Source organism: Lathyrus oleraceus, chromosome 3 (assembly GCF_024323335.1).
Source record: "Lathyrus oleraceus cultivar Zhongwan6 chromosome 3, CAAS_Psat_ZW6_1.0, whole genome shotgun sequence".
NCBI lineage: Eukaryota > Viridiplantae > Streptophyta > Magnoliopsida > Fabales > Fabaceae > Lathyrus > Lathyrus oleraceus.
The window spans coordinates 319469392-319541480 of NC_066581.1; the positions used below are offsets into that span (position 1 = coordinate 319469392).

General features: G+C 35.6%; 3 protein-coding genes across 3 annotated transcripts; 1 reads left to right on the plus strand and 2 right to left on the minus strand.

Annotated features, from left to right (window-relative positions):
- Positions 1-37326: 37326 nt before the first annotated feature.
- LOC127131069 (F-box/kelch-repeat protein At3g23880) lies at positions 37327-38454 on the plus strand. The gene has a single exon (XM_051060008.1). It carries the CDS (start codon positions 37327-37329, stop codon positions 38452-38454), a length of 1128 nt encoding a protein of 375 aa, XP_050915965.1.
- A 197-nt stretch (positions 38455-38651) lies between these two features.
- Positions 38652-41493, minus strand: LOC127127388 (pentatricopeptide repeat-containing protein At3g18020). The gene has a single exon (XM_051056561.1). The coding sequence runs from the start codon at positions 41325-41327 to the stop codon at positions 39396-39398; it is 1932 nt and encodes a 643-aa protein (XP_050912518.1). The 5' UTR covers positions 41328-41493; the 3' UTR covers positions 38652-39395.
- Positions 41494-45022: 3529 nt separating this feature from the next.
- LOC127127391 (dirigent protein 19) lies at positions 45023-45929 on the minus strand. The gene has a single exon (XM_051056562.1). The coding sequence runs from the start codon at positions 45922-45924 to the stop codon at positions 45259-45261; it is 666 nt and encodes a 221-aa protein (XP_050912519.1). The 5' UTR covers positions 45925-45929; the 3' UTR covers positions 45023-45258.
- Between the last annotated feature and the right edge of the window lie 26160 nt (positions 45930-72089).

The window sequence follows — 72089 nt, forward strand, 5'->3', positions numbered from 1 at the left end:
AGAAATAAGTAGTTTTATCCTTTGGATGTAAAAGGGTCATCGTAGGGTCATCGATTGGTCCTTGAAGGCAACAGTTACGAGGATACCTTAGCATTCGAAGGGACTATCATCTTTTAACCGTAGGCAACATCGGAGGGTCATCGAGGGACAAAGTTGTATATTCGAAGGCAACATCCGAGGGACTATAATTTATTTTATGATGATTTAACCGAAGGGTCTTTGCTAAGGGTATCCCCACGTTCGCGGGACATGACCGTAATATCGTAATCGTAAGGCAACAAAGAGAGGTCCAAGATCACTTATTCAAAGGCAAAGTTTTACAATTAATTATATAATTAGGATGAAACTCCACATTAAAATTATTAAAAATAATATATTAAAAAAAATTAATACATTAGAAATTAATTTAGGGTGAAACTCCACAAGGGTATCCCACAAATAAAGTGGAATACCTAGCCAATAACTTTTTCCTGGGATATGTGAACCTTTACGAAACTCAAAAAAAAGAAACATGTCAGAACACCAAATCAGGGTGCAATCGAAGATTACACCGGAAAAATATCGCAACAGTAAATAGGATAGGATGAATAATGCATGGCTATGATAAAAACATAAAAAAAAAACAGACTAGAAAAATCAGGTACTGTCTCGTTCGCCTCTGCCTCGCCTAGCGAAGGCCAGGCGAACGGCCACGGATTTTGAATTTTGAGAAAAAAACAGCCCCATGTTAGGAACCTTGAACTTTATGGCATTTTATCACAGGAACAGCATGGTCAAACATTCAGGGTATTCAGGCATATTTAAATTTACATACGAAAGCAAATTATATATCAACATTTAATCATGATGCATTATATGTGTGGATATGGCCAATTGAAAGTATAAACAATAGAGATATGCAAACCTGTTTGCCAATTCAAGGTTGAAGGGATTGACCACTTGTGGTATCGGAATGAGTTAGGCGGCGGGAATTGGGCGGCGATGGCTTCGGGGCGGATGAACTGCCTTCAGGGTTTCTTTATTCTGAATTCTCCGGGTTGGCAGGGTTCCTATGCCAAAGTTTATATCCGTCCTTCTCTGTTCTCTCTCTTTCTTTTTCCTCAAGGTTTTGTTCCAAGGAAACCTCAGAGTGTTTTGCTTCTCTTCCTTCTTTCTCCAGTGAATCTCCCAGTGTAAACTCTAAGTCTAACTCCCCCGTCCTTTTCCTCTACTGAAACTTCAGTATTTATAGACTAATTTTGTGGGTAATGGGCTTGGAATGAGGGAGACCCAAGTCCAAAATAATTTGTTATATTTTATTTATTTATTTATTTTAATTATTTAATTAATTAATTAATTAATTAATTAATTAATTAATTAATTAATTAATTAAATTTTTTTTATTTTTTTTTTTTAGGAAAAATGATGGGTAATTTTTGGGGTATGACAATGTGGTTACATTGTGCAAATCATTCTCCCAAGTCTTGGTCAGAAGATGAGGAAGTCAAAGTGCAAGCTAGGGTTTTATTGACTGATCATTGGCCATCTGAGGATTGGGCTAGGAATTAGGGTTTCATGATTCTCAAGGGATATTGGTCTTCATCTTGTTTGAAGTGATACATCATCATCATCATGGGTTGATATCATCAAGTGTTGAAGCTGATTCCTTGAGATTGGGGTTTTGACCACTGGTCAACCCTAATCAGTTGCATTGGGCCAATCAGGGCATAATCAGAAGATGGGGTCTATGATGGCTATGGGGTTCATTATGTGATTATATTGAGCTAATTGAGGCTAGGGTATCACCCTTGAGCCATTTCATCAGGAGATTAGGGCTCAATTTGATCAATGCATTGCCAGATTCATCTATCAGTTGGAAAAGTCAACTGTGGTCAACTATACATGATCTGATGGATTTGGAGGGGGAGATGAGTTGGATACACTTCATTCATGTTGGAACAAGTGTTATATGACATCTCAAAGCTTAAGAATGAAGAAAATCAAGTCAGGACAAAAAACTGTCAAAAATAGAAAGTGACTTGTAATTGAAGTTTCCAAAAATGGAAAGTTTTTGACCTCAAAATAAAATGTCCAAGGAAGCTTCAAATGAAAATTTTCTCAACATGAAAGTTGTAGATCTTGTTCTCACCTTTCCAAAATGTCCAAGAACTTGAAAATCCCATGTATGGTTGGAAAATTATGGCTCAGTGAATTTCAAAAATGACCCATAATCAGAGGGGCATAACTTCCACATGGAGTGTCCAAATTGGATGTTCTTTATATGCACAAACTCCATTTGACATGTACTTTCATGGTGCATAATTGGATTTCTTCAAAAGTGGTCAATGCAAAAAGTCAAATTTCAACTGGACAGTTAAATGGATCAGGGGCAAAATTGTCCAACTTGAGAAATAATGGGAATTTTTGGATGGGGATTTTTGCAACACTTCACAAATGGCATTTGAAACTTGTTGGAATACTCATAACATGCCAAGGCTTCATGGTTTGAAAATTGGCTTTTGAAATGAACTTGAATAAATGAATAAAGTGTCATCACATGTGGAATTTCCAAAATACACCTCCAATGAGCATGCAACAAGGGGCAATAGCTCATGACAGGTGTTTAGAAGGTGTGTGAGGTGGCATTGAGCTGTCATGAGCTGGCACATGAAATGACCATTTTGTCCCTAACTTGAAATTAATACATTTCACTAAACACATTCCAATTGATTAATTAGTGTGGTTAAACATGGATTAAGCTTGAGTATATATTCTTAATCACAACTGATTCATAACAGAATACACACTTCCCCAAAATCAGATCAAAATTCTTCAAATTCTCCAAGAATCCCTCAAGAACACACAACACAAAAAGCCTTCAATCTCTTCCAATTCTTGATCAATCGGTGAAGTTCTTTTTGGTTTGGTCTCTAATCATCATCTTCTTCATCTGTTTGTGAAGATCCACCTCAAATTCACCACCAATCGTGACTGTCCAAAGTGCACTCATCAATGGCGAATTGAGATTGCTCATGCGTGGAACCGTGTTGGATCAAACTGCAAGTTGAATTCACTCTTCCAAACCTTCTACTACAACTGTTTTGGACTTCCATGCGCAAAGAGCATCAACTTCAACACTGCCATGCTCAGGTACTCGATTTTTCGAATGTCACTATTTGGCTAATAATTGTATGCGTTTGGTAGAACATTGAATGTAGAGCATCGTGATGCTTTTAGTTTTAGGAATGATGAACTGTAGAGGATGTAATCTTGATTGAAAGTTTCATATCCAAACCCTAACTCGGTCGATTCAAAGGATTTAGGAACTTGTAGGTTAAATCATGGACATATTCGCATTCCTCGTGATGAGACGGTTCTATTGACTATGCGCTTGCAAGTTTTGGTGATGATTCGTGGTTCTTCATGTTCATGAGGTTCTGGAGATTTTCTGTGAGGAAGAGAGTGAATTCTGGAAATAAAACGTGTTTGATCCAAATTTCTGTTTGAAAATTTGAGTGAGAGGTTTACCGCGCCCGCGCCAGTTAATTACGACTATGCCACTGGTTAATCCAATTTAATTATATTAATTCTAAAAAATTGTTAAAAATCATAAAACACTTTAGAAAATTCATAAAAAATAATTAAAAAGTCAGAAAAATATGTGGATTTTTTTGTTGACTTCCTAATTCACTGTAGAATTTTGTTGACCTATTTTTGGAAGTGGTGCATGGTGAATTATTGGTTTGACCTAGGGTTGATTAACATGTGTGCAATTTTGATACCTTTTGCCATTTTGATTGTGAAATTCTCATGCTCTAAAAGAAATGCTTGAAAATTTTTGTGATGATTGTGGACTGGCTAATGGTGATTTACATGTAAATTTCATGAATTTTGGATACCTGTGGTTTGAGTTAGGAATTTTTGAATCTAGGTGTGACAATTTGTGTCACACCTAGCTAGGTTAACTTGCTGGATTTATTTTCATGACCTAGGCTTGTTGAATTGATATGAAATTTTGCATGGATGTTCATTAACATGTTAAGAAGCTATGTGAATTTTTGTGGAATTTTATGTGGCATTTTCAATTTGATTGCTATTTTTTATCTCTGTTGGTCAAATATGCAAGTCCATGTGGTACATGTTTGTAATTTGGATGTGAAATGCTCATATGGTATTGGATAATCATGAAATTTGGTATGATTGTTGTAGACACATGGTATGACATCCTTGTTTTGGTCTCATTCATTTGTTTATTGTTTTCATGGACTTATGAATTTTTGAAGTGAATGCATGTGTTGATGTTGTGATTTGGAGCATGTAATTGTGTCTGTTTTTGTTGATTTTCATTGACATGGTTTCCTTTGTCTAATTAAGCTAAAATTTGACATGCTAGACCTTGATTATGTCCTGTTTAGGTATAAATTATTTGAGGATTTTTGGAATTGTTTTGATATGGAATTGAATGCAATAGTTCTGTTTGGATGTTTGGTGTTCCATTTGAACTAGTTTGATTTGTTTTGTGCATAAAAGGAACATGATGAATGATATGGACATGGGACTAATTGTGTTGGCTTTTGTTTGACATTAATTTGACTTTGGTTGGATATCCCTTGCTGTTTAGGAATTTTTCTTGCCTTTGGACCCTAGGCTTGGCCTAGTGGTCTAGTTTCTAACATTTGATTGAGTTTTCAGGATGAAAAGGTGCAATGCTTATGGAGAATGATCCAAGTCAATTCAATTGATGTTGTTTGATGTTTGTACACTAACATAACTTTGTTTTGTAGGTTGTGAAGTTTGGGCTTGAGCTCATAGCTTGCCTTTGTTGTGCATTAGTTTGTATAGTCTGACTGATTAATACTTGCTGTTTATTTTTGTCTGTCTGAGTACTAACTGTGTTTGACTGTTTCCAGGTACTTTTAGTTGCTCAGTTCCTTGTGAACTTTTGCTTTGCTTTGCTTAAGCAACTTGCATTGAGGTATAACTTCCTAACTTCATGTAGTCTGGAGACCCGGTCTGTTATTTGACCGGGCAAACTGTCTGAAGTCCTCCTTAAGAGGCAATGTTTGTGATTGTTTAATATTGTGCCTAAGCAGGTAAAGTCCTTAATCAAGGCAATTGGTGGAAGGTAGGGATATGCAATCTATCCCCCACTATTCAGTTGAGTCTTCTCCTTGCTCCCATTACATGGTTGTAGCATTGAGATCACAAGCCCAAGATCTTGTGCAGTACACATTGTGTCAGAGTCTCTGAGTATAGAAGGGTTCCCCCATTCTGGACCCATGCTCATTTGTCTGAAGCTCTCCCTGGTCAGGGATAAGAGCTGTGAGGTCTGATCCTCACTTCACCTTTCATCTGCTTCACCTTAGCCTCGTAATGGCAAGGTTAAGAGCAAACACAGCCCGTACAGATGACTTGCTGAGGCAGTCAAACCTATTGTGTGAGCCCACTTGTTTGGTTATAGTGCGTGCTATGTGGATATCTGTTTGAGATGCTTGTTCTCATTTGATGTATGCTTGAATTATTTTGTATGCTTGTATGCTTGCTTCTTTCCTGGATAGGAGTAGTTTGCTTATGCAAGTAGGATAGAAAACTGAACTTAGGGCAACGATGCATGACAACACTAGGCTCGAGTCCAGCTCCCTAGTAGTGCGTCTTCCCCTGGTTTCTGGCTAGTAATTCAGTCCCTTTCAGGGGAACTACATCGCCCTGATCCTTGTTCCAGATGAGGTATGTAGGCAGGTGGTCGTGCGAGACCTCTCCGGGCACACTTTTTTTCTTTTGTGTGTGTTTGTTTGTTATTTGATTGTGTGTTTGGCTTGGATGCCGACGTAAGTCCAGTGATTGGCTGTCGGGCTCCACGTTTGCCCTTTTGAGTATGTTTTGGTTCGGATGCTGACGTAATTCCATCGAGTGGTTGTCGGGCTCCATGTTTGCCATCTGTTTGTGTATTTTGTGTTGTTTGGCGTGCGTAAGCCGAACTACAGTGGCTCTGATTCTTGTTCCAGACAAGATATGTAGGCATAGGATGCGACGTCCTATCGAGCTCCCTTCTCTTAACCCCACCTGCGTTCCCTCTGTGTGTGTGATGTTTAGCAACCTTTTCTTTATTTTAGAACGTGGATCCCGTCGAGTACGACGGACGTGAGGGGTGCTAATACCTTCCCCTTGCGTAACCGACTCCCTTACCCTTTCTCTTTGGTCGCAAGACCATTTCCTTTCCAGGTTTCTCTGAGCGTTTCCTTTCCCTATCTTGGGATAAATAACGCGCAGTGGCGGCTCTGTGTTGTGTCTTTATTTGAGTCCCGCCGGTTGTTTTTTCGCAGGATACACCACCTGCTCGCAAAAAGATTGGCCACCACATCATCAAACTGATCCACAATGATATCCTGCATTACATGAGCTGTGTTGAGCACCTTCAGAAGATCTTTTCTATGAGCTTTTGAGAAAAGAAATAGTGACAAGATTGATATCTTGGATGGAGTTTGACCCAGCTGGTCGACAATCTTGAAATCACTTTGTTTGATCAAATTTAAGAACTTATGCCCTTCTTAAGCAAAAATGATCCTCTCAGCTTTCTCTTTCTCACTGATTACCTCCTTCCCTTTCGAATTTACTACTTTAGTATCTTTTGTTGCAGAAGAAACGGATGCCTCAACCGGAGCGGTAGGAACACAAACAGATGCCCCTGTCTGAGGCGAAGGAATTGCTGTAGGAACCACTTTTGGAGTATACTTTGGTGCGAACACGCGACCACTGCGGGTCATCCCTCTCGGACCATATATATTGAATATTTATGCACTGGGAACGTGAACTTCTTCCCCACCAATGGATACTGTTGCATTATACTTCCAAGGCACAACCTTAGAATTATGATATGAAAATGGTGAGGGAACATGAAATACGTTGGGCTGAACTTTTTTTATCAGAGCTTTTACTTGTTTCTTATGATAAACAATTTCAATGGGCTCGATCACTGAAACTTCCTCAAATACTTTATCTCTGAAAAATTGCAAGATGCCTTTATCCATCAACTCTTCGACGCAATCCTTGAGTTCTTCACATCTTTCAGGCTCAGTCTTGTACACTTCACAATTATCGCGCACACCTGCCAATGCACGGTGCTTCTGCATACTCTCAAAAATGACCGACCACGGGGTATTCACATCCTTAACCAAATGGACCACTTATGAAATATCCTCCTCAATAATAGCATTCTTCGTATGATTACCATGATTAGGTAAAGGATTCACCTTCACATTCGGCTTTTCTTCGATGAAGGACAAAATGTTTTGATCAATGAGATTGTGTACCCTGTTCTTAAACACATAGAAATCCTCAACTGTATGGCCAATATAACCTGCATGGAATATGCAAGATACATTGGGGTTGTGAGTTGGAATAAAAGGATATGATGCTGGTGGAATTTGTTTAGGAGTAATTGCTCCTATGTGCACAAGATAAGGGAATAATTCAGAATATGGTACTGGGATCTAGGTATACTGAAAAACGCCTCTGGTTCCGATTCTGATTCTGGTTTTGATTCTTCCCTTGATTCCCTCGATGGTTCTGGTTTGAGCATCTATCATTTGTATTTTGCATTTAGGGAACTTGTCCCTGAGGGGCTGTTGTTTTTGTTGTTATTGAGCCTAAAGAGGTTATTGGTATTGCGATTAGTACTAAAATGGTTGTTGGAGTTAGGTTAACGCCATATATGGGTATGGATAGTATGGTGGAGGAACCATGGGAATTTGGTAATGGGGAACACTGACTATTACTGTGTTTGTCTCTCCTTTTTTTTCTTGGCATATCCCCTAGTAGGTCTTCTACTTGCAGTCTATTGAATACCACCACCAGTGATCTTTCATGTTTTTAGTATGCTCTCAATCCTTTCTCCAATTATGACTATGTCAGCAAAGTTGGAAAGACGAACTCCTAACCATTTTCTCATAATATAAGCTTTGGAGTGTTCCCATGAAAATGTCTACCAATTCAGTGTCTGTCAAGGCTGGCCTGGCCCATGAAGCCATTTCGCTCTATCTTTATGCATATTCTTTAAAAGTTTTGTTTGATTGTTGAGCTTGGTTATGAATCTGTAGTCTAGTGGGCACCATGTCCATGTTGTACTTGTATTGGTTCAAAAAGGCATCTGACATATCCTTCCAAGTATGTATATTCCCTGACTCTAGACCCATATACCAATCCAAAGATGCCACAGACAAGCTATCTTTGAAACAATGGATTAACAACTCGTCATTATCTATGTAAGAAGCCATCTTCCGGCAGTACATGGTAATGTGATTGCTCGGACAAATTAAACCTTTATACTTTGGTAGCTAAAGAACTTTAAACCCGTGAGACAACATTACATTGGGAACCAAACACAGTTCTCTGGCGTTCAATTCGAGAGCGGAGAAACCTTCCATGGCACGAATTCGCTCTTCCAAAAGTTGATATTCAGTAGACCTGGGTGGATTTATCCCAGGCACCCTTTGAGTAGCAACCCTAAGAGAAGGTTTAAAAATGTTCTGAGTAGGCATAAAAGGCATAAACTGAGGAAACATTTGATGCATCAAAGCCGGATTCCATGTCTAGGCATCCAGAGTGCCATCTTGAGTAATTTGCCCCCAAAGTTGCACATTCGGCGCAAGAGGTGCCCCATAAGGGGCATACTGGATTGTAGTGTTGTTAGAAATGGTGGGATCATAGTAGCAGAAGCATAGGGGTTTGGATGAATAGGTGGAACGAAGATATGTAAGTTTAAATGAGGACCTATATACTCAGGTTCTTGCTCTTCAACACTGTCAACAACAGGTGTCTCTTCTGTTTCGACCCCTTGAGCAGAATACGAATTATGCATCCCACACGGGAAAGCAACAAGATTCATAGTGGCAGGAGCAACAATAAAGAGTTGGTATGGCAAGAATGGATTCACAGTAGAAAATTAAGGGTTGTAATTGTGTGACATGACCCCATGGGTAAGAAGTAGCGAGCCTACTGGGACCAATGTGAGCCAAAGGTAGGCTATCAGTAATAGGTGGAACAATTGGGTCAGTAGGATCCATCACAACCAGAGTTATGTCAGTAGAAGAAGTCACTAGAGTAACATCATCTTGATTGACAACAACATCGTTGTCCCTCTGAGTTTGCAGATGTTCTGGAATAGTACCCATTTGTCCTTGGAGAAGAGCTAGAGCCTCCCTTGTTGCAACATTCTCTTGTTAGAAATCATATATAATTCTCTTTTTGTTGGATCTGGTGAAGTACTAGTGAGTCGTCGTCTTTCTGAAGAAGAGGAAGACGAATATAAGCATTTTGTATTTTTGGTTTTCTAAATAAAAGATGTGTGTATGAATGAGATGTTATGCAATTTTTTTTATTATTGTAAAGTTTTCTAGGGAATTCTCGAGTCTTTATTTGTCGCAAGCAAATCATAAAATATAAATAATAAGGCACAAGATAAGAACTGAAAATGAAAAAGACTATTTTATATTCATAGTAACAAAGAGTACAAATTATTATAGCTTTCCCCAAGGGCTACATCAAGTGTGTTAAAAAAGATAATAACACAAAAGGAAATCCCCAAAGATAACTAGGCATCTGTTGAGTCTTAGTCAACCACCATTGCATATCCTTGAAGGCATAGACTGAGTTGGTCTGCTCAACAGGTCTTGTAGCACCACCTCCTTATGGTCTAAGAGTACTTGCAAATGACGACTGCTCATTCCCCAGTATGTAGCTTCTTGCTGAACTTGATTAGTGTCTTCCCTACTCTGGTGTGCTTGATCCTTCAACCCTCAAATCTCTTTGATCTGCTTGTCGAGTTCTGTTTGGTGCTGAGATAAAGAAGCCTCAAACTTATTCAAATGGTATCTTTCTTACTTTAACTTCTTCTTGTAACTCTCTTGCTGTTCTTGAAGCCTCTTGAGTTGGTCCTAGAAACTGATTTCTATCTTATATGATTAATACTGGGTGTTGGAGAGTTGTTTCTTCTTGATGAACAAGCTGTCAATAGTCCTCTTCAAAGCATCACCTACTTTTCTCCTTTTGAACTGCTCCTTTTGGGATTTCTCTACCACTTGGGATGTCATGATTCTCTTTTGGTTGAGGTTAAACTCCAAGTATTCTTTATCCCTTGTAAGCCTACCAAGATTATATCAGAGATCGGTTTTATATTTATTTAAGCTCTTGATAGTATCTTTGAGTCTCCATATCTTAGTGGTAGGAACAACTGCAAACACAAGCTGTAGGATGCTCATAGATGGATTCAACGATAATGGCAACAAAATTTCTTCAACCCTGCCCTTAACCCACTGTGCATATGCTTCCTTGGAAATGCAATTCTTCTTTCCTAACTCAGATCTTCCTTGAGGACAAACTTCTCTCCAATCTTTAACGATCTTTTTTAGCAACTCCGGGTTATCAACCCCTTCATACAAAACAAACATCTCCACATGCTCAGAATTTGGCTTGTGCATCAACAAGTAGCCCAATAGACGTAAATATATCCTTGAATTGTAGTTGATCCCCCCCTTTGTACCTATGAGGGGCACATTGGGGAAACTTCCACAATTAGGGATAATCTTAACATCATCATAAGATCTAGATTACCATAAAATATCATCAGTGGTCAGAGACATGATCCTTTGAGACCACTTTAGATTGTCCTTGTTCTTAATGAAAGAACCTTTATTGGGTAGGTGCGAAATAAACCACCTATACAGAAGAGGAACACAACACATGATAGTACCCTTCTTCTTCCGAGTCCTTGTATGAATTGAGTAATAAGTGTCAGCAAGAAGTGTAGGAACCAGATTCTTAGACAAGAAGATTTGAATAGATGCAAGGTCCACAAAGTCTTCCATACTAAGAAACAACATATCCCATAAATGACCAGAGCTAACACAAGTTGAAAGCTATCCAACTTACAACATCGGCAAAGGAAATGGAATCCTCAACCAAAAACTTCAAAGTAAATCCATAGGTTTCACCATTAGGCTTAAGGTTAAGTTCCACCTCATTCTTCTCTAAATGCAAAGCTTCGGCTAAAAGATGAGACTTCAGTAGTTCCTTGGTATTGACGAAAGGAACCTGGTCCTTAATTCTGACCCCAAATATATGAGTATTCCTCCAACATTGGCGCCAACTAATAATCTCGAAAAGTGAAACACCTCAAGGGAGGATCATAGAAATGCACCAAAGTATGGCCCGTTGTAGTGCTCACTTCAGTATTGAGAATACATAGGAGATTCCCATAGGCCTTCTTGAAGTCCTCTCTGTGATCCATATCGAAACGAGTTCCTAGGCCCTTCAAGGTTTTCAAATGGGGTTCCACAAACTTGTAACTAAACACACTTCTTCTTCCAGGATTCATGTTGTCTCTGAGCACTCAACAACAAACTAGGCTCTCGGATTCCATGGAACTACATATGAAAAAAGAGTTATATGATGTCATGATGTTTTATGACATGCAAATGTTATGCAACAACATGGCCATATTCTAGATAATCTAAACATTTTGCTTGATGTAGGATCAAAACTCTGACGTAATAGGAGAAACAAGGTATGTAGGAGTTCGGTTTCCTGCAAAAACCCAATATCCCACTCACATATATGAACTAGTCTTCACAAGGTGATCCTAAAAGGCATCCCAGAGTCATGTAATTAAGTGAAAATACTTTTCCATAGTGAATTCTCACAGGACAAGATTACCCTCAAGTGAAACTAGTCTTGGTGTGGGTCTCATGCCAACCCAATGCGCGAAACATAGGTCAACACGACTATCCACGGGTATATCCTGTGTATATACTCAAGCCCGGGTGTAGATCCTCTCTCAAGTAATACCAACCCATCCCAACAACAACAAAATAAGATATCCCAAATAGGGTTAGCAAAATATGCAAAATATAAAGCAATAGACATGCAATAAATAAACATAAACCTAAAAGGAAGCAACATAAAAATAAACACCCAAGCAAACAAGAAAGCAAGTAAAACTAGGCTCGACCCCTTCTAACAACTAGATGTATCTCCCCAGCAGAGTCTCTGGCTGAAACTATATGAAATATGGCCATCGAATGTATCGCACGCTCGAAGGTACAATAGAGTCGCCACTGAACTTTATTTATCCCAAAAGATAGGGAAGAGAAAATATCGATAAATCCAAGGGAAAAGAAACAAAGAAACGGGTAAGGGAGTCAGTTATGCAAGGGGAAGATATTAGCATCCCTTAAATCCATGGGAACCATTTTGAATGTTCTCGCTTGGATAGGTGTTATAACATTCATGTGCCTGCAAAAAAAAAAATAAGTTTAAGAAAAAGGAGTGCTCGAGGAGGATTATGGCCCCCGTGCCTACATATTCTCATGGTGCAATGAGAAAGTCAGAGCCTCGTAGTTTGTGGAACCGGGGAGGACAAAAAAGGAAAATAAGGTGCTCGCCAAGGATTTTCATCCTCGTGCCTACGTATCTTTATAGTGCAATAAGGAAGTCAGAACTTTGTAGTTCGGAGGACAAAGACTGAGAAAAGATATGATTAAGGGTGGTGTTTAAACCGGAAAGAAAATTGTAAAAATGGTGTCATAACCAAGAAATGGGGGTTAACCAAAGAGGTGGGTCCCAAAAATAAAGTGGTGTCATAACCAAGAACATAAATGTAAAGGTGGTACATAACCAAGAGCAGAAAAGTAAAGGTGGTGTCAAAACCAAGAGCAGAAATGTAAAGGTGGTGTCAAAACCAAGAGCAAAAATGTAAATGGGGTGTCAAAACCAAGAGCAAACATTTAAAGGTGGTGTCAAAACCAAGAGCAGAAATAAAAATGGTGTGCAAACCAAGAAAGGGTTAACCATGTAGGTGTGTCCCTTAATTGTGGTGTCATAACCAAGAACAGAAATAAAAGTGGTGTCAAAATTAAGAAGGGGGTTAACCATGAAGGTGTGTCCCTGAGTTGTGGTGTCATAACCAAGAACAAAAATAAAAGTGGTCTTAAAACTAAGAAGGGGGTTAACCATGAAGGTATGTCCCTCAGTTGTGATGTCATAACTAAGAACATAAATAAAAGTGGTGTCAAAACCAAGAAGGGGGTTAACCATGAAGGTGTGTCCCTGAGTTGTGGTGTCATAACCAAGAAAGTGAGAATGACCAAGAGGTGTATCTCAAAAGAAAATGATGTCAAAACCAAGAAAAGGGAATAACCATGTAGGTGTATCCCAAAATTATGGTGTCATAACAAAGAAAGTAAGAATGACCAAGAGGTGTATCTCAAAATAAAATGGTGTCAAAACCAAGAAAGTGGAATAACCATGAAGGTGTGTCCCAAAATTATGGTGTCATAACCAAGAAAGTGAGAATGACCAGGAGGTGTATCTCAAAAGAAAAAAAATTCCAATGGTGTTTAAACCAAGAGAATCTGAAAAAAGGAGCCACAATGGGCTAGTTGCAGACTTGACAATGATATGATATGAATTGCACTAAAGTATAGGAATATAGACAAATACTTTAAGCAACTGGGTCATTCGTCTCGTACCCATAGATATTCTAGGCAATTGTAGGGAAGATCCTCTCTCATCATTCTCTATTTCTTAAGGCTCATGGCATGCAAGCCTAGTCAAAGACTAACAAGTTGTTGAAGCAGGTTCCTAAAGATGTTGTGTGGGGATGAGTCAGATGATTGACTGCTGAAGGAAGATGTAATCCATTGAGCGTCTTGATCTTGTTGGGAGGATGAATGCTCTAAGGTGACCGATGCAAGACCCATCAAGTGACGAAGGGACTTATGGTCACTTGACAAAGACAATGGGGAGATGTAACATATGAAGGGATTTAGTTGATCCAATGTGAATTGGATTAAAACAAATCAGAGGAAAGGATTGATGAATAAACAAAGATGCATGATCATAAAAAACTAGCCTAGGGTCTCATTGTTAGGTAGCCCAAGAGAAAGTCGTGTGGGTGCAAAGTGTATTGTCCTATGTCTCATTGTTAGGTAGCCCAAGAGAAATCCATGTGTGTCAGAGTGTACTAAATCTAAGCAGATGCATACAAGAGGTATAAAGCAGTGGAAACAACAACACAAGCTCAAAATATAAATAGGGACAAGGGCAGGTTAGAGTGTTCACAAGGTCTTATGGCCAATGTCACTCCAAGTCAAGCAAATGGGCCTAAATCCTAAGTCAAAGTCTAAAGTCCAAAAGGTATTTAATACTCTGGGTCAATCAAAGGATTAGGATTACGTCCAAGTTACTTTATCATGTTTTGATTCATTAATTTTTAACAAGCCAAAAGTCAAACAAGATAAGAGCAACAAATGAATATAGATGGATAGAGTATAGAATGATATGATGAGTAATGAGGCATAAAAATAAAAGTGCATTAAGTAAATTAAATAAAGCTAAATAAAATAAACTTAAATGACTTGAATTTAAATGACTTGAATTAAAGGCAACAATGTAAATGGCAATGATTAATGTTAGGAGTTAATGGTTAGTAATTTTTGTCGGGACAATTTAGCGATATGTTGAGCAATCGTAAGTAGGCTTATATAGAAGCCATACATATCTGAGACCGGACAATAACAATGTATGTATCAGACATGTTAGAGAATTAACATAAAGTTAATCTCCTAAAACATGCAATACAATGGTTAAAACAAAAGAGAGAGATGAGAGTAAAGAGGGTGAAAGAGGGAATCAAGTCAATCACATAGGGATCATTCTATCCTCAAATCAAATGATTCAAAATATGTCACATTGAGGGTAAACTTATCATTGGTGTAAAGTATTTAAGATGATTCATAATCATCTATCAACAGTTTTGGATCAAAGAAGGTTGATCAACCTCAAGTCCATCTATCAACAGTTTTGGATCAAAGAAGGTTGATCAACCTCAAGTCCATCTATCAATGATTTGAGATGAGGAAGAAAACATCAACCAAGCAATCAAACTCAATTCAAAATATCAAAAAAAATCATCAAAAAATATATAATTCAATTAATAATGATTTAATTACTAATTAAATAAAGAAAATAAAACGGAAATTATCAAAGAGGGGTCAAAGCATCAGACAAAAGTCCAACAAAAATGTGAGAGGTCAACAAAAACAAGAGTGAATGGACCTCAAAAGTTGGGGTTAAAAATATTTAAAAATGAAAAAAGCAAACTAAATGGAAAATAAAAGAAAATAGGTAAATGCAAATATTATTTTTTAAAAAATGTAAAAAATGGTATGAGATAGAAAATATTTTTAGGGAATTATGGAGAAAAAAATTGGATTAAAAAATATTAAGGGAGATATTTTAAATTAATTTTGGAAGAAAATAAAATAAATAAAAAAGAAATTAAATCATTTGAATCCAACGACTAACAAATGTGGCGCGTTGAATTTGGCTCCAACACACGCGAAGAACTTCACCTTCAACCTCAGGATTTATGATTTTGCAACCTCATGAACTCATGTTTTTAACTTGAATCAAGCATGGATTCAAATGCGAAACACTTCATCTTTCATGTTTGCCTACATTAGAGCAATTGATTTGCTATGAGCAGGGAGAATTTGCTCAAAAACTCAAAGAACACTAGTTCTTCAAAGTAAAATTAAATGGTGAATACTGAAAATAAATGACCAGTAGGTTAGGGCTTTTGATCATTGGAATAAGGTGACGAGTGTGGTAACTTGTTTGCCCAAGGTCGTAACTCGTATCTACGTGTTTGAATGATGCTTTAGAAGTAAAAAATGGTGGATCTGGTAGCTAGGTTGTAGAAGGATTAAGGCTAAAGAAAAGCTTCAAACACCTTCAGAGGATGTCGATAAAGGATTATGGGCAAAGAAATGGAAGGAAAAGAGCTCGAAACAAAAAAGAGTTTGACTGGTTTTTAGAGGTATCAGGCTTCAATGGTGGAAGGGTTTCTTTGGTTTTCAAAGCTTTCAAATGAAGGAAAAAACTCCCACTATTTATAGGGAATGTGTTAGGATCTAAATACGTGTGAAATTGGCTCGAATTCATGTGAATTGAATGGGAAATTTTCAGATCCCGATCGTGTGGAATTTTGATGCCAAACTCGTGATTTTGGAGATTCTCAAGTCGTTTCAAGTTATCCTCAGATGTGTTTGGTCATGGGTAATTATTTTGGACGTGTGAGAAGTGGTCCCAAGTTGATTTATACGAGTTTCAACATTATAGGTCATAGACCAAAACAAAGTTAGGTCACCATGTTCAAGCTTAGGCCAAATCCAATCCGCTCGTGCGTTTTGTGAATTTATTTGACCCAGGTGATCACCTCATGGAGTATAATAAGATACAAAAAGAATCAATCAAATAGGAGCTTTTAGGTGACATTTATGGTCTTGTGAAGTTGAGGTCATGACCTGGTTTTGTGGGTTAGGCAATTGGTCAAGCACTTTGCAGCATGCTTGGTCATTTTGAGGTCTTATGTTCATGATGCCATAACTTTTGATTCCCTCGTGCATTTTGAGCTAAACTTGGTCTAAATGATCTTTGACATAAGCTTAACACAATGAAAAAGGAATGGGGTCAAAAGATAATTGAGCTAAAAATGACAAGGGTGGAAAGTAGGGTCATGGCAAGGTTTCGGCCCATTTGGCAACTTGGTCATTGGAAAAAATAAGGTTCTAAATGGATGAATTGATGTTTGACCCTTGAATAAAAGTTGTATAGGATCCTAAAAGGAATATTTGGATCAAATAATCTTGGCATTTGGATGAAAATTGAAGGAGTTGTGGAGTTTGGACCAAAGGCATGACACACTTGTAAATTAGGTCAAACCACTTTGCACCCCTTTGTGAAAACTTGGTGTTCTATTGCATTTTAAACCATGATGATCATGGAATGAGTATCCATTGATTATGGATTTAATGACATGTAGCATGGCTTGAAGATTAAGGGTTTTGGCATGGAAATTAACACATGAAACCTCTTTGACACAACTTGAACCAAACTTGCATTTCCCTTTATCAAAAACCTTGACTTTGCCTTGCTTTTAAGCATGATTTCTATCTCTTCATGAAGTTAGGGTTAGTTGACAAGTAAAACAAAGTGAAACCCTCGTGTTAATATACAAACCAAAATGTGGCCATGCTTGTGATTCCATGATCAAATGTAAGGCCATGCATGATATGACTTGATGTATGCAAATGAGGGATGTTAAAAGAGGCAAAAGGGGGGGGTAAATTTTGGGGTATGACACTGTGGAATATGAATATTATCAAGAAGAAAGATGTGATTAAACCTTTTACAAGCCTTAGGATCAGGAATGATAAGACTACATATATTGATGACTTCGTAGTAATCTTCAAGCTAGCCAATCTTGAAGTTATTCATGAATACATCTAGATGGTCAGGGGATGGATTTGAGTAACTATAACCATGAAGGACATTACTAAATCTCTTGAAGGCGATGTGTACAAGCCTTCAGGAAAAAGAAAGAAAGTTTCTTCTGAGTCTAAAAAAGTGGTTCATAAGCCACCTAAGAGGAAGGTTGTACATCAGACAAAAGTTCAAGAGGATGTTTAAGAAGTGACCTCTACAATTGCCTTGATGCTTATCAAGACTAGGAGTGGAGCCTATGGTAAGACACCTCAGAAGAGAACCACTTCTGAACTGCCCGCTAAGAAGAAGAAGTTGAGGAGGATGGTGTTTCCAGAAGCTGATGAAGAAGAAAAATATGATGAAAGGCCTCTAATTAAGAGGACCAAGGCTCTGAATAAGGTTGCTCTGAACATTCCTATATAAGATGTTCAAAAAGGCGTCAGATTGATTGCATCTGCTCTGCTCAATCAAGCTGCGAAGAAGCCCTCTATGGATGAAGCTCTTTTGAAGGAAGTAAAAGCTGAAGTTGAGGCATAAGTTGTGGAGAAGGAAGCTAAGGGTCCTTCTGATGTTGGTTCTTCTGTTGTGTCAGAAGAAGCTGCTGCTCAGACTCTTAAGACTATTAAGGAATAAGAACATCATGCTTCAGATGGTACATAAACTATTAACAGAGGTAATCATTTGAAATCTATATCAGATAATATTTTAAATTCTTCCAATTCCTCTCTGATGACTAAATCACCTACACCCACACCAACACCACCGAAATCACCTAAAAAACACACACCTTCACAAAACCATGACCATAACATATTAATGGGACATGTCATATCATTCACCCAACTAAACCATGAATCAAATTATCCTAATATTGGTCAAATTCTAAAGGACTTTTCTCAACAAGGAACTGTCCCTACAACATATGTCCTACAGGAATTATCAAATCACCTAGCTGGTGAGTTGACTTTTGAACAAAACCACCTAGCATATATATCTAATTCTGAATAACCAATACCCATTGATATTATGCTTGAACCACCCATTGAGGTTTCTAGTGCTAAGTCTTCTAGTTCTAGATCAAGTTTTGATTCTGGTGCATCATACTTAAGTCCTCTCAATATCATCCCTCTACAAGCCATCCCTCTTGAAACCACACCTTATATTGAACTTGTCCAACCAAACCTTGTTCAGACTGAAATTCCTGTTCAATATGAATCTGAACAAGTAATCAAATACCGACCAATACCTGAACCACAAAACTTACCTCAATCTGAACAAGAAATTCCAACCCAAACCAGTCATGAATCTCAACCAAATCTTGGCCAACCTAATCATGTCATTGAAACAAAAATTGAGTTTGAATAAGTAACTCAAAACCAACCTCCACCAAATTCCACAAATGACCAAACTGTACCAGAACCACACCTTGACCATCAATCTAAACCATCTGACCATCACCTCTCACCTTCTAGGGAAGCAGGTGTTATATCATAATCTGACACAATAGCTCTACCTACCCCCCATCCACCTCACCCAACTAAAATACCAAATGGAAGAGTTTAAAACTGTTATTTTTGATAGAATTCAAAATTTGGTTGCTGAGATGCTCATTGCATCGGATCCCAGAGTATATGCATCCAAATGGGACTCTCTCAAAACCTATGTGGACACAGTTATGCAGAATATCAAGTCTTTCTCATTTGAGTATGTAGCTTCTAATTGGTTATGATCTCAAGGCTATCCTGGAGCTTCTGAAGTAAAAACCTTAGGCTTTAGGATTTTTAGCAAACCTTTTTATTTTGTAGTTTCAACCATTTTGAACACGTTTCTTAAATCTGGCTCTCTTCTTTGGTTAAATGAAATTCATCTCCAGTATATTTTCTATTTCCTTTGTTTGTTTTTTGTTGATGATAAAATGGTGAATAGATATAAAAGTATTTAAGCACCTGAAATCTGAATAATTATTATTCTTGCTTAAATTTTGAAGAATTGTTATTGTGCTTTAAATGTTTAAATTTAATTAAACTGGATATGAATTATGGGGAGCTTATAAACCTCACCATATGGAATGTTAGACTCAGAGGGGAGCTTACAAACCTCATACCCTGAAGTCATCTGGTTAATTAAATTAACAACCATTGTTATTAAATACTTATGTTATCATCATCAAAAAGGGGGAGATTTCTATAACAAAATTGGTTTATCCCACATCCCTAAGGGTTTTGATGATAACAATGTATTTAAAGAACAATTGGGTATACTAATATTTGTTCAAGTGTGCAGGACCATATACTAAAATTTCATGAACAATCCAAGTATTGACTCTGACTATGAACATCTTAAGAAAAGCTTAAAGACCAAAATTTGATGGATCAGAAGCTGAAGACGAGACTCTGAAGAAGTAAAATTCTGAAGAGGTCAACATCTTAAGGTTAGAGTTTGAAGAAGTCATCCTCTGAAGACCAGAATTTGAAGAAGTGTGCTTCTATTTTTCAGAACCTGAGCCAGTCAAAGCGCAAGGACCAAGGTGACTTTGATGGGTCACTATCAACCTCTGAGTCTACTTTATCACTGAAGACCTAAGCTATATTTTCTTTATAGAGTCAACAGAGATGCAATTGATAATTTCTCTTGCAGCAAAGGAATTTCGTACAAGCTTTGAAAGTCAGTAACCTTTTAGAGAAACATCTCAACGAATCTATTCAAGCTTCTCAAAGACTCTATTGTCTTGGATCTTTAACAAATTTTTCCTCTCTATTTAAGGAGCTGAAGACTTAAAGAAAAAGACACCAATTTGACACTCAAAGAGAATTTACTCTATCAAAACAAAATAACAAGTTAAACTTAGGATTTCTTATCCTTATATATCTTAGAAATCTCTAAGTCTTAAAAGAGTTTATTTGTATTGTATTCTTTATACACCTCTAGGTGTATATGAAGTGTATTTTCTCAAACAACCATTTATCTATTAAGTAAATTGTTAGAAGTCTCTTCTTAAGTGTTTGAGAATTTGAAGTCTCTTGCTTCTATTCTTGAACATATAACTATCTTGCTTGTGTGCTTGAGCATTGGAAGTCACTTGATTGTGCATTTGAGAATATAAGTCTCTTACTTTAGTATTTGAGCATTGTAAGTCTCTTGCTTGTATGCTTGAACATATTGTAATCTTGTGTGATTATAGTAAAAATATCTTGTAAGTGCAAAGGGAATGGATTACTCTTAAGTTGTGATACGAACAAGGATAACTCTGTGTGTCACTCTTCTTTCTTGCATTTCATATCCGCTGCCTACCTCTGATTGAATCAGATTCTATTCCTTGTGTTTAGAATCTAACCGAGTTTTTAAAAAAAGAAAAAACCAACACAATCCAACCCCCTTCTGGTGTTTTTATCACCTTCATGCATAGTCAGATATGGCCGAGGAGGAAGATTCCAAAAATCCCCAATCACTCATAGTGGATATTTGTGATGCTCTAGTCCCCAAAAATTTAAAATCACCATATTTTGTGTTATTCAGAGGAAAGAGTAATCCCAATCAGCACATAATCTCCATTGACACTCAAATATCTATCGTTGGGGTAAATGACTCGCTGAAGTGAAAAGTAATTGTCAGAATGTTCAAGATGGACTCCTTTAGATGGTACATGAGCCTCCCAAGGTTCTTTGTATCAAGCTACCAAGATTTGACGAGAAAGATGGTTCACCATTTTTGAACCAGCAAGCATAAAAGTATTTCCACTACAATTCTTTTCAATTTTCGACAGGGCTATTTTGAATCCTTGTGTGAGTATTTAATTAGATTTAATGAAGAGACCATCAAGGTCGCCAAGGCCAACAAATCCTTGGTCCAAAAGGTGGAAACATTGATGAAAGAGATTGTAGCAATATCAGATTATTATATCAAGGGAGAAGAAAGGAACACTGAATAAAATAACACGAGAGAGAGAGGGGGTGGCGAAAAATCCAAAAGCGACAAGCCAGAGAAAGAATTATAACTCAGTACTAACTTGAGAAATGGTTTTGTTAAATCCAATCAGACGGCCATTGGGACATTTCACCTCACTAAATACAAGGAGAGGATATATCCTCCAACACGTCTACCACACCAAGGTCATTCTTGAACCCCTTTCCCCGGGGAGATATGATGGTGAACGAGACAGAGAGATGGTGAAAGTATCATATGATATGTGGTCACCATATAAGAGAGATAATGAGATGATAATCTAAGAAGGATGTCTATAAAGATACGTGTGGGATAGCTCATAGAATTTGAGAAAAATATCACCACAAACAAGGACATACTTTTAGAGAACACCCCCACCTAGAAGAAATTGGAGCCAGGGAGATACACATGACCCCGTACAAGAAACACACTTTGAATATGATTGTGGTAGGTTTAACATGAGGCGGAGTGGCTAGTTTATTAAGATATGTGCCCTCCAAGTAATGTATATCTCAAATATCTGACCCGTAGACATAACAATTGTTACGCCAAAAACTAGATTTTCTATTAGAGACACAAATGGAGTTTTACCCCCACGAAAATAACCCCATGGTGGTTAGATAATAGATGAAGACTTGGAATGTCAAGAAATTCTTGGTGGATCCAGGTAGCTCAATCGATGTTATTTACTGGTAATCATTCAAAGGTTTGAAGATGGATGCCGAACTCCTACAACCTTTCAAAGGTTTGCTGGTAATTTTTTCGGCAGGACAATGATGGAACAAAACTCAAGCCCTCAATCATACAAGCATATGGATGATGCTCACAAATTAGCTTCAGCTTTGTTCTCACAAATACATATTGCACCTCCGAATTAGAATGAATGAATTAATAGAGAGATGAAGATGAGGAAAGAATAAAGCAGACATGCACTAACTTTCAATGATCACAATACAAGGGTGTTATGGTTTTTACTTGCATTACAAGACACCAAAAAAACTCTAGCTAACTTCACTTCTCTATTTGTCATAACTAACTTATTAAATCAAAATTTTACCATGCACCAACTATTACTTGTATTTCAAGTAAATACAAGTGAGGCATTAATGAATTACTCTTAACACATGATCTAATTCATTGTGCTCAAGCTATCTTCACCCATTAAACTTCTAATCTTTTTAAACACCTAAACTTACACTGCCTTTTTCATGATGTCTGCAACTTGGTTTTCACTTCTGCAATGTTCTAGACATAGTTTTCCATTTCTAACTTACTCCATAAGGTAGTAGAACCTCATCTCTATATTTGTTCCTTGCTCCTGCCATGTATAACATAATTTATAGTCTAATTTATGGAAGATATGTTGGCAATCATAATGGTCATGGCTCCATGATATTGTCCTTTAACTTCATCAATTAAATTCACCAACCATATAGCTTGACAAGCATATAGTGATGTTACAATGTACTATGCTTCACATGAGGATAAAGCGACCACATGCTCCTTGTGGAACTATGTGCTTGCATGTTTAATCAGGAAGTGATCAAATCTCATAGATAAAAAGGATGGTATCGACTAAAGATAACATCATGAAGATTCAACATTACTTAAAGTGACTTTGTTTACAATAACACAAACAAGTGTTAAAGATGGTTAAAATGATTAAAGATGCACAAGTATCCCATCATCTTGCTAATAAATAAAAAGGAGGAAATCGACATTACCCAAATGCTCCATAAGAACATATACCTATTCGAGTGGGTTATATCTGATATACCCAGAATAGATTCCAACATAGTATGTCATCATTTTGCTATCTAGTCCGAATTCAAGTTTGGCATCAAAAGGAAGAATAAAGAGGGGGAAGTAAGAGAATAAATAACTTATAAGATGGTTATAAATTAAAAGATGCTTGATTTATACCAGAGATTAGATTTCGACTTGGTTTTGGGCTTCTTACCTCATTCTTGAAGGATATTTAGATTGGTAACACTCCCTTGTGTGTTCGATTCCCTAGACTTTTTGTGTCGCCAATCATTAGGACTGGTATGGTTGTTAGGTAAGAGTCTTTGTTAATTAGGTTTTTACTTGGAATTTTAAGTGGAAGAGATCTATTGTTGCCTATCGGTAGGAGATGGATTCTAACTTGTAGTTAGTCATTAGGGATATTATTATCTCCCATGATCCTGTTATGTAGACCCAATTCCCTTCTAAGGATGATGTGTTTTTTGTAGCCTTAACTTATCTTTGCATTCTCCAATGTGACCTTGCCCTGTGTTAGTTTGGGAAACCTTGTGAATCTCACTCTTCCTCTTATCTAGGATAATTGAACTCCCTCTAAAGTGGTAGTTTTCTCTTGACAATTCCTTTTTGAGAATATCCTCATGAGAGAGAATCTCTTTAAGCGTGAGGTATTAATTGACCTTGAGGGTATTTTGTGTTTGTTATGTTCAAGCCCTTTAGATTTAATTCTTCACCTGTTTGTGACTTATGATTTTCTTGCGCCAATTTGGCATGAGATATTTAGATGATTAGGGTGATCATTTGTTCTTCATAGGAACCTTACTACTATTTTTTTTGTTAGTTACTTTTTTGGATGATAGGTCTAAGGCTATAGGTGAGTTATAATGATCTGAAATATAATTGTTTGGTCTTTATGAAAATTCTATGATGATATCGTATTTTAAGGTTCCTCTGGTACCGCAAAGGATGTGGAAGATAAAAGTATTTTCCTTACATGAAAATGGTATCTTAGCAGCCATTCAGGTAACATTTTTGCTTTGCCAGACTGACTTCAAAGCGCTATAATGTGTTTGAGCCAATTTAGGACATAGTGATTTTGACCTTGTTGTAGTGAGTTCTTGAACTTGTCCATAGAAGATACTTTACTATCGATGATGTCTCTTTCGATTAATATCTAACCTCTCTTCAATAGAGTGGTACACTATTTCTGACTTCTTTCTGTTTCGATCTAGTTCAAACACTATTTCAGACTTCTTTCTGTTTCGATCTAGTTTTTTGAATGTGTTTAGTTTTTGAAAGTTAAAAAAATTGTGTTTTCTTTCGTAATCAATTATACTAATAATAAATAATAAATCATGTTAGATAGAATTGATGATTTTTTTTAATGCATTTTATTTTTCAAACTTTTAAATTCTTTTTACGACCAAATACCAATGGACCAAGATCTAAACTGGATGAAGTTTTTCTTAATGAGTGAATGAATTTATTTTAATTTTATTTACCTTTATACATTTATTTATTTTACACTCAGATCTAATTTACATTATTAAAATGTACTACAAGTATTGACTTTCTACAAAGGGGACCAAGCCCACAAGGGGGTGGTGGCTTTTAATTACGTGGGCAACCTTTTGCACAAATGGTCATGGAACTCACAAATTTATTCAACTTTTTCCCATTTCGTATTTTGAAATTGTTACAAAATTTTATAAAAAAATATATAGTTTGAATTTAACAAATAAAAATATCCAATTCCCAAAATAAATTAAAATATATTAAAATAGCACATGACATTGCCATACCCCCACAACAAGACTTTGGCAGATTTGCCATTCCAAAATTAAATGGCCAAAAACCTATAATTGTCATATTTTGCATGATCAATATTGTCCCATAATTTGGGTGGGCATTATATGGCATGGCTATGTTATGCGCAATTTCTTTATAATGGATATTGGCCATGAGTACTAGTTTTAGCTTAAATGGTGTTAATCAAATGTCAAACTTTATGCTCCTTCCTTTTGATTATATGTGCTTAATTGTCTATTTATATTATTAAGAAAAATGTAAATTTCGTTTGAATTATCTACCTAAAGATAAAAAGATGATCATGATCTTTCTAAATTACCCTTATATGTTTTAAAAATTAAATGGCAAAAGTATTTTTAATGGTAATTAACAAATGCTAAACAAGTTTATATACACTTCTTCCTCCTTAATTCACCTATCTAATAAGTAATTCATATTTATTAGTTGTACTATTTTCTTAGCCCCTAAATTTGTTAGAGGGTATTTTAGTATTTTATCCTATTCTAGTAACCCTAGTTTTAGCTTATAAATAGGGTGGCAATCATTGTAACTTTTATCATGTTTTGTAGCCGTCATTCTCTTAATAGAATATTTTCGTTCATCATTTATTCTACCTTTGCACCAACAATTGGTATCTAGAGCTCCGGTTCGGATTCATTGGGAAACACGGGAAACACGAGTGAACGTGAGGTCTTGTGTGTTTGATTTTGATTCTTAGATTCGTGTTGAATCTTGAACAAAATCTGATCAGAATTTTAATTTTGTGGGTTGGGAAACACTGTGAGAAATCTGAGTGTACTGTGCAAGGTAGAAAGATGAACGGATACGGCAACATGAACACCAAACTTCCAGTATTTGACAGTAAAAACTGGAATCGTTGGATGATCCAAATGCGTGTACTGTTCGGTGCTCAAGATGTTCTAGATCTTGTCACTGATGGTTATGTTCCGGTAGCAGCAGATGCGACGGATGAACAGAAAAACGCGCAGAAGGAAGTAAGGAAGAAGGATCAGAAAGCATTGTTCTTCATTCATCAATGTGTTGATGTAAATGTGTTTGAGAAGATTGCAGATTCAACGACAGCAAAGGCTGCGTGGGACACACTGGTTAGATGTTATGGTGGTGACGCATCAGTGAAGAAGGTGAAGCTTCAGTCCTTGAGAAAGCAATATGAGAATCTCAACATGAAGAATAATGAGAAAGTTTCTGAATACATCTCCAGAGTGATTCTGATCACTAATGAGATGAAAGCGTGTGGAGAAACTCTTTCTGAAGAAACAATCATGGAGAAGGTATTGAGATCCCTTACCTTTCAATTTGATTACATTGTGGTAGCAATAGAACATTCCAAAGATCTGAGCACCATGAGAATTGAAGAGCTGCAGAGCAGTCTAGAAGCGCAAGAGTTGCATTTGACTGAGAGAACTTCTGAAAGGGAAGTAGAGCAGCAGGCTCTGAAAGCAACTTCTGATAGGAGGTATCAGAAGCAGTCAGAAGCCAAGAGAAGATCTGATGGTGGTCAGAAGTCAGAAAGCTCAACCTCTGATAGACAAAAGAATGCTCAGAAGGGAAAAGAGAAGTATGACAAGAAGAAGATCCAATGTTACTGTTGTAAGAAGTTTGGTCACTTTGCTAGAGACTGTTGGTCAAACAATGAGAAAAAATCATAAGAAGTAAATATAGCCAGAAGTTCTGATGACGAATCTGTGCTATTGATGGCCTCTGAATCTGATGATATGGATCTGATAGACTGGTGGTATATGGACACTGGCTGTTCAAATCATCTTACTAGAAACAAGAAATGGCTGGTTGACTTTGACTCTGAAAAGAGGACAAAGATCAGATGTGCTGATGACAAATATCTTAATGCAGAAGGTATGGGAAATGTCAGAGTGATTCTGAACAATGGGAAAACAACATTGATTCAGAACGTGTGGTATGTACCTGGCATCAGAAGCAATCTGATGAGTGTGGGACAATTAATTGAGAAAGGTTTTTCAGTTACCATGAAGGACAATCTTCTGAAGCTGTATGACTGCAATCAGAAGTTGATTATGGAGTCAGAACAGGGAAGGAATAGAACATTGAAGGTGAATGTCAGAACTACAAACTCAGAATGTCTTAGTGCAACAAGTGCTGAGAAGGAGAGTGAGTTGTGGCACAGAAGATTTGGTCATTTGAATTTCAGAAGCTTAAAACATCTGAATTCAAAGAAGTTGGTACATGGAATTCCTGCAATTAAGAAGCCTGAAAAGTCATGCAAAGTTTGCATGGAAGGAAAACAACTACGATTGCCATTTGCGTTAGAAATTGCTCCAAGAGCAAAACATGCCTTGGGAGTTGTACATTCTGATGTGAGTGGTCCATTTCCAGTAGCATCGATTGGAGGGAATAAATACTTTGTGTTATTTGTTGATGAATTCACAAGAATGACATGGGTATCCCTTATTAAGTTTAAACACGAGGTGTTTGATGAATTCAAGAAGTTCAGAATGAAGGCTGAGAATCAGAGTGGTCAGAAGTTGAAGATTCTTAGAACTGACGGTGGAGATGAGTATAACTCCAAAGAGTTCCAAAAGTTCTGTGAGGAGAATGGAATTGAGCATGAGGTTACTGCTCCTTATACCCCTCAACACAATGGTTTTGCTGAAAGAAGAAACCGCACTTTGCTTGATATGGTGAGAAGCATGCTAAAGGAGAAGAAACTTCCTCAGAATCTCTGGGGAGAAGCTGTTGCCACTGCAACGTATGTACTCAACCGATGTCCTACGAAGAAGTTGAAGGAAATAGTTCCAATACAGAAGTGGACTGGAGATAAGCAAAGTGTTAGTCATCTGAAGGTGTTTGGTTCTGTTTTCTATAAACATGTTCCAGAAGCCAGAAGACAGAAGCTGGATGATAGAAGCAAAGTGATGATTCTGATAGGGTACCACAGTACAGGTGCATACAAGCTCTATTGTCCAGAAACCAACAAAATTGAATTCAACAGAGATGTGATTGTGAAGGAATCAGAATTTTGGAATTGGGATAAGTCTCAATCTGATTCTGATATTAGAACTTCTGAAGAAAGGTCAGAGTTAAGAATTTCTGAAGTTGGAGTAAACTCTGACGTTGATTCTGATTCTGATAGTGATTCTGACTCTGGAGAAGACTCAGAAGATGAAGGTGACTCTGATGATCCAGACTCTGATGACCCAGACTCTGATGGTAATCCAGATTCTGGTGACAATTCAGACTTTGGAAATATGCCAGCCCCTGAAGATGGTCAAAGCTCTGGAGGAAGTCAACCATCTGGAGCTAGAAACTCTGAAGCTCAAGACTCTGAACAAGTTCAGAGACCACAAAGAATCAGAAACATCCCCAGAAGATATGCAGAATTTGACATGCTGCAAGACACTGAAGTAGACTCTCAAGGAGAAGTTATTCAGTGTGCCATGTTAGTAGACTCTGAACCCATAAGTACAGAAGAGGCTCTTAAGCAGAAGCTCTGGCTGAAGGCCATGAAAGAAGAACTTGATGCTATAAAGAGAAACAAGACTTGGAAGCTGACAGAACTTCCAAAAGACAAGAAAGCCATCAGCATCAGATGGGTTTTCAAGCAGAAGTTAAAGCCAGATGGTTCAATTGGCAAACATAAAGCAAGGTTGGTAGCCAGAGGATTTCTACAGAAACCTGGGTTGGATTACTCTGAAGTGTTTGCACCTGTAGCAAGACATGAAACAATCAGAATGGTGATTGCAATAGCTGCTAACAGGAATTGGCCTCTGATGCATTTAGATGTAAAATCTGCATTTCTGAACGGTCCATTAGAAGAAGAAGTTTACGTGTCACAACCTCCTGGATTTGTGAAAAAGAATCAGGAAGGGATGGTGTACAGATTATACAAAGCTCTATATGGATTGAAACAAGCGCCCAGAGCTTGGAATCAGAAGATTGATTCATTTTTCAAGAAGCAAAGCTTTCAGAAATGTAAGATGGAGTACGGTGTCTATGTTCAGCATACTTCTGAAGGAAATATGACTCTGGTATGTTTATATGTTGATGATATACTGCTGACTGGAAGTTCTGAACAGGAGATAGCCAAGTTCAAGAAAGTTCTGATGAATGAATTCGAAATGACTGATCTAGGCAAAATGACATACTTTGTAGGGATGTAATTCAGATACTCTGAGAAAGGTATTATTTTGCATCAGCTCAAGTATGAATTAGAAATTCTGAAGAGATTTAATCAAAAGAATTGTAAGATTGCTGTCACACCTTCTGATACAAATCAGAAACTGGATTCTGACTCTGATGGAAAGGATGTGGACGCTACAACCTTCAAACATTTGGTTGGTTCTCTGAGGTATTTGTGCAATACCATACCTGATATTTGCTATTCAGTTGGGATGGTTAGTAGGTTCATGAGTAAACCTAAGTGGTCCCATTACCAAGCTGCTGTCAGGATTCTGAGGTATATCAAGGGAACTCTGAAGTATGGAGTATTATTTCCTTCTGGAAGAAAGGATGAGTCAGAACTTCTGAGTTATTCAGATTCTGATTGGTGTGGAGACAGAGTTGACAGAAGAAGTACGTCTAGGTACTTATTCAAATTTCTGGGAGGTCCCATTTCTTGGTGTTCCAAGAAGCAACCTGTTGTGGCGTTGTCAACTTATGAAGCTGAATACATTGCAGGTGCTGTTACTGCATGCCAAGTTGTGTGGATTCTGAATCTATTGCAGGATCTGAAGATTAAAGTAAACAAACCTCTGAAGCTGATGATTGACAACAAGTCTGCAATCAATCTTGCCAGAAACCCAGTGTTGCATGGGAGAAGCAAGCACATTGAGACCAAGTATCATTTTCTGAGACATCAAGTTCAGAGGGGAGTGTTAGAAGTTGTACACTGCAGCACTCAGAAACAGTTGGCAGATGTTCTGACGAAAGCCATCAAGACTGATCAATTTCTCAGATTAAGGGATGGAATTGGTATTACAAGTTTTGATGGAATATGAATTAAGGGATGGTATTAGAAGTAATTCATATTTATTAGCTGTACTATTTTCTTAGCCCCTAAGTTTGTTAGAGGGTATTTTAGTATTTTATCCTATTCTATTAACCCTAGTTTTAGCTTATAAATAGGGTGGCAATCATTGTAACTTTTATCATGTTTTGTAGCCGTCATTCTCTTAATAGAATATTTCCGTTCATCATTTATTCTACCTTTGCACCAACACTATCTACATCATAAGTAGACTCTCACAAAGTATATAAACAAAATTACAATAGATTACACGACTTCTCTCTTCAACAAAATTAAGGCTTAGAATTTTTAACTCACCAATCTCTTCTGCCCTCTCTTTCACTTAATGTTTATCTATCTCTTCTTCCCTTTCTTTCTACACCTGATTTTTTTTGAAATTTATAGATTGTCAACTCCATTAACAATACAAATCAAACACATAAGAAGATGATAAATCATAGAAGAAACTCAAAGAAGATAAATATAGTGAAATAATAAGTTTCGCAGAGTCGCAACACGAGAAAAAACACAGAAAAAGCAAAAGAAATCAAAGATAACAAAATGGAGTAAAATTATATTGCGAAAGACAATCATCAATAGAGAAATTATAATAATAATAATATTATTATTATTATTATTATTATTATTATTATTATTATTATTATTATTATAAATTAATTCAAACATGAATTAATTACGAGATAATAGAAACATGAGTAAATGAGTGATTGGTTTTTCTTTTTCTAAATTTATTATTTTTAATAAATACTAATTAGTAATATGAAAGATGGATTAATGGTGAGGTAATAGAAACATGAGTAAATGTGCAATACTCTAATTGGATATTAAAATGGCGGTAGTAAAACATCAAGATAGCATACAACTACATGAATTCACATAAACTATACAATTCACATAAACTACGTCAAATGTATGCATATTTACAACAGGTCAAAAAATACAAAATGTTAAAGAATATATAATTGGACAAATAAAGGTGAATTGTGATATTTAAAATTTATAATTAATTTTAAATTTTTATTATTTAAGAAAATAAATGTGTTAGTGATCTTTAGAGTCATAGTAAATTGAGCAACATAAAATAAAAAATAGTATAGTCGTAGAAATTAAAAGATAAAGGTTTAGAGAAATGACACCGGTAATTTATCTATGTTTAGCCAAACATTGACATATTTCTATTCCCAAAAGATCTTTTTAAGATTTTAACTATAAATTTTGAGCTTTGATCTTGAGATTTTACAAAGGTTTATCCCAAACAAGATGAAAGTCTTTACCCATGCTAAGCTAACACACCGATTATAGATTTTATATATTTGTCTCAATAACCAAATATAACTTTTTTCTGAAAAAAGTTCTAAAACCAAAGCAGAGGTTTTATGATTGATTTATCTCATGAATCAAACTCAATTCCTCAAGAGTATCACACTCTTAGAGAGTTATAAAAACAACATGACACCAATACAATTTCTCAAATGTAACTTTTCACTCAATGGCACTAAGGTAATTTGAGTGAGAGAAAATATAGCGAGACTAGTCATCCACAATTACAAGAGCGTGGACGTTTCCACCTAGACTTAAGGTTCTGGATGGGCCAAAGAGGTCTATGTGAAACAATTGTAAGGGTCGATCAATAGAAACAATATTTTCACCTTTAAAAGAGGTCCTTACCTGCTTGCCTTTTTGGCACCCATCGCATAATTTGTTCCTTTCAAAATGTAAGTCTGGTAGACCTTCTACGATATTTTTGTGGACCAACTTAAAGTGATCAATTAAGATGTGAAATATTCTCCTATACCGTAGCCAATATCCATCCTCGTTACTCAAGAGACATGCATCATTTGAAGGGATTTTATTTAATTTCATTGTGTAGGTATTTCCACTTCATGAAGTCCTAAATAGAGTTTTATTTTATTTAGATTTTATTACCCTGCAACTAGAAGAATCAAATGTTACATTGTTACCTTTGTCACATAATTGACTTATACTAAGTAAATTATATTTTAGCCCTTTAACCAAGAGAACTTTCTAATCGTTGGAATAATAGACTTACCAACGGTGCCAAACCCTATGATATTTTCCTTATTATTATCTACATAAGAGAAAAAACCTTATTCTTTAGGAAAGAAAGAGAATAATATGATTTTGTTATCGGTTGTATGCTTTAAACAGACGCTATCAAGATACCATTTAATAGTTGAGACGGTAAAGAATTCCTGTAAAAAAAAAGGGTTAGATCTTAACTTTAAGTACACATATCATATTGGTTCCTTTATTGTTAGTTTCATAAATATTCTTTTCATTTTTTTTAAAAACGTAGGCATTTACAGAGGTAGATAGAATTTTAGCTTTGTGTTCATAATGTTTTTTTGTAAAAATATGAAGGAGGATTTTCTTATTTACTTTCACAACTTTTCTTAATAAAATAAAACATAGAAATGTGTCACTTTTTACTACATTAATTGCATTTTAAAGTTTTATAATAAGATGCGCATTTAGCATTTGAAATGTTACTAAGGTTCTTACTATTATTATTTGATTCAAATCCAAGACCGACTTTGTTGTAAGAAGCTCTTTGATTTCCTAACAAAAGATCCAAGTTATCTATTCCCTTGGTGAACTTGACAAGTATTTTTTGAAGATTGCAAATTTCATTTTTAAAAACTTCACATTCGTTGCACTTGTCACGTTCATCCTCTTCGTTTGAAGTGGGAGAGTTTTAAAGTAGATCATTTTTTTCTTTCTTTAAGGGTTTGTATTTATCTATCAAGGTTTTTATTTTTAAGTTCAAGAGAGGAAATAATTGAAGGTGAGAAAAACACAAGCAAGGGGGTTGAATTGTGTTATATGTTTCTTTCTTGTAAAACTCTTAAGTCAAATTCTAAACACAATGTTATAGAATCTGAGTTAGTTAAAGATATACAACAGATATAAAGTGCAAGAAAGAATAACAACATACAGAGTTATCCTGGTTCCTCTTACAAATTAAGAGTAATCCAGTCCCCTTATAATTAAAATGGATTTTCACTATATTCACACAAGATTAAAATTTGCTCAAGCAAACAAGTAATAGACTTATTTGCTTACACATAAGTATAAGACTTATTTTCTCAATCACAAAAGCTCAATGCTTCCTTGCTCACACACATAAGTATGAGACTTTCTTGCTCAAGCACATAAGCACAAGACTTCCTTTATCACACACACAAGTATGAGACTTCCTTGCTCAAGTACACAAGCTCAAAACTTTTTTGCTCTCTCTCACACACACACACACACAAGTATGACACTTCCTTGCTCAAGCACACAAACTCAAAACTTTCTTGCTCAAGCACACATGTATGAGACTTCCTTGCTCAATCAACCTAGCAGATAATTGATTGTTGGGTGAATACGCTTGATATACAACCAGAGATGTATTAATAATACATCACAACATGACTCGTTTAAGACTTCAGGATTTCTAAGATATACAAGAATAAGAAATCACAAGTTTAATTTGTGCTAAAACTTTGACATAGTAGCTTCTCTTTGATTGCCAATCGTTGTTCAACATGTATGTGTGTATTCCATGTATTATGTGTGTTGATATTCAAGTCTTTTAGTTCCTTAAGTAATTAGGAAAATAGTCGTTGAAGATGAAACTATTGAGTCCTTTGAGAAGCTTCAAAAGAGATGTTGGAAGACCATTTGATGTTTCACCAAACTGCAAGGTTAGGTGAAACCTAGTTGGAAAAACTTTTGCTACAAAAGGAATTAGCAGTTTTATCCCAGTTGACTCTATGAAGAACCTAGAGCTTTTAGGTCATCACGTGATAAAATATGTTTAGAGATGAACAGTGACCCATCAATGTCAATTTGGTCCTTGCGCTTGACTAGTTTAGGTTCTGATCACCAGAAGCAGACTTCTCCAAAGCCTGTTTTTCAGAGTCTGATACCTTTAGACTCTGATGTCTGAATGTTGACTTCTTTCGAAGATGACATCTTTAAAGCCGGTTATTCAGCTTCTGATACATCAAAATATGATCTTCACATTTCTCTTTGGATGTTCAGAGTCGGAACCAGTACTTAGATTTAATATGAATTCTAGTATATGGTCATAAACACTTGAACAAACATTAGTATACCCTATTGTTCTCTAAATACTTTGTTATCAACAAAATCTAAAGGATGTGGGACAAACCAATTTTGTTCAAACAATATCCTTCTTTTTTATGATGACAAACATAATTATTTAAGAATAATGGCTGATAATTTAATTAACTGGTTGTTTGCAGAGTATGAGGTTTGTAAGCTCCCCTTGAGTCTAATGGTCCATAGGGTTAAATTTGTAAGCTCCTCTTAAGTCCTATCCAGGTTAATTAAATTTTAAGCATTTAAAGCACATACATAATTCTTTAGAATTTAAGCAAGATAGTACTTTCAGATTTCAGGTGCTTAAATACTTCTATATCTACTTCACCTTTTGTCATCAACAAAAAAATAAGGAAATAGAAAAGATACTGAAGAAAAATATTTTCATATAAGCGAACTAAAATAAATGTCAGAAAACATGTTCAAGAAAAGAATGTGTCCTAAATTCTAAAGCTTAAGGTTCTTGTCTAAGAAGCTCCAAGATAGTCTTCATATCAAAACTCATTTCATCTTGTCTTATAACAACAGTTTGCAGCTTGCCATCCATCTCTTCCTACTTGGCAGCAACCGACGACAACATCTTCTCCAAGAGATCTTGCCTATAAAACTCAGAAGAGAATGACTTTAAATTATGCAAAGTTCACAAGGGTCCTGAGAGAGTCCCATTTAGTTGTATATGAAATAGGATCAGAAGCTATGAGTCTCACAACAACCAAATTCTAAATTTTATCAAAGATAACAGTTTTAAACTCTTCCATTTGATAGTTTACATGCAGTTGGAGGTTTACGTTTATGCTAACATAAGGATGAGGTGTCAAGGGACTAGGTACAAGTATTGTGTTAGTTTCTGACACAATATCTTCTTCTCTAGAAGGTGTTTTGTGATGGTCAGATGGTTCATAATGCTGGACAGAGTGTGGTTCTGGTACAGTTTGATCATTTTGGGAATCCATAGAAGGTTGGTTCAAGGCTACTTGTTCAACCTCATTATGAGGAGTAATCTTAGGGTGAGGCTGAACAGGATCTGGATGTGACTCAAGATTGGTGAGAATGGGAATTTCTTATTCTGGTAATGGATGATGTTGGATTCCTTGTTCAAATTCAGATTGAACAGGAATGTCAGGCTGAACAAGGTTTGGCTTGAGAGTCAAGAGAAGATGAAGTTTTCATAGGGATGGACTGGAGAGGCTGAATATTGAGAGGACTCAATTTTAATGAACCAGAGTCAGAACTTGAGCTAGCGCTAGAAGACTTGGCACTAGTAGCCTCAAAGGGTGATTCAGATATAACATTCATGGGTGATGGTTGGTCTGAATCAGACGCACAAGCTATAGCTGATTATGATAATAAGATGATTCACCATCTAGATGTCTTGAAAAATCCTCTAGTACATTTGATGTGGGGACAGTTTTTAATGAGGGAAATCCCTTAACAACTGAGCTATAGTAATAATATTTGAGTCATAAGTGTGTTAAGGAAATGAAGTGACATGTAGTTATAGTGAATGTGTGTTTTCGGATAAAGCATTCACAACTTCTTTTACCTTTTTATTATTGCTCAAATGTTACACATTTTCACACAACTTATTAGCACAAAACCTTTTTGCTATTTTTTTTCTTTTTCAAGACTTTTTCTTTTTCTTTTCTTTTTCACTTTTCTTTTCTTTCTTTTTTTCAAATTTTTCTTTTTCTTTCTCAACCTCTTAGCAACTCATCTTTTTCTCCCCAACATGAATACTGAAGGAGAATAGCGATAAAAGACGCAGCGGAAATTAAAATTTTCTCCTATAGTGATCCTTACGAATGAGCATGATCAGTGATAGAATCGTTACGTCTTGTGGCGATTGAAACCTCTGATGCAAATCTAAGGAGCGATCACGAACGTTGAATGGTGATAACACCTCTACTCAGTCCACACGAACGAATTCTTTCAGTCTCAGTGCTAGCTGTTACGAATGAAGGCTTTGAGTGTGTGTGTGTGTGTGTGTGTGTGAGAGAGAGAGAGAGAGAGAGAGAGAGAGAGAAACGAAATTTCATATGAACCAATGCTTCTGCATAATGCTTATGTATGAAAATTCAGAATTCATACAAAAATCAATGATGAACTAATATTTGTTGCAATCAAAGAAAAAATCCCACAGTTCAAAATTGATATAGATTCTGACATTAAGGCTCAAAGGGGTTAACGAATTCTCGCTCACTCATAAGATAAGTTACTTTTGGTGAAGTGGTTGTACTTAAAATCAAACAAAATGTCTTGATCATTTTTATGCTTTCATACAATTCAACACAAATTCAAGATTAAACAGAATTCAAAGGAGTAAAAACAAGAATTGAAAAAAGAAAATCAAATTTTATAAATTAATATACTTAATTGTTTATTGTACTTTAAAAATAGATTATTTTTATGTTTATATATATTGGAAAAAAGTAATTTTTAAACCGATTAATATTTTAACTATTTTTATAGAGAGAAAAATAGATCTATGATTTATATATATATATATATATATATATATATATATATATATATATATATATATATATATATATATATATATATATATATATATATATATATATATATATATATATATATATATATTAGGATACTTAATTGTTGATTGTATTTTAAAAAAATAGATTTTTTTAATTATATATATTGAAAAAATCAAATGTTTAATAAATTAATTTAAAAGATATTTTTACTTTTTAAAATATTTTGTTCTAATAATTTTTCTCTTAGCATCTGCCCTATTGTTATTGGATAAAGTAAATGGTTAAGATTTAAGATTGTGAAAGATTGAGAGAAATATAGATGGAGATGATCCAAATTCCACTTTACTATATATTTTCACATTCTTACACTGATGTTATTATCACAATAATAACTTTCGACTAAATTTGATCCACTTTTTATACAGTATATACTAATTGTTTTATTCTAATTAATTAATTAAATTGAATTAGTGAAATAAATTATGTAGCAGAACGAGATGTGCATCTATTTTTCTTTTATTTAATTAATTATATTTGATATTTTGAAAATTGTGGAGAGAAAGAGATATGCGTCTATGATTTTTTTATTTAATTAATTGTTATTGTTATTTGGTACACAATATTTGCGCTAGAATTTAAGTTGTTTATATTTTTTTTATAAAATATTCAAATTTGTTACTAGTGCAATATTTTCTCCTTGGTTTTCGATTGATAATCATCCAAGGCCAAATTTGTAGGAAGAACGGTTAGATTTAGTTACTAAAAAATATGATTTAGTCAAAGATTTTTGAATTATTTTGTTGTTGTTCTCTTGTGGTTTGATAGGTTTATTCTTTCAAATATAAGAATTGAAATTACTAAACTCAAAGCTACATCAACATGACACACCCCAAAACCTTCTTATGTGAGGATCTCCTCATTGAAATATTCTCATGGCTTACCGTCAAATCCCTTATTCGATTCCAATGTTTATCCAAATCTTTGAAATCCTTAATCTCTAATCCAACTTTTGTGAAATTGCATCTTTCAAACTCACGAAGCGGTACCAATATATTATACAAGTTCACACCTTGCTATAATAGAACTCTTACTTTAATGAATTACTCGTTATCCACAATTGTTGAGGATTTTAATTTTGGTTCTAGTTTGAAATCAGAGTACAAGTTTGAAGCTGTTGGTTCATGTAACGGATTGGTTTGTTTGGTTGCTCAAGATGTTTTTAAGTGGACAAAATATCTAGTTTGTTTATGGAACCCTATCACCAATGCAAAATCCTATAAACCTTGTCTTTTAGTCCATTGTCATCCATATTCTTGCCGTACTATGTTTGGATTTGGTTATGATAGTTTATACGACACTTACAAAGTCGTAGTTGTGCATTTCAAGAGATCTGAATTACGTCGAGGTTCAAGAGAATCTGAAGTAATTATTTATAATAATCGTGATAATTATTGGAGAAATATTCAAACTTTTCCCGGTTTTACAGCTTTAGGACGATCTAATGGAATATATTTGAATGAAACTATTAATTGGTTGGCAACTTCTGACCTTGATCATTATTGGGACAATCCTATTTATATTGTTTCACTTCATCTTGGTAATGAAACATATAAACAAATGTCACTGCCTTCTTGTTTTGATCAAGTCCATCGTGTCAATGATCAAGCTAAGGCAAGTCTTGGGATTTTGAAAGATCATTTGTGTTTCTCTTATGATGATGATATCAAAAGAACTCATTTTGTTTTATGGCAAATGAATGAGTATGGAGTTGAAAGTTCATGGACTCAATTGTTGAAACTTAGGTATCATGCTCTTGAAATTGATCAACAAAGTATTTTACCACCTCTAGGAACTTTTAAGAATGATCGCTTAATCCTTATGGAGAGGATAGATGGTAAACTCCAAGCAACAATTGTGTATGAACAAGAAGGAAACATTGAAATTCCCAGAAATAAACTTTGGATTTATACTAAGGATTATTTACCAAGCTTAGTTGCACCATGGTAAAATAATATTTTTTTTATGTTACACTAGGAAGAGAATTTTTTGGGATTTATTATTATTTTTTATAATCATGTGCGTTCTTAGGATAAATTGTCATGTAAAATTTCTTATTTAGTATTTTTTTTTTATATCCTAAGATCTTAATGATTGTTTATATTTAATTATTTACTTTTATTTCATATTATATCTCTCATTTAAAATATTTCTTTGGCATAATACATTTATTATATTAGATACCAAATTATTTCATAAGGATAGTATGCTTGATAAAATAAGTAAAATAAGAGTTACATAAGCAAACAAATTTGAAGGTGTTGTTCTGACAATCTAAAAAACTTTGGTTATGAAGCTAAGTGCCATTCACAATCTAAAAAACTTTTCAAACAACTGGTTTTCATGAAAATTTGACTAACTCTTACCTCCAACCTCTAGGACAACAAAATGTACTTTTTATTCTTTCAAGTCTTTTAATCAGACTATGCATTGAGATGCTAGGGGATGCATTTCATGTCTAGAATGTTCTAGTTTCCTTTTCCTTTTATCTTTCGCTTTCTTTCCAAAATACCATCCTGATGGTTGAATGAATGTAATATTTTCCCGTCACCTTGACACAAATATGAAGCAACAAGACATAGCTTCTGTGGTGGTAATGTATTGCGGCGCAAAAAGATTGCCTCTTCACCGGAGTTCCAAACAGAATTGACAATTGAGACTAGTCATCACAAAGTGATTGATGGATCGAACTTGGCGTAGAAGTTTCCATTTCATGGCTTGACAGTTGGAGAGTCTTTTATCAGTAAACTAGTTGTTTATACATGAACTGCTCATTCTGTACGAAAAATCATGCATGTTTTCCTTCAAGCACTGTCACAGCCCTCCCAGTAGCTTCATGATTTTTAACAAAATTCATCTTAAATTACTCTCTTTCAACTCTGTTCCAAATGTCACATTTTATCATAACATGCATTATAAGCCATGGGCTCACCATTTGAAGTGGGCTTCCTCGCTTTGCTTTGTAGCTTGTGAAGAATCCTCCATGTCACACAATCAGGGGTCACTCCATTCTTATTCATCTCTCTTACAATTTGATAAGCTTCTCTTCTGAAACCTAGATTGCAAGCACGGTTTATCAGAATATTGTAGCTATATATATTTGGAGACACCCCAGAATCTACCAATTCATACAAGAAATGGCAAGCCTCAACAAACATGCCAGAACCACAAAGCCCTTTCAGAATGGCTGTATAAACAAAATTATCATGGATCCCTGAAGGCCATATAACACTCTGCCAAAAACTCTTTGCCTCTTCTATTTGATCACATTGACACAGACCTTCTACTATAACTGTATAAGTAGTACTATCGGGACTAATACCATCACTCACCATGTTATTAAAAACACCGAACGCATCACTCGGTCTTTGGAGTTTGTATAGCCCTCTGATAAGAACATTATATGTTACAACACCAGGCTTCAAACCATTTCCAGGCATCCCTCTTTTGAACAGATCAAGAGCCTCGTCGACTTTTTCAGCATCCAGCAAACCAGAAATCAATGTAGTGAAGGTCACAACATCAGGTGCACAAAATTTACCCATCAACATGTCATCCAGTACTTTTAAAGCTTCACCGACCCTCCCCGTCTTGCAAAACCCATTGATAACTGTGTTGAGGGTAATCACATCAGTCTGACACTGGCTCTCAAGCATAAATACAAGCACATTTAAAAGCTCTGTTGGATTGTTTACAAGACAAAGAGCTCTCAAGTAAATGTTGAAAATCCTAGTTTTGTCAACACCTTCCTTACACAACATGAGTTTAAGAACTTCCCTTGCTTTATCCACATCCAATGCATGACAAAGAGCTTCCACCAATACCTTATAAGTATGCTCACACAGCGAGAATCCAAATTCAGCTCCTTCGTCTAATAACTGATAACCCCTCATACAGTCACCATCCTTGCTAAGACCGTGTATGATATAATTATAGGACACATCACTGGGAACAAACCCTCTCTTCCTCATCAAATAAACAATCCTAGATGCTCCATGATACCTTCCAACTTTGCAGAATGAATCAATCATCTGGCCATAAACAACCTCCTCAGACAAACAACTACGACATGGCATCTCTTCTGCAATCTCAAATACTTCATTGAAAAACCCTTCTTTACATAAAGAATCAATTAAATTTGCAAAAGCAGCAACCTTCACGACCAACTCAACTTCCAAATTCATCCTCTCCCACAGCTTGCACATCAATTCTCTCCCACCCTCCAAATCCCTTTCACGAAGAAACCCACGAATCAAAGTACTGTAAGTCATCGAGTTAGGCTCTAAACCACTGTCAAGCATTTCATCAAACACCTTCAACGCATCCCTTATTCCACCAACCGAACAATACCCGTTAATCAAAGTGGTGTAAGAAACAACATTCGGACAATGCCCGCGATTCTTCATGTCGAAAAACAATCTGTGAGCATCAAAAGGTCGATGAATGAAACAAAACTGGTCCATCAAACGGTTGTAGTTAACCAAAGAGGGAACAAAACCAGGTTTGGTATGGATCATGGATTTAACAAGAGTCCATGTTTGGAATGGGGTTTTGGAACGGAGTAATCGAGCAAGGAGGAGATTACATGTTCGGTGATCGGGAATAGAACCGGAGGAGAGGAAGAGGGAGAAACGCTGGTGGGCTTCGGAAAAACGGTTGGAGTCGCAGAGAGAATGAAGGATGGTGGAAATGGTGTGTTGTGAGAGAGATGAATGAGTAGTTGAGAATGGAAGAGTGAGAAGAATGGAAGATTTGGGTTTGTGGGGAAGAAGGAGAAAGGTGGTGAGAGGTTTCTTGCATTGACACCACCTTGTTCTTTGCATTGTCTCAAATGAATAACCTCGGTGTCTCTTGTATTTCGAAGGTTATTACTATTTGATATAGGAAACATATTGTCACAATATTCACAAAATTCTTAACTTGGACATAAGTGGCAGCATATCGCGACCATGTTGTTAGAAAATAGGCTCCAATCTAATGGCTAATGGTCTAAGGTTTGACAAAAGTATCGGGTTTAGTACAAAGGATCTTTGTAATAAGCTGTCAATTGAAGACAATCTAGTTAAGAGAGGAACTATCGGCCCTGATTTAAAACTATGTGCGAGTAAAGTAACCATTGTTTGCAAATATATGGTATATTATTAGCAACTGACTCGTAGTATCAACGATATTATAAAGAGAGTGCGTGACTCATTTTGATCAGTTTGAATCCCTACTCGAAAGAGGAAGAATTTACGTCAAAAGATTAATCGCAGTATGGTATGTTTGTATCTGGAACATATGGAAATCCAGAAACAAAAAAGCATTTAATAATAAGGATACCTTTGAGGAGAAAATGTTCGAGTTAATGGGGTAGCTCAATGGTACATGTGCCCGGAAATATACTTTGGGTGTAAGGTCTGAAGTGGTCTCCAAGGAGATACTATAGGTTATGAGGACCTAGCAATGTGTTTGGAGTCATACCTGGAGGGTGGTAAAACAAATGTCTGGCTTCTTCATAATGATACTTCTATTAATTCATTTTTGTACATAATTCATGGTTGTCATAGTATAGATTCGACTATATGTCATAATCAAGTTGCTTGAAATGGAAATCATAAGAGTCGTCGATTAAGCCTAGCTATCTGATTTTTACAGCCATTGATGTATGTGGTGCTTTAATTTAGACTAACGTAGAGGATAAATCTACTTGTTGATGTGTTGTATGGGTTGTTGTGTTTGCTGCTATTTTGTAGCAGAATACAGGTAGTTAATCCCTACTATACAAGACCAATCGGACAACATTTTCAAGGACTTTAATCGGGTGTGGAATCGATGATTATGGCAACAGGTTTTAATTTGCAGCAATGTGTATTAGGTTGGTAGTCGCCTTTGATATCTTGGTTAGTGATTTATTCATGTTATAACAATGTGGTTTGGTAGATTCGCTAGAAGTATGTTTCTTTTTCTGCTGCATGGTTTGGGTGTTGTGGTTTTGTCCAATTTGGTTTGGTAGATACATTTGATGGTATCATGAAGTCGGTCTTTTTTCCATCTTTTTTCAAGGCTTAGTGGTGTGGCACATAGGATGCAATTTGAAGCTCTATTTAGAAGAGGAAAAGGTTTTTCTATCGTAGTAATCAGATGGTTGAGAAGTCCAAGGCATCTTTTGTTTCGTTTTTGATGTATACGTTGGATAAAATTAATGTGAGTTGTGGTGGTTCTGGTGGATTTTTCTCTGGCATATTTTTCATCGGAGTGAACCGGACTTTCTGATTTGACAATAACAAATTTGATAATTGCTATCACGAATGGCATCCTTCTCGGCGAAATTTGTTGTTTGAATATTGTTAGAATTCAGCAACTCATATGACCTTAGGTTGTTTTGTTCTTTAGAATGGGGCATAGGGTATTTGTTTCATATATGTTGGTATGTATATTTTGGTCTTAGAATTTAAAATTTGTTTGTTGGTATTAAGATGGTATATGTGTAGTTTTTATTTGAGGTTTTTGTTCGTATTTCAAGTATCTTGCTTTCGGTTCAAGTGTCTTGGCATGTTTGATGGCAATAGTATTCCCATAGGTGTTATAGGTGTGTCAATTAGTAGAGAGTCAGAATTAGTAGAGATGTCGTTGGTTTTAGTTGGTGCAATTTTGTTGCAATTTGGCATTATCTTATGCCTTCTTTTTTTCCATAAATTTATTTTTTCTTTTCTAAAAAAAGATAATCGGCAAGTTTGGACCTTGGTGTTTTATAAGATACATTAATGCAATGTTAATACTCTTGTGTAATGCTACTTTTTTACCGTGGGACCAAAAATAAGTGGTAAAATGGTAATATCCAACATAGAAAGTTTATCCTAATTCGGTGGTAAAGGTCGATGGTTTGAGAGAGAATGTATCCATAAGTTTATCATTTCAACGTTTGAATAAACAAAGTCATATAGGTGAAATTTGCAAGTATGCTATGGATCGTATCCTGGTGTGACACAGAATCATAATTATATAAAAATAGTGATTAGAACTATCTATAATAAATACAGCGTCTTGGCAGGGAATCGTTAGATGAACCTAACTATTGAGATAGAGTGAATTCTTGATTCAATATGAGACTCTTTAACAAAAACATACATATTCACCGATTTGAATGGACGTGGTTATAGAATAAATTAAAAATTAAAAGTTATCTCTTAAATTCTCTTATAGCAATAAAGCATTCACCAAAAATTATAATCCAACACACACTATCACTAGAAGTGTGAGTTATACTTGGTGTAATAATTTAAGAGAAATTAATCTTTTCTTAAATGATTCTTAAAATAAAAATGAAAATATGAAAAATACTTTTTTCTTTTATTATGATTATGGGTGTCAATTTGTATCTGGTAATGAAAATCCATGTGAGGATTATATGTGCGAAAGGCTTTAAAGTCGGGGATTTTTTCCCCGTGGAGATGGGGATGAAGGGAAAAATTCCCCCAATGATACTTCGAAGCGGGGATCGGGGAAATATATTCCGCCTAACAGATTCTCCGACCCTGACCATATTATTTAACTTTTATATATAATATATTATACTACCTCTGTTTTTTTATATAATAGATAACTCATTTTTATGTTCATTGAAAAATCAATATGTTTGGTCGGTTTATAGACTAAAAACATTTATTATTCAATGAACTAAAAAAATGAGTTATCTCTTTTATAAAGGAACAGAGGTAGTATAGTATATTATATAATATATAATTATATAATTTTGTATTTTTTTCATGAAAATAATAATTAATATGTTATAAAATAAAGAGTTATCAGTGAATATTTTTTTTTGTTTCATTGTATAATGTATTGTTTCACTATCCAATCCAAATACCAAATCCTAAAAAAGTGCATCCACTACATACCATCTTTTTTTATTTTCTCAATTCTCTTTGTTTCCTCCATTTTTCATCTGCTTTGTTCTCATCATCATCGTCGTCATAACAACCATTCTCTTTTGTTTATTGTGCTTATGGTAATTACTCTTCAACTTCACTATACTTCAATTAATAATATAGTTTTCATTTAATTAGTAAATTAGTGGTTATGTATTCGTAACTACAAGTGTTTTTGCATTTTTTATTATTGATACAAGATGTGCTTTTATTTATTAAAAAAAATACAAAATATATCTTTTTTAAAACAGGAAAAAAACAACGAAATACTAGTGTAATAATTTTTATAAAAAAATATAGAAAAAATTTTAAGACTCATCTCCGTAGATTTCCAATTTTCTATGGGGGATATATGGGGATGGGGATGGAGAATAATATTCCTTGTGACATAAAACAGGGATGGGGATGGAGAAAATATTTGAGAACGGGACGGGGGAGTGGGGAAACATCATCCGCACATTCCCCGTCCCGTTGGTTGACATCCCTAGACTTAACTCGTGTGATTAACTCAGTCCCAGAGTTAATCCAAATATAAATTGTCTTTATTACTATTTAATTTAGGAATCATTTTCAATTCATTAATGGAAAAAAAACAGCCGTGACAAAAATATAATAACGTTTTATATCATTCATATTTCATGAAAACTTATATTGGACCCAAAAAAAAAATGAAAACATAAATAGAGGTAGGTTAAGCATGATAAACACAACTCCATCCCTTCTATAGCACCCTTAATTTCAACCTCAAAAGAAGAAAAACTAAAGTACACAATTAATAGGTAGCATCCATTTGCAAATGAATTATATCTCCTATAGCATAGTACCATGTATCATATAGATTAAATTAATAATGTAAGACATAAATATTGTACTCAACTATAGCATCCTTTGTCTTGGATGAAAACCAATGAGTTCTAAGTTGAGCATACCCTCTAGCAAATCGGAAAAGACCACTTCCACCAATTATAGGCATTTCCCTAACCTTATCATAAATAGGGTTCCTCCCCAAAATAGTGATAGTGCTACCATTATACTTCCCTTCAATGATAGCAAAATTCATAGCCATGATAAGATCTACCTCACTTAGTGATGTTGAGGCATACAATCCTTGTGCTTTTCCAACCAACTTGGAACTTAATTGAGGTCCTAAGGTTAAAGGATTCTCAATCATGTTAACTAAACCAAAGGCAGTGGTTGAGTTTATCAAAGGTGGTGGAACAATTACCATTGAAGAAGGGTTGTTTCCACTAACTATGTCATGCCAATAGAATTTCAAATGGCTTAGCTTCTCTTGTTTATTATCCAAGTTTAATTCTTTGAGGTCTAATGAACGCACAAAATTGTTAGTATCTTGTTTTGCTTTGATTAAAGATTTAGAGGGTGTAGTGAAGAGGAGGAAGAGGATGGAGAATTGGATGAACATGATTGTGGATGAAGATGATTCTTGTGTTGAAGATTGATATAAATATTTATGATGGATGGAAGGTAGGGAATCAAATGAAAATATCATGGTTAGTGGGTGTGGTGTAAATGTAATCATAGGTGAGAAAGAACTTTTATGTGACATACGTTTTTGCTCTTATTATTTTTAGGTAAATGTCATGTCATATCATCTTGGACAAAATTTGGGAATAAAATTTCAAGACAAATAACTAAATTATATATATATATATATATATATATATATATATATATATATATATATATATATATATATATATATATATATATATATATATATATATATATATATATATATATATATATATTCAAATAATTGAAAATAAATATTAAAATTACATTATTTTAAAATAAATAATTTTATAAAACGCGATAATTATTTTAGAACATAGAGGAAAGTGGAAGTATTATTTAAAAAAAATAAAAATTATACTAGTAATTTGAATTGTTGAATGTGTATATGTGTATATATTATGAGATTAATGATCAATTATTGTATAAGTGTGTCACAGTAATTAGATCAATGTTTATCCATTGACTTCTAGAAACACATAAATCATAACACCGTTTTTTTTCAGAATGTTTATAAAAGAATATTAATAAAATGCACATGATAATTAAAAGCCAATTAATGTAATGTGAACCGTCGTGATTTTGGAAAATTGTTCTAAAATTATTTTCCCATTCATATTTTGTTGATGGAACTTAGTGATGGAAAGGAAAAGATTTGAGGTTGAAAAAAAACTCAGCAACAAATCCAGTGATACTCTTATATCTAAAACTAAAGTTACGAAGCTTATATTTTTCAATTTGGAACCAATTTTTTGGTGAAAGAAAATCTATCAAGCAACTATGACCATTTCAACTATATTTTTTTTGGGATTTTCGAAATCTAAATAAAGAAGATGAAGAACACTGATTAAAATCCAGAAAATATTTTAGTGATAGATTTTTCTGAAGTTAATTCAATCACAAAATTGGTCTAAGCCATATGGCATTCCACGCCAGTGCCACGTGGTCTTATAGATTGACTTTGACTAATCGAATAGATAGAAAGGATTAACGTGATCTAGTTTACAGAGTTAAGGGATTAAAATGATCTTTTTAAAATTTAAGGGACCAAACCATACCCCAAGTCAAAGATAAGGGACAAAAAAAAGTTATTTAGCAATGAATTCATGTGATTGCTTGTCTCTTTTATATAAATTTATGCGACTGTTTTATGTGTGATATGTAGGACTTTGTTATGAAGTCACTGAATCTTTTTTATTTATTCTTTTTCTTTTTTGGTATATAGTTTTGTATTTCTGATTTTTATAAAGGATAGACAAATGTAAAATTTGTTCATAACCTTATGATTTCTATTGATGTAGAAATCAAGAACATAACTCTTTACTAATCCCTATGAGTCGATAACTCATGAACTTGTATCCCTTAAATCCAGATCAGAATTCAATCAGAGAATAAAAGCGAAAGCGTACCTGAATTTGCCATTGGGAATCACTGAAGATTTGCGGGTATTTGATCTTCCAATTTGTAGAGTTTTCCTATGGCTCCTTGAATCTCCTTAGATGGAGATGAAGATAGAATTTCTCATTGTCTACAATTGGGGATCATAACCCCTATAAATAACCTTATGGTTATTTATTAGTTTTCAATATTCTAATTTGACTCCTCGTCAAATTAGATATTGACTTATGATATCTACACAATAATCTCATATTTCATGATATTTATGCTTTCAGCCACATACTTAATATTAATTAGATCACTGTAGTTTTGACTAATTAAATAATGGCCCTAACACATGCAATATTACATTTGTGACTCAAAAATTCTAACAATCTCCCGCTGGTCACATCTTTACACATGTGTTAGACTTTATGAGCTCAAAATTTGCCATTATATTCTTTAAGCATATCCAAAGTATCTCGTCCATTAGTCATGTCAGTATACAAAATCAAAGTGATTTTCGTTATATCAATCATAACTAAACCTTTCAATGATCACTAATAGTGACATTACTAAATGACATAGATCCATCATGAAATGTGCAGCATGAAAATCACATGAAGTTGGTATGTATATATCGATTTTCAACTGGTCCTACTTTACTTTAGTAAGATCATTCAGTAACTTTATTGTACAAAATATAAACTACTTAATATCAAACTTTATTAATTGGAAAATATCCAAAATCATAGTATGCATACATAATACCAAACACTGGACATAAAATTCATAATTGACTAACTCTCACTAAACCAAAGACTCTTCTAACAGTAAAACACTCATGCGAGCAGTGTGCTCATAAAAGACCTTGGGTGGAAGATATTTTGTAAGAGGATCTGCTATCATGGAGTTTGTCCCCGAGTGTTCTATTAGAAATTGTTCATTTTTTCACCATTTCCTTAACAACTAGGAACTTGATGTCAATATATTTTGACTTAGTCGAAATCCTATTATTGTTGGAACACAGGACGATTGATTTGTTGTCACAATATAACTTAAGTGTCCTTTCAGTTCCTTCAATAATTCATAGCTTAGTGACAAGATTCCTCAGCTAAATCCCATGGTTGGATGCCTCATAACATGCTATAAACTCTGCTGCCATGGTGGATGAAGCCGTAAGAGTTTGCTTAGCACTACGTCAAGAAACTGCGCCATCAGCCAACATGTAGATATAACCTGAAGTGGATCTTTTACTGTCTTGGCATCCAACAAAATCTGAGTCAGAGTATCCAGTGATCTTTAACTGGTCTGACCTCCTATATGAGAGCATATAATATTTTGTTCTCTTTAAATACCTCATAACCTTTTTGGCTAATTTCCAATGATCCATTTATGGATTGCTCAAATATCTATCTCAGATCCCAACTATGAAGGCAATATTCAGACGCGTACACACTTGAGCATACATCAGACTCCCTACAGTTGATGCGTAAGGAATCTTTTGCATTTCTTGAATTTCTAAGCTTCCTTTTGGGCATTGATTGAGACTTAATTTGTCTCCCTTAGCAATTAGAGTATCTCCTAATTTACATTCTTGCATTCTAAACCTTTTAAGTACCTTTTCGATATAGCTCTTTTGTGATAATCCTATAATAACTCAAGATTGGTTTTGATGTATTTGAATTCCTAATACAAAGGAGGTGTCACCAAGATCTTTAATCTCGAATATTCTTGATAGAAATTTCTTGGTTTCGTGCATCATGCTTATATCATTGACGACAAGCAATATCTCATCAACATATAGGACCAGGAAAATGTATTTGTTCCCACTGAATTTGTGATACATACAATCTTCAACAAGATTCACTTCAAAACCAAATGAGATAATTACTTCATGAAACTTGTGGTACCACTAACGAGATGCCTGTTTTAGTCCATAAATATATTTTGTTAATTTGAAAACCATATTCTTTGAGTCTCCTGACACAAAGATTTTTGGTTGCACCATATAGATCGTTCCATCAACGTTACCATTGAGGAAACTCGTCTTGACATTCATTTGATGGAGTTCCAAATCATAATGTGCAACAAGAGCCATGATTGTCCTAAAAAAGTCTTTTTATGAAACCGGAGAGAAAGTCTCTTTAAAGGCAATCCCTTCCTTTTGAGTATAACCATTAGCCACAAGACGAGCTTTATACCTCTCCATATTACCGTTAGAATCCCGCTTGGTCTAAAAAATCCATTTACAACCAATGAGTTTCACACCTTCTAGTAACGGGTCAAGTTCCTGAACTTTATTATCTTGCATGTACTTATACTCATCCTTCATTGCTTCAATCCACTTTTCTGAGTTGGAATCTTGCATGACTTGACGGAAGTTGATTGGATCATCTTCCATCATACCATTATTTTCCTCATTTTCTTGGAGAAAGTCTATGTAATCATCCGAAATAACATTTCTCTTTTCTCTAGTGGATCTCCGTAAAGGAATTGGTTCTTGTAACACTTGTTCTTGAGGATCTTTAGTTTGTTCTTCATGAATTACCAAATCATCTTGAGTTGGAGGAATTTCAACAATGTCTTGTGGAGGTTCCACTCTTGTTTGATCAAAAGCAACTATATGAATCGGTTATGGAATTGTTACCGATTCTTCCTTTAAGACAAAGTCTCTAACCTTATTCTTCCCCCTCAAACTCATTGTCCTCAAAGAATATGGTTGTTCCCGTCTTAAAATTTTAATTTAATTTAGGATCATAAAATTTGTAGCCCCTAGATCTTTCATAATAGCCAATAAAGTAGTTGTTCGCTGTTCGGGAGTCCAATTTTTTTTATTTGGCCTGTAAGGCCTTGCCTCAGTTGGACATCCCCACACATGCAAATGTTTTAGACTAGGCTTTCGCCTAATCCAAATCTTGTAAAGTGTTTTGGAAGTTGTATTTTTTGGTACTCTATTTAGGATGTAAGTTGCAGTCTTTAGTGTCTCTCCCCAGTGTGACTCTGATAAGGTAGAATGGTAAATCATACTACTTACCATATCCTTAAGAGTCTGATTTCGTCTTTCAGCAACATCGTTCATACTAGGAGATCCTGGCATGGTGTACTGTGGGACGATCCTGGACATTGTTCACCTGAACCGTCATATCTATCGTAATATTCACCACCATGGTCAGACTTAACTTTCTTAGTTCTTTTGTTGAGTTGATTCTCAACTTTAGCCTTAAACAATTTGAACACATCCAATGATTGAGACTTTTCATGTATAAGAAATATGTACATATATATAGAGTAGTCATCTATGAATGATATAAAGTATTGTTGACCATCCCAAGAAGGTGTGGGAAATGGTCAACAAATGTCTGTATGTATTAATTCTAAGACATTTGTAGTTCTATATGCAACATATTTCTTTGTTTTGGTTTGTTTACCTTTAACGCAGTCAGCACAAACGTCAAAGTTTGTGAAGTCAATGGAATCCAAAGTTCCATCGGACACTAGTCGCTCAACTCTATTTTTAGAGATGTGGCATATGCGTTTGTGTTATAGTGCTCCTGAATTGTTATCATCAATTTTACGCTTAGTACCACGTGATTCCACATTCAAGGGTTCACCATAGGTAGCTATTGTGTCAAGTAAATATAGATTATCATGACCAATAAGTGAATAAATTCCAATAATATCTGAATTGAAAGACAACTTAAACATATTGTTTCCAAATGAACAAAACTAACCTGATTTGTCCAAATAAGAAACTGAAATTAAATTTTGTCTAAATAACGGAACCACAAAAGTATCTTTCAAATCCAAATAAAATTCAGTACACAACAATAATCTAAAATGTAATATAACTTCCACCTCCACCGACTTGCCATATCCTACATAGATGTATCTTTCAACATCATTTGCCTTTTAGTAGTTCAAACAACCCTTCATTAAAACACTGATGTTAGTAATTGCACCAGAATCTAATCACCAAGTGTTTCCAAACACTGAAGTTAAATTGACTTCAGAACAGACGAAACCATGACTCATGCGATTGGAGCAATCTCACTTCTCATAATTTTTTCTTTGTTTAGAGGTACTAGATTTCGTAGGAGAAGGTGGTTGCTTCATCCCTAATGCAAGGTTAAGATCCATGCAGCCAAGAACAATTTCCATGTTCTCATTTCAATCCTTAAAATTTATCTCATTAAGGGACTTGAACCTGATTTAGATTAGCAGATATTGAAACAATTGTAGCAGAAAAAAGAACAAAATTAAACATTTTAATATACTCACATAAAAGAAAACTGAATTATCAATTTTGTTCAAATAAATACGTAACACATCTCAAGATACCTAGTGCACCATCAATATTGAGTCTTTGGACACTGATATTAACTGCTAGTGATACTCTTTTTGTAACGGTCAAACATTGATAACAAAAAAAATATTGAATAATAAACCCCTCTTTAGATTGATTTATTATTCACATGGGAAACCTTATAATTATCACATGTTTACCAACACATACGCGTATGAAAACTGGCCAACAACCCATTGTCCTTTGGATCAATTGATACTCGCATGAATAAACACATACATAAAAGAAAAATATTTAATATTTTTTATAAGCAATCTCCCTAAAAGAGGTCATTTTTGTGACATTTTATTTTAATTGACTCATTCAAAATGTTAAACTTTGTAAAAATTTACAAATTGTAGTCAAAACTTAAACAAAGTTAATTTAGTTTATTATGTGAAGCACAACAAAAACAAAAACAAGTAATATATCATATATTAATAATAATAATAAATAAATGGATAAATTTATAAAAAAATATTTATTTATTAAAATACCTTATCACAATATTACAGTAAGTAATATTTATTTAATACCGTATATATTAATAATGATAATTAAAAAAAATCACCAAAATTATTTATTTATAAGAATTATAAATAAATAGCCGCCAATACATAAAAAAAAAAAATTTTGCATTGTGACCTTGTTGAAAATAGTTATCATGTCCTTTAGTGTGAGTATATAGAAAACTCTTGACGTTCCAATCAATTGGAAAATTGTATTTCGATTCAGCAGTGTTAATCGCAAAACATAAAACACATTCTAATGATTTGTTTAAGTAACAAAATATAGTCCAATAATGTATCAACTAAATACTAAAATAGTATCGATAACTATTGTATTGCAATTTCAACAATTCAACCAACTGAGTTTGAGCACCAAGTTCTCCATATCATCAAGGCATAAATAAAAATAAACCTTAAAAATTGGAAGAATAAAAGAAATCTCAATTTTAGAACCCTAAAAAAAACAAAATTCCAAATTCAAATTGAATCAGATATGGGTAGCTCTTATACCACTTGTAAGATTTGTTCATAACCTTATGATTTCTATTGATATAGAAATCAAGAATATAACTCTTTACTAATCCCTATGAGTCGATAATCCATGAACTTGTATCCCTTAAATCCATATCGGAATTCAATCATAGAATAAAAGCAGAAGTGTATCTGAATTTGCCATTGAGAATCACCGAAGATTTGCGGGTATTTGATCTTCCAATTTATAGAGTTTCCTTATGACTCAGTGAATCTCCTCTGATGGGGATGAAGAGAGAATTTTATTGATGAGATGGTTTCACGTTGTCTACAAATGGGGACCATAACCCTTACAAATAATCTTAGGATTATTTCTTAGTTTTCAATATTTTAATTTAGCCCCTCATCAAATTAGATATTGAAAAATGGTATCTACATAATAATCTCACACTTCATGATATTTATGCGTTTAGCCACATACTTAATATTAATTAGACCACTTCAATTTTGACTAATTAAATAATGGCCTTAACACATGCAATATTACATTTAAGGTGATTTTCAAACTGTTGTATATGTATGCATGTGAATTGAGACTCTTTTAAAATGTATGAAAAGTGTTTTTCAAACTGATTTTCGAACTGTTTTAAGGTAATTTTTAGACTATTTTAAATGTATGTATATGAATTTGAACAAAACTAGCTAGTTGTAGTTTTAGTTATACATATGATTTGGGACTGTTTTAAATACATGCATATGAATTGGAACTGTTTTAAATGTATGCAAATTATTTTTCAAATTGATTTTCAAAGTGTTTTCAAACTGTTTTAAGGTAATATTCATACTGTTTTAAATGTATGCATTTGAATTTAACATGATATGATAAATATGATGTAATGCTTGAAATGTATGGGACTGTTTCTATGTTGTTATGTGTGATATATTTTCTATGTTGTAGTTACCTTACATGATCAATATAATATAATGATTTAAATGTATGAGATTGTTGCTTATATGAAGGTGTTTGTCATGTATGGGAGTGATTAATTGTTAATTAAGGCTGAAATAGTAATGTGTAATTTGATTGGTAGTTGTTGACTGTGGCTCCTTCATTATTTTAGTGATGGGTCAATGTAATCAAAATCTACCAATTCGAAATGTCAATAATGAAGTTGGTTCAACAACAAAAATTGTAGTTGTTAGACCTTATTAGTTAATTCACAACCTACAAAGAAGAGAAAATCTAATGCAAGTGATTCTAGGCAATCATTTGTGTGTTAGAATCACACTATTAGGTTACTTGATGACTTATTTGATGCACCAACTACAGCTTGTGAACATTGCCACAAAAAATACTTGTGTGACCCTATGACTCATGGCACCACTGACATGAACCATTACATTTAAAATGCCCAAAGAAGCCCCTTGTGTGTCAAATAACCCAACTCAAACTATTCTTACATACCTAACCATAAATAGTAAATTAGTTCAAGTTAGCTCGTGATTTGACAAACAAACTTGTAGAAGTGCTTTGTCAGATTTTGTGGTTCTAGATTAGAAACCATTTAGTGCAGTTGAGGGTGAAGGTTTTAGATTTTATTCTAAAGTAACGAAACCCCAATTTATCATCCCAACTAGGCATACAATAGCTAGGGATTATTTTCAGTTACACTTGGATGAATAAAAAAAGTTAAAAGCCTTCTTTAAGTCTGGCTGTAGTAGGATAGCACTTACTACTGATTTCTGGACTTCTATCCAAAATCTTAACTACTTGACCCTTATGGCACGCTTTGTGGATAACAAATGGAACTATAAAAAAATAATTACAAGCCTCGTTGTAACACCCCAATAAAAATAAGATAATTATTTGATTTAAATTAATATTATATTTATTAATTTAATTAAATAATTGGAATTTATTGGATTATTATTATTATTATTTTGGAATAATAATTATTGGAAAATATATAAGTGTGAAATAAGGAAAAAGAATCCCATTTTTTGGTAAAAAGAGTTTTTACGTGAAACAGAGAAGCGGCTGAAAAGTGGAAAGTGGAGAAAGGGCAAAGAGACAGAGCAAGAGGAAGAAGGTTGGAGAAGAGAAAAGCTTGAAGCTTAAAGATTCGCCGGATTAACTCAGGTAAGGGGGGTTTATCGTCGTTTAATGGGTATTATGGGTTAGCATGTAATGGGTAGTGATAAACCGTTGAATTGACCCTAATTGGGATTTGGAATGCTGAGAAATTGTGATGAATAAGTTGTGTGAAAACTGTAATTGAATCGATAATGGTGTGTGTCGTAAATTGCTGGACGTGTAACTTTTTACGGAATTGGAATCGGAGGTCCGGAAGTCCTCCAACGGCGGAAAATGCGGAGAATTCTGCATTCTGCTTTGTGTTAGCGCAGGAACAGCTTTCTGTATTGCGTTAACCGGTTAACCCAGGGCGTTAACCGGTTAACACTGTTATAAATTGTGAAAAACTGTTGTTTTGTCTGCGTTAACCGGTTAACTCAGGGCGTTAACCGGTTAACACTGTTGCGTTTTGCCAGAAAGTGTGTTCTGTGTTGCGTTAACCGGTTAACCCAGGGCGTTAACCAGTTAACACTGTCAAAAAGTGGAAAAAATGGATATTTTAAATGTTATGTGTATATGTGATGGGTGGCCTATATCGGTGTGTGATATAGTAGGGATTATTTCCGCTGTTTTGAGCAGTATAGGTATTAGTAGAGTGTGCTAATACTGTGATTAATTATTTGACACGATATGATGTTTTGATGAATGTGTTGATGATGTATGATGGTATGCATAATGCTATGAGTGTATATATTATGCATGTGTTTGTGAATGGACTATTTTATGGCTTAGAGTGTGAGCATATGTCCATTGTGGATTATTGTTGATGATGTTGCATTGCTAGGTGAATTAGCATGCATATTGTGGCCTTTATGGTGGTAGCTAATTCCCATGGTGAGGAATTAGTGATGTTAGTCATTTTGGACTGTTGTTGATGTTTGCATGCTAGGTAAATTAGCGTGCATAGCATGGCCCTTGGGGTGGTATCTAATTCCCATGGTGAGGAATTAGTGATGTGAGTCACTAGGTCTCAAATGAGTGAGACTAGTGAGCTTGGTAGCCGTACCTGGATTTGGTCGGTGAAGTTGAACTATATGTTCACGAATAGTCGGTACCGCATGCATGGAGTCTCATTGCATAATATATGTATGGCGTATAATATGAATGGATGTATTCCAATATTATACGTGTGTTTTGTGTTGGTGTTGAGTATGAATTGAGATTTTAAGTGTGCTTTATGTGGGTGTTGAGTATGATGTTGGAGTTGATGTGCCGTTACTGAATGTGTGTATGATTAGGGTGATGAAGTGTGTTAAATTACTTAACATTGCATGATATTTTATAATGCTTGTTATATCGATTGAGGAACTCACCCTTACAACTATTTTTCAGGTAACGAGCAGTGATTGAGTAGGAGCTAGTGCTGGGAGTCTAGTGTAGTTCCTTAGTGGGTCATGCTCTGGTAGATGTAACATCGGGATGGGATGTTTTAAATGTTTTATTGTTGGTTGCGAACCAGTTACATGTAATATGCTACATGTTTTGAAATGATTGATTTGATTTCTACCCGCTGCGAATTATGCAAAAATTGTTATTTTAATTAAAAAAAGGGCATGACAGTTATTATGTGTGAAGTGTTGTGTGACACCCTTAGTTGCATATTTACTCTGATAGATATATGTTGCTATTTTAATTAAATATTTGGGGTAACTTAGAAGGGTGTTACATTAGTGGTATCAGAGCATAGTCGGTCGAGTCGAGTCGTAATTATTCTGTTTCCCCTGTACGGGATAGGTGTTGTGTAACCCTATCAGTACTTATTGTCTTAGCTTGTTGGGTTTTCAGAATAGAGATGGCTGGAAGAGGTAGAGACGATGCTGCGATTGCTGAGGCTCTGGGTATGCTAGCTGGAGTACTTGGAGGGAATCTGAATGTTGTGGGAATGGGAGCTGCTCGTCAACTGAGTGAGTTCCAGAAGAACAATCCTCCAATGTTCAAGGGAGCATACGATCCAGATGGCGCTCAGAAGTGGTTGAAGGAGATCGAGAGAATCTTCCGAGTGACTGAGTGTGCCGATAACCAGAAGGTCAGGTTCGGTACGCATATGCTGTCAGAGGAAGCTGATGATTGGTGGGTTGCTACCCGCACTGAGTTGGAATCTGCTGGGAATACTGAGATCACTTGGGCTGTGGTCAGAGAGAGATTCCTGAGGAAGTACTTTCCAGAAGATGTCAGAGGAAAGAAAGAGATAGAGTTCTTAGAATTGAAGCAGGGTAACAAGTCTGTTACTGAGTATGCTGCTAAGTTCACAGAGCTGTCAAAGTATTACACTCCCTATGATGAGGCTATTGGGGAATTTTCGAAATGTGTAAAGTTTGAGAACGGGTTGTGTCCCGAGATCAAGCAGGCTATTGGATATCAGCGGATTAGAGTGTTTTCTAATTTGGTTGACTGTTGCAGGATTTTTGAACAGGATACCAAGGCCAGAGCGGAGAGCTATCAGCAGAGGGTTGATAGGAAAGGCAAGAATCAGAATGATCGTGGGAAACCGTATGCAGCTGGCAAGGGTTTCCAGAGGCAGAGTGGGATGAAGAGGCCTAGTGGGGGAGACTCCAGTGCCCCTGCTAAGTGTTACAGATGTGGTCAGGCTGGACATCGTTTCCATGAGTGTGCTAGTGTTGAGAAGAAGTGTTTCAAGTGTGGCAAAGGTGGTCATTTGGCTGCAGAGTGCCGGTTGAAGACTGTAACTTGTTTCAACTGTGGAGAGGTGGGTCATATCAGTCCACAGTGTCCTAAGCCGAAGAAAGAGAATCAGTCGGGAGGAAAGGTCTTTGCTTTATCGGGTTCTGAGACTTCTGCAGATGATCGTTTGATCCGAGGTACGTGTTATATTAATGGCTTTCCTCTTGTAGCTATTATTGACACAGATGCGACTCATTCCTTTATATCTTTGGATTGTGCTGTGAAACTTAAATTAGAGATATTTGAGCTGTTGGGTAGTATGGTGATTGATACTCCTGCGAAGGGTTCAGTGACTACTACTTCAGTTTGTTTGAATTGTCCTTTGAGTATTTTTGGTAGAGACTTTGGGATGGACCTAGTGTGTCTTCCACTAGTGCAGATTGATGTTATTCTGGGTATGAACTGGTTGGTGTTTAACCGAGTTTATATCAATTGTTTTGATAAGACTGTGATCTTTCCTGAGATTGAGGAAGGAAAGAGTTTGTTTCTATCCGCGAGGCAGGTGAATGAGGAAGTAGCCGATGGGGCAGAGTTGTTTATGCTGTTAGCGACTTTGGAGGCTAAAGATAAACTGGTGATTTGTGATCTAGCAGTGGTGTGTGATTTTCCTGATGTGTTTCCAGAAGAAGTGAATGAATTACCGCCAGAGCGTGAAGTTGAGTTCTCGATTGATTTGGTACCTGGTACTAGACCGATATCGATGGCTCCGTACCGTATGTCTGCTGTTGAGTTAACTGAATTGAAGAGTCAGTTGGAAGATCTGTTGGATAAGAAATTTATTCGTCCGAGTGTGTCACCGTGGGGTGCACCAGTGTTGTTGGTTAAGAAGAAAGAAGGTACTATGAGGTTGTGTGTGGACTACAGGCAACTGAATAAAGTGACGATCAAGAATCGGTATCCTTTGCCAAGGATTGATGATTTGATGGATCAGTTGGTTGGTGCGAGTGTGTTCAGCAAAATAGATTTGAGATCGGGTTATCATCAGATACGTGTGAAAACTGAGGATATTCAGAAGACTGCTTTCAGAACAAGGTATGGACATTATGAGTATTCTGTAATGCCTTTTGGTGTGACTAATGCGCCTGGAGTATTTATGGAGTATATGAATAGGATTTTCCATCCGTACCTAGACAAGTTTGTTGTGGTGTTTATTGATGATATTCTGGTGTATTCGAAATCTGAAGAAGAGCATGCTGAGCATTTGAGAGTGGTTTTAGGAGTTCTACGAGAAAGGAAGTTATTTGCTAAACTGTCAAAGTGTGAATTTTGGTTAGAAGAGGTTAGTTTTCTTGGTCATGTGATTTCAAGAGATGGTGTTGCTGTTGATCCTTCTAAGATAGAAGCGGTATCTAAGTGGGAAGCTCCGAAGTCTGTTGCTGAGATTCGAAGTTTCCTTGGTTTGGCTGGTTATTATAGGAAGTTTATTGAGGGATTTTCTAAGTTGGCGTTACCGTTGACGATGTTGACTAGAAAGGGGCAAGCGTTTGTTTGGGACTCAAAGTGTGAAGAAGGTTTCCAAGAGTTAAAGAGAAGGCTAACTACTGCTCCTATTCTGATATTACCGAGTTCGTCGGAATCATTTGAGGTTTACTGTGATGCTTCATTGTTGGGTTTGGGTGGTGTGTTGATGAAGAATAAGCAGGTTATAGCTTATGCTTCGAGACAGCTGAGGGTTCATGAGAGGAACTATCCGACGCACGATTTAGAGTTGGCAGCTGTGGTATTTGTTCTGAAGTTATGGAGGCATTACTTGTACGGGTCGAGATTTGAGGTTTTCAGTGACCATAAGAGTTTAAAGTATTTGTTTGATCAGAAAGAGCTGAATATGAGACAGAGGAGATGGTTAGAGTTTCTGAAGGATTATGACTTTGATTTGAATTACTATCCGGGTAAAGCAAACGTAGTGGCTGATGCATTGAGTCGGAAATCATTGCATATGTTTATGTTAATGGTTAAAGAATTGGATTTAATTGAGCAGTTTAGAGACTTGAGTTTGGTGTGTGAGAGTACTCACAATAGTGTTAAACTGGGAATGTTGAAGTTAACGAGTGGTATTCTGGATGAGATCAGAGAGGGTCAGAAATCCGATGTGCTTTTGGTTGATAAGTTGACTCTAGTGAATCAAGGTCAAGGTGGTGAATTCAGAGTTGATGAGAATGGTGTTTTGAGATTTGGTAATCGGGTGTGTATTCCGGATGTTACCGAGCTTAAGAAGAGTATTCTTGAGGAAGGACATCGTAGTGGCCTGAGTATTCATCCTGGAGCTACGAAGATGTATCATGATTTGAAAAAGTTATTTTGGTGGCCGGGAATGAAAAGAGAAATTGCGAGTTTTGTTTATTCTTGTTTGACTTGTCAGAAGTCAAAGATTGAGCATCAGAAGCCGTCTGGACTAATGCAACCGTTGGCTATTCCAGAGTGGAAGTGGGATAGTATCAGTATGGATTTTGTTTCTGGTTTACCGAGGACGATTAAGAATTTTGAAGCTATTTGGGTAATTGTCGACAGATTGACGAAATCGGCTCATTTCATTCCGATCAGAATGGACTATCCGTTAGAGAGATTAGCTGAGTTGTATATTGAGAAGATTGTAAGTTTGCATGGTATTCCGTCGAGTATTGTTTCGGACAGAGATCCTAGATTTACATCGAAGTTCTGGGAAGGTTTGCAGAGGGCTTTGGGAACTAAGCTGAGATTGAGTTCTGCATATCATCCGCAGACTGATGGTCAGACTGAGAGGACGATTCAGTCATTAGAGGATCTTTTGAGAGCTTGTGTTTTGGAAAATGGAGGTGCTTGGGATTGTTATTTGCCTTTGATTGAGTTTACCTACAACAATAGTTTTCATTCGAGCATTGGTATGGCACCGTTTGAAGCTTTGTATGGTAGAAGATGTCGGACGCCTCTATGTTGGTATGAGTCCGGTGAGAGTGTTGTAGTTGGACCGGAGATTGTTCAACAAACTACGGAAAAGATTAAGATGATTCAGGAGAAGATGAGAATTGCTCAGAGTCGTCAGAAGAGTTATCACGATAAAAGGAGGAAGTCACTTGAGTTTCAAGAGGGAGATCATGTGTTTCTTCGTGTTACTCCGATAACTGGGGTTGGTCGAGCTTTGAAGTCAAAGAAGTTGACACCTCGATTTATTGGTCCTTATCAGATTTTGGAGAGGATAGGGGAAGTAGCTTATCGTATCGCTTTACCGCCGTCACTTGCGAATTTGCATGAGGTTTTTCATGTGTCTCAGTTGAGGAGGTACATTCATGATCCGTCGCATGTAGTCCAAGTAGATGATGTACAGGTGAGAGATAACCTGACTGTTGAAACATCACCTATGAGGATCGAGGATCGAGAGTTGAAGCAGTTGCGGGGTAAAGAGATTGCCTTGGTGAAGGTAGCTTGGGGAGGACCAGCAGGTGGCAATGTGACTTGGGAACTTGAGAGTCAGATGAAGGAATCTTATCCTGAATTATTCGCTTGAGGTATGTTTTCGAGGACGAAAACTCTTTTAGTGGGGGAGAGTTGTAACACCCCAATAAAAATAAGATAATTATTTGATTTAAATTAATATTATATTTATTAATTTAATTAAATAATTGGAATTTATTGGATTATTATTATTATTATTTTGGAATAATAATTATTGGAAAATATATAAGTGTGAAATAAGGAAAAAGAATCCCATTTTTTGGTAAAAAGAGTTTTTACGTGAAATAGAGAAGCGGCTGAAAAGTGGAAAGTGGAGAAAGGGCAAAGAGACAGAGCAAGAGGAAGAAGGTTGGAGAAGAGAAAAGCTTGAAGCTTAAAGATTCGCCGGATTAACTCAGGTAAGGGGGGTTTATCGTCGTTTAATGGGTATTATGGGTTAGCATGTAATGGGTAGTGATAAACCGTTGAATTGACCCTAATTGGGATTTGGAATGCTGAGAAATTGTGATGAATAAGTTGTGTGAAAACTGTAATTGAATCGATAATGGTGTGTGTCGTAAATTGCTGGACGTATAGCTTTTTACGGAATTGGAATCGGAGGTCCGGAAGTCCTCCAACGGCGGAAAATGCGGAGAATTCTGCATTCTGCTTTGTGTTAGCGCAGGAACAGCTTTCTGTATTGCGTTAACCGGTTAACCCAGGGCGTTAACCGGTTAACACTGTTATAAATTGTGAAAAACTGCTGTTTTGTCTGCGTTAACCGGTTAACCCAGGGCGTTAACCGGTTAACACTGTTGCGTTTTGCCAGAAAGTGTGTTCTGTGTTGCGTTAACCGGTTAACCCAGGGCGTTAACCGGTTAACACTGTCAAAAAGTGGAAAAAATGGATATTTTAAATGTTATGTGTATATGTGATGGGTGGCCTATATCGGTGTGTGATATAGTAGGGATTATTTCCGCTGTTTTGAGCAGTATAGGTATTAGTAGAGTGTGCTAATACTGTGATTAATTATTTGACACGATATGATGTTTTGATGAATGTGTTGATGATGTATGATGGTATGCATAATGCTATGAGTGTATATATTATGCATGTGTTTGTGAATGGACTATTTTATGGCTTAGAGTGTGAGCATATGTCCATTGTGGATTATTGTTGATGATGTTGCATTGCTAGGTGAATTAGCATGCATATTGTGGCCTTTATGGTGGTAGCTAATTCCCATGGTGAGGAATTAGTGATGTTAGTCATTTTGGACTGTTGTTGATGTTTGCATGCTAGGTAAATTAGCGTGCATAGCATGGCCCTTGGGGTGGTATCTAATTTCCATGGTGAGGAATTAGTGATGTGAGTCACTAGGTCTCAAATGAGTGAGACTAGTGAGCTTGGTAGTCGTACCTGGATTTGGTCGGTGAAGTTGAACTATATGTTCACGAATAGTCGGTACCGCATGCATGGAGTCTCATTGCATAATATATGTATGGCGTATAATATGAATGGATGTATTCCAATATTATACGTGTGTTTTGTGTTGGTGTTGAGTATGAATTGAGATTTTAAGTGTGCTTTATGTGGGTGTTGAGTATGATGTTGGAGTTGATGTGCCGTTACTGAATGTGTGTATGATTAGGGTGATGAAGTGTGTTAAATTACTTAACATTGCATGATATTTTATAATGCTTGTTATATCGATTGAGGAACTCACCCTTACAACTATTTTTCAGGTAACGAGCAGTGATTGAGTAGGAGCTAGTGCTGGGAGTCTAGTGTAGTTCCTTAGTGGGTCATGCTCTGGTAGATGTAACATCGGGATGGGATGTTTTAAATGTTTTATTGTTGGTTGCGAACCAGTTACATGTAATATGCTACATGTTTTGAAATGATTGATTTGATTTCTACCCGCTGCGAATTATGCAAAAATTGTTATTTTAATTAAAAAAAGGGCATGACAGTTATTATGTGTGAAGTGTTGTGTGACACCCTTAATTGCATATTTACTCTGATTGATATATGTTGCTATTTTAATTAAATATTTGGGGTAACTTAGAAGGGTGTTACACTCGTAGTAATTCCAAACACAATGGTGACACTGTAGGGAGGAAGATTGAAGAAGTGTTAAAGGATTAGGGAATTAGGAATATGTCTAGCATAATTGTTGATAATGTTATTGCAAATGATGTTGCTATAGCATATTTGAAGACAAAATAACAAATATGAATGGATTGATGGAGCATGGAGAGTGCTTTCATATGAGATGATCTGCTCATATATTGAACTTGGTTATAAATAAGGGTTTGAAAGACAAACATTTATTTGTAACTAGTCTTTGGGATGTTATTAAAATTTTCAAGTCCTCACTTCATAGGGTAACCAATTTTAAAGAATGCATTGAGTTTGCTGCAATATCTTGAAAATAAAATCTTATGTCTCAATATTTCAACTCGTTGAAACATAACATATTTGATGCTAGTGGTTGCAGAGAAGTTTCAACTTACTTTTGAAAAACTTGAGGATGAAGAGTCGAGTTATAGAAAGTTCTTTGGATAATAGTGTTGATTAGAACATTGTTATGGATTTTTCCGCTTTTCTAAAGTTATTCTACAAAGAAACTAAGGTTTTTCTGCCTCTCAAAATGTGAGTTTGTGTGGTGTTTTTCACCAAGTGGGTGCCATCAGTTGTGAGCTGAAGCAAGCTACTATGAACTTAAATGATGTTTTTGCAAGTGTGAATGGGGAGATGATGGAAAAGTATTACAAATATTTTGGGAGTGTTGATACGATGAACAAGATGATATGTTTTGGTATTAGATATTCAGTCTTCCCGAGCATGTTGTATCTCTAACCCTTATGTCGGTGATTAGATCACATGTCTTATTGAGCTTGTTGCCCAGTAACCGGTAACACCTCATCTCGCTGCTTCCCCAAGAGAGTCTTTTCAGGCATCCCCGGTGAAGTCCGTTGTGGATCGTTTTGCTGTATTGGAATATTCCCCAATACGAGCACCTTTGAGTCAGTTCGAGTCTTTCCATTGATTTATTCCCTTTGGAATTCTGCTCCCCAACTTTGAGTCGTGCCCTGCTCACGCATTTCTTTCTTATCCCCGTAAGAGTCCCCAAGATTTCGTCCCATTGAATGTGGATTGTTGGTGTCTCCTGATTTTCTTTACTCCTTTGTGGACACATATCCCCACAGAGTGTTACTATTTTACATACATACATTTGCATCATGAGGTCTCTTAGGGACCAAAAATCGTCTCTTTGTTATTATTTAAGCCCATTCTACCTCGTTGAGACAAAGATTTTAACCTTCACTTCTCCGGCTAGAATGACCTTAAATAGGGGCATCTGTAAGACCCCAATTTTGTCCCTAAGATCCCTCAGGGCATCATAACATTGCATTTGCATTGCCTCAAGGATCATAAGCATCTTGGTTCCCTTTACCTTTTGGTGGGACTCCTTGTGAGTGGTTTGAGATCACCAAACATGCTTGAATTGTATATCATTGCTTTTCTAATTTTGTTTACTAACCAAAAGCACAAAAATGTGTCACTAACATCTTTTATTTGTAGCTTGAGCAATCACAAGGTCAAAAGCCTCTAGGAGATCCTTGGTACAAAGACATGGTCAAGAAGAGATGAAAGCAAGCATGGTAATGGTTCCCAAAGCTCTCATCCATAAAATATGCCTCCCTAGCATCTCAATTCATCATTTTGATCAAAGCAAGTCAAAGGGTTTGAGGTCTTGTTCTTCAAGGAAACCCTAATCCATCTGTGCACCACAATGCCTTGCTCATGAAGCAACCTCAGCCCATGGTCAAATAAAATCAAGGGAAGTTCTTTAACTCTTCATTTCATGCATATTTGAACTTATTTGAGTATCCTCAATCATCAATTCATCAAGGTATGAGTTGTGGACTTGAGAAGTTGATCAGCCAATTCATCTGACTATTTTGAAATGCACTGAGACCTAACTATTGATGTGTTGGTCAAATGGAGATGATTCCAAAAGCAAACATGTTTTTAAGGATAATATGAACAACTTTCATGTTCATAAAAATTTGATTTGAAGCTTGGAAGACCATCTGCCATTCCAATACATTATAGGTCATTTTGACTGAAACCCTAATTTTAGGTCAACTTCCCAAGGACATAAATCATTCATTATTTATGATTTTTAGGTGGGATCAAATGCATTAGTAATATTAAGATGTCTAATTCAAATGTTATGTTGAACAAAATCTCAAAATCTCAAAGGAAATACATGTGATAATGCAAGACATTATAGGTCCTTTTGGGTCAAAGGCATTAAAAGTCAAAAAAGTTCAACTTCAAGTGCCCATAACTTCTTCATCAAAAATCCAAATGATGCAAAATTTAAGTCCGTCTTGATTATCTTGAAAAGATCTACAATTGTGATGTTGGAGGTTTTTCCATTTGAAGCTTGCATCATCCAAACAGAGGGGCTTGAAAGTTGGCCAATTTTAGAAACCTTGCCTTGACATGTTTTGCACATCACACTTTAAACTCAAATTTCCTAAATTTCCACATTCCAAATGGATTTTTGACCAACATAACAATTGTTCCTTACATTAAGACCTTTCCAACCATTACTCACATGGCTACATTTGGATTTGGCAAATATCATTTTCGAAGAGGAGAACCTTAAGTGCATTTTTGGGAAACTTGATTCAACTACCATGCATGAGCTGATTACATCAAAATTGCACGTCCATTTCATTCATTCTTGATCTCAGCTTGCCAATCCATGTGGAATTGGGCCCTCCATGCGCCTGTACAGGCCCATGCATGGAGGGCCCCTTCATTCATGCAAGTTTGAAATCACACTTTTAGCATGGCATTGGCTATAAATACATGGCACGAGAGCTTCCATTACACGCCTAATTTCAACCTGAAATGCTGCAGAATTCATTCTCTAACCATCACTAAAGAAGCAAGTTTCATTTCTCTTAAAATTTTCAGATCTAGAATTCAGCTTCATCTGGTTGTATTCTTAGATCTAGTGCTTCTAGACCTTCACCATACACTTCATTGAACTTTTGTTTTGATAAAGCAAGCAAGGTTTCAAGCTCAAATCACCAGAACTCAAGCTTACACTCCAACTGGTATTTTCTTCGATTCTCCTAATCCTTTGACCTATTGGCTATGATTTTGTGTTGGCTGAAGTCCTCTAAATAGAGGCATCATGTTTATGCTTTTAATTTTTGCAATTCATTGAGTTCATGATGAACACCAGATTTTTCAACTTCTGATTTCTCAAATCATATAGATCTAGGATGAAAATGGATGGTATAGGGATGATGTACATCATCCCAGCTTTCTATTGATATATAGATCGCACGATTTGGTTGCCTTTTGAGTTTCTGCATTTTGGCCGGAATCTGGAAGCTCACCGGAGAAGACGGTGGCTCCGTTGGCTTCAACATCTCCAGTTTAAATCTGGACCGTGTGATGTTGTTTCCAGATTCGATCCCAGGCGTCCATTGTTATGACTTTTAATTCTTTCTCATGTGCACGCATTGACTTGGATCCATGGTAGGCGCGCGCTTCATGACCTCTTGATTTGCCAGCTCAATTAATGAGCTTAGATCAGACGGTCCACGCTTTTTACAATTTCTATTTTCTGTTTTATTTTCCTTTTATTTTCTTTAATTCCAATTATTTTCAAAAATTAATATCTCTTTCATTTTTTATCCAAAAATTATGGGACCAATTGCATTAGTTCCCAAATAAATTCTAGAGTCTATTTCTGATTTTTAATATTTTTTATTTTGTCATTTGATATTTTTTGTGAATTTTCTCTTTTCTGGTTATTTTTAATTCATTTTAAATAGTTTTTGATATTCAAAAAATGCAAAATATTTTCCTAACCTATTTGAATGATGATGGATCTATGAAAAATATTCTCATAAAATTTTGAATTGATTTGAGATTTATTTGAGATTTTAGTTCAATTAGGTTATTTTTATCCATTTTTAATTGATTAAAAATAGTTTCTGACTTTTAAAAATGCTGAAATTTTTTGTCAAACTTTGTTTGACCTTGTTGAACTTAAGATAAATCACTTGGACCTTTCAAGGTTGATTTGAAGTGATTTTGAAGTTTGACCTTTCCATTTATTTTAATTCAAGTTTATTTTAAGTATTAAAAAATGCCAAAAATAGTTTATTCATTTCTTGACTTCCAATCTTCATCTCACTTCTGTTTTTGATTGTTTGACCTTGACTTTCAATGTTATTGGTCAACATATGAGGATTGGTACATGATTGTTCCATTTAATGCATTTATATTTCTTTTACCACTTTGTCATTTCCATTTCTCTAATTCATCTCTTTCTTCTTCTTCTTCTTTTCCTTTTGATTAATGAGTTGAAGGTTGATAAGTTAGTATTGATTAGGGAGATTTAACCTTCCTTGATTCAAATCTAATTCATCTTGATCAATTGATCAAGTGAATGGATTTGCATTAAAGATAGGTTGTCTTTTAAATCATGCAAAAGGCTTAAACCAATACAAGATCATTTCTCATTTTCTTTTTGGCATGGCAAGTTGTTGGGACTTGGTTCACTAATCAAGACTCCTAACTTGTGTTTGTTGCCTACATTATTATTGACCGGCCTCAGATAGTTGTGACTTCTACATAAGTCCAATTACGATTGCTTAACATAGCGCTAAATTTTGCCTTATGGCATACTAACCATTAACCACTAACAACTAACTTTTACTTTGTGCAATTTACTTTTATGCAATTTACTTTTCTTGCACATATTATCCATTTGCTTTTCTCTTTGCTCACTTGAGCACATGTTTATGTTAATGCCATTTGCCTTTTGCTCACTTTAGCACATAATTGTGTATATACTATTATGCTTGTGTTTTGTTTTGATTGTTGTGAACCAAATGCAAAGAAATGGACTTAGTTTCTAGGACTTTCCCTATGCAAAAAATGGAGAATTGGACTTAGATTCTAGGACTTTCCTCATGTAAAAATTGGAGTAAAAGGATCTTAATGTTGAAGATGGATTAGAAGGACCAAATCTCTAAACTCACTCTTGTCCATTCTTGTTTTACTCCATGAAACTTTTGATGTGTGTGTTTTTGTGCTAGGAGTTTCCATTTGAGCTTAATTGGAGGACCATTACCATGAGCATCCAAAGTGAGAAATACAAAAGTCATTGGAGGATTCTTGGAAGCATGACCTTGTGTTTGATTGCTTGAAATATTTGCTTTGTGGTTGCTTTATTCCAAAGGATGAGAGCTACTTGAATCATCAATATGATCTCAAGAGAGGAACTCCTTGTGTGGTTTCATTCTCTTTCCCCTCACCTCTTGTATGTGTAAGACTTAGCCTTTCTTCTTCATCTCTCCACTCTAACCCAAGCCAAAACCTTTTGTGCAAACATTTATTTATTGTTTTCAAACATTAGAAACCTAAGCCTTATGCTTTTGATTTTCAAACTTCTTTTTATTACAACACTTATTTTGAATTGAATCCTTAAGTAAACTTTGACCATTTTTGTACATACTTCTAATTGGTAAATATAACTCACTTCAAGTTGTTTTTGTGGTTCCAATGGCCACCTTCTTAATCAAATTTTTTCATAACCTTTATCTATTAGGTTTGAGTTATCTTGGTGGTAGATGTAATACTCACCTATATCCTTAGTGATGGACAATGAGTCTTCCATGCTTATTATAGGGTTAACCCCTCACTAGCATGTTGAAGCTATCCTCACATGGTGGATTTGTGGTTTGGTTGAGTTTTCTCCCTTTGATAACAAAAGACCTCAAGGCTTTTGGACCAATCAATTCACCAACTCATTTTGAGATTTTTACCCCGAACTACGAGGTTTTGATCCTAATCTTTTTACAAGATGGTACGTAGGCAATGGGTTTATCCATCCAAACACAAAAATGTAAATAACTTGTACATTCTCTTCTCATCTCTTCAATCATGTTTGCACAAATAAATTTTCACAAAAACAACAACCTTTACAACAAGTATGAAAAGGGCTCCCTAGGAGTACCTAGGATGTTTTGGGTGCCTAACACCTTCCCATTGCATAACCAACCCCCTTACCCAGATCTCTGTTTCTTTTACTAGTTTTTTGTTAAAACTATTAGGTTTTTGTTCGCTTTCTAACCATTCCTTTGGATAAATAGAAGTGCGGTGGCGACTCGACTTGTATGATTTACCTTGGATTTAGTCAATATCTCTAATGGTAACGAATACCCCGCTACAGAAAAGTGGCGACTCTGCTGGGGACATTTGCCTAGTGGGTTTTGCCAACTTTTCATGCTTGTTGTATTGTATTGTTTTGTGACATATTTTTTGTGCAATTTGGGATCACTGTATTGTATGTAATGATTGATTTGCTTGATATTAATTCCTTGTATGCTTGGTGATCTTTGTGAGATGAGTTATATACCCGGACTCGAGTGCACTTAGGATAGGAGAATGGCATAGTCTTGTTGACTTGTGTGGAGTTATTCCTTAGCAAGTTGACTTGCAAGTCCATTCACTTGGTGGAGGTCATGTTGGGATCAACAATGTCACACGAGTAAGTTGTGGTTAGACATTATTCCTTCCAATATAGACCTTAGAAGCCAAGGACCTTAGTCTACCAAGCCCATCTTGGCCTATTCTTAGGATGTAGTGCGAAAGTCATTCAAGTGTAAGATTTGATACGATTGTTATGTGATACTACACTCATAAGAGTCTCTCTTGAGAATATTTTCTGAAAACGAGTTGTCGTTTCTCCGATAATATCCGAAAGATGGGATGACGACTATGGGAACCTCTTGTAGAACATGTTTGGCAGGTTTAAACCCTAGTACATTCCCTTTGGGTGGTTCTTAACCTAAACCCCATGCTCGTTGTAGCGGTGTATTCGTCACTTTATGATTTATTGATGAAACCAAAAGCAAAGCATACAAGGAATCGAGTTGCCACCGCACTTTTATTTATCCGAAGGAATGGCTAAAAAGCGAACAAAAGCCTAAGAAGTTTTACACATAGAAAACTAATGAAAAGATCAGAGAATCTGGGTAAGAGGTAAATTACGCAATGGGAAGGTGTTAGGCACCCAAAACATCCTAGGTACTCCTAGGGAGCCCTTTTCACACTTGTTGAATGAAATGTTATTTGTTATGAAAAATATTATTGTGCAAACATGATTGGGAAGATGAGAAAAGAATATACAATTTTTATTGTTTTTGTGTTTGAACGGATGAACCCGTTGCCTACGTACCTTCCATGAAAGGTAAGGATCAAAACGCCGTAGTTCGGCTAAAAGATTTCCAAAAGGTAGGTGAATTGATTTTAAAACAAGAGCACTAAGGCTTTTCATTATCATTGGGAGAAAACTCAACCAAGACCAACAATCCACCATGCGAGGATGGCTTCAACATACTAGTGAGGGGTTAACCCTATAATAAGTATGGAAGACTTACAATCAAATCACTAAGGATGTGGTGAGATTTACATCAACCACTATGATAATTGAAACCTATGGCTAATGTATGAAAACATATCAACAATGGACAAAGCAATAAAACAATTGAATGAGTGTGATTAACCAATTATGAGTATTTATAAAATATGGTCAAAGTATGATTAGAATTCAATTCAAAAAGAAGTGTTAAGAAAATGAGTTTGAAAATCAAGGGCTTAAGGCCCAGGTTTCTAATTTGAAAAGACATGAGAATGTTTGCACAATAGTTTTCAAGTTGGGTATTAGCATGCAAGTGGAGGTTTAAAGAAACAAAAGGTGGGAGGGGTGAGGGAGTGTAAAACTTCTTAGATGTTCACCTCTTGAAATCATATGGAAGATGATTGAAATGTGTCCTTAGGAATAGGCAATGAGCAATAGCAAATAAGCAAAGCAAATGATACCGGATGCCAATTGCTGGACTTACACCAATCTCACAAACAAAGGTGGATATCGGATACCAATCAATGGATTTACACCAATCTCCTAAAACAAACAAGGATATCAGATGCCAATGAATGGACTTATACTAATCTCCTAAAGCAAAACAAAACATGGATATCAGATGCCAATCTATCTGGACTTATACCAATCTCCTAAAACAAAACAATGATACCAGATGTCAATCAATGGACTTATACTAGTCTCACACCATATCATTGGAACAACTGCCAAGTAATGGGCTTATGCTTGTCTCCTCCATGGACAAAGCAAAAATGCTATAAAGCAAAGCTTATAAAATGATATACATATGATGATGATAAATGCACAAAGGCACACTCAAGCAACTATGCGCAGATGAATCAAGTAAGTAGACAACAAGTCAGTTAGCACACACTATATACAAGCAATTAGGCTCAAACAAGGTTAGACTTTACAGTCAACTGGAATGGGGTAAGTTGTGCTCTTAACCTTAACATTGAGAGTTAAGGTGAAGGAGATGAAAAGGAAATGAGGGGTGTGCCTCATAGCTCTTATCCCTGGCCTGGGAGAGCTCTGAATATTAGAAGGTGTGGGAGTTCAGAAAGTTGGAACTCTCTCCACAAGAGAATGACTCTATAGATCTTGGGTTAAGATCCACAATGCATCAACATGTAATGTGAGCAAAGGGATGACACACTGAATAGTAGGAGATGGACTACACATCTCTTTTATCTACCAATTGCCTTATCAAAGGACTTTTCCTGCTTGGCACAAAGAGTAAACAATCACAAGCATTGCCTCTTAAGGAGGACTTCAGACAGGTGCCTGACCACATAACAGGCCAGGTCTTCTAGACTACATGAAGAAGAGATGTTATACCTAAGTGGTTAAGCAACCAAGCAAAAGCAAGTTCAAAGTGAACTTAAGCAACTAATGTACCTGTGGAAACATCAAACAAATCAGTATACAACTCAAATAAACAACCAACAGTTAGTATCAACAGTCAACCAATAAGCAAAGGCATAAGCCACAAGTCAATCTCAAATGAGTCAACATCAACCTACAAAACACACATTAGTAATCCCAAAACAAATATCAAATGCTCTCAAGATGAGGCATCATCAATTGTGTAACTTGAATGTGTAACCTGAAACAAAGCTTCAAACATGAGCAACCAACCACTAGGTCAAAGCCTAGGGTCAAAGATGGAGAAATAATTTGAAACAGAATCTGAAAATTGACATGATGAAACTTCAAACAATTATTG

Coding starts and splice junctions, on each gene's coding strand:
- LOC127131069 (XM_051060008.1), top strand. CDS start 37,327: ATGACACACCCCAAAACCTTCTTATGTGAGGATCTCCTCATTGAAATA.
- LOC127127388 (XM_051056561.1), bottom strand. CDS start 41,327: ATGCAAAGAACAAGGTGGTGTCAATGCAAGAAACCTCTCACCACCTTT.
- LOC127127391 (XM_051056562.1), bottom strand. CDS start 45,924: ATGATATTTTCATTTGATTCCCTACCTTCCATCCATCATAAATATTTA.